The 69,767-nt window shown below is 37.5% G+C and overlaps 8 protein-coding genes, 1 long non-coding RNA gene and 1 pseudogene across 18 annotated transcripts in view; 7 read left to right on the forward strand and 3 right to left on the reverse strand.

Moving 5' to 3' along the window:
• Positions 1–983: 983 nt before the first annotated feature.
• LOC121779719 (protein NRT1/ PTR FAMILY 5.10-like) lies at positions 984–4,275 on the reverse strand. The gene is made up of 4 exons (XM_042177109.1): positions 4,069–4,275; positions 3,770–3,987; positions 2,640–3,187; positions 984–2,035 (listed from the first exon to the last, which is right to left on the reverse strand). Exons 1-4 carry the CDS (start codon positions 4,184–4,186, stop codon positions 1,219–1,221), a joined length of 1,701 nt encoding a protein of 566 aa, XP_042033043.1. The 5' UTR covers positions 4,187–4,275; the 3' UTR covers positions 984–1,218.
• A 1,539-nt stretch (positions 4,276–5,814) lies between these two features.
• On the forward strand, positions 5,815–10,161 carry LOC121779718 (transmembrane 9 superfamily member 1-like). Its single transcript, XM_042177108.1, has 12 exons — positions 5,815–6,144; positions 6,533–6,725; positions 6,814–6,918; positions 7,031–7,048; positions 7,136–7,230; positions 7,327–7,479; positions 7,710–7,844; positions 8,013–8,179; positions 8,586–8,680; positions 8,761–9,134; positions 9,488–9,761; positions 9,844–10,161. Exons 1-12 carry the CDS (start codon positions 6,070–6,072, stop codon positions 9,909–9,911), a joined length of 1,752 nt encoding a protein of 583 aa, XP_042033042.1. The 5' UTR covers positions 5,815–6,069; the 3' UTR covers positions 9,912–10,161.
• Positions 10,162–11,300: 1,139 nt separating this feature from the next.
• LOC121780070 lies at positions 11,301–11,857 on the reverse strand. The gene is made up of 2 exons (XM_042177596.1): positions 11,380–11,857; positions 11,301–11,335 (listed from the first exon to the last, which is right to left on the reverse strand). The coding sequence occupies exons 1-2, from the start codon at positions 11,855–11,857 to the stop codon at positions 11,301–11,303; spliced, it is 513 nt and encodes a 170-aa protein (XP_042033530.1).
• A 3,564-nt stretch (positions 11,858–15,421) lies between these two features.
• Positions 15,422–22,476, forward strand: LOC121779638. Of its 5 annotated transcripts, XR_006045863.1 has the most exons (3): positions 15,422–15,577; positions 16,584–18,705; positions 22,130–22,476. XR_006045863.1 is itself a non-coding variant. In XM_042176995.1 (2 exons), the coding sequence occupies exon 2, from the start codon at positions 16,728–16,730 to the stop codon at positions 18,633–18,635; it is 1,908 nt and encodes a 635-aa protein (XP_042032929.1). In that variant the 5' UTR covers positions 15,454–15,570; positions 16,584–16,727; the 3' UTR covers positions 18,636–18,854. The 5 variants fall into 5 exon arrangements, 4 of the variants coding, with proteins under 4 accessions (XP_042032929.1, XP_042032926.1, XP_042032927.1 ...); XM_042176995.1 differs by lacking the exon at positions 22,130–22,476 and having other exon boundaries at positions 15,454–15,570; positions 16,584–18,854; XM_042176992.1 differs by lacking the exons at positions 15,422–15,577; positions 22,130–22,476 and adding an exon at positions 15,598–15,951 and having other exon boundaries at positions 16,584–18,854.
• On the forward strand, positions 18,985–22,128 carry LOC121779637 (annotated as a pseudogene).
• Positions 22,477–24,374: 1,898 nt separating the features above from the next.
• Positions 24,375–30,423, reverse strand: LOC121779949 (phosphatidylinositol-3-phosphatase SAC1-like). 2 transcript variants are annotated; one of them, XM_042177433.1, is made up of 16 exons: positions 30,131–30,423; positions 29,633–29,837; positions 29,374–29,539; positions 28,391–28,613; positions 28,169–28,245; positions 27,556–27,743; positions 27,359–27,456; positions 27,095–27,228; positions 26,880–27,014; positions 26,409–26,784; positions 26,177–26,298; positions 25,976–26,083; positions 25,568–25,765; positions 25,287–25,478; positions 25,058–25,169; positions 24,375–24,853 (listed from the first exon to the last, which is right to left on the reverse strand). In XM_042177433.1, the coding sequence occupies exons 1-16, from the start codon at positions 30,284–30,286 to the stop codon at positions 24,599–24,601; spliced, it is 2,745 nt and encodes a 914-aa protein (XP_042033367.1). In that variant the 5' UTR covers positions 30,287–30,423; the 3' UTR covers positions 24,375–24,598. The 2 variants fall into 2 exon arrangements, with proteins under 2 accessions (XP_042033367.1, XP_042033366.1); XM_042177432.1 differs by having other exon boundaries at positions 27,326–27,456.
• Positions 30,424–30,955: 532 nt separating this feature from the next.
• LOC121778267 lies at positions 30,956–32,037 on the forward strand. The gene is made up of 2 exons (XR_006045646.1): positions 30,956–31,045; positions 31,331–32,037. It is a non-coding gene; the product is annotated as an uncharacterized LOC121778267 (long non-coding RNA).
• Positions 32,038–53,268: 21,231 nt separating this feature from the next.
• On the forward strand, positions 53,269–54,841 carry LOC121778625 (glutaredoxin domain-containing cysteine-rich protein CG12206-like). The gene is made up of 4 exons (XM_042176011.1): positions 53,269–53,494; positions 53,617–53,676; positions 54,520–54,566; positions 54,638–54,841. The coding sequence occupies exons 1-4, from the start codon at positions 53,351–53,353 to the stop codon at positions 54,702–54,704; spliced, it is 318 nt and encodes a 105-aa protein (XP_042031945.1). The 5' UTR covers positions 53,269–53,350; the 3' UTR covers positions 54,705–54,841.
• Positions 54,842–66,111: 11,270 nt separating this feature from the next.
• On the forward strand, positions 66,112–67,897 carry LOC121780404 (F-box protein CPR1-like). Of its 5 annotated transcripts, none has more exons than XM_042178012.1 (2): positions 66,112–66,165; positions 66,485–67,897. In XM_042178012.1, the coding sequence occupies exon 2, from the start codon at positions 66,512–66,514 to the stop codon at positions 67,670–67,672; it is 1,161 nt and encodes a 386-aa protein (XP_042033946.1). In that variant the 5' UTR covers positions 66,112–66,165; positions 66,485–66,511; the 3' UTR covers positions 67,673–67,897. The 5 variants fall into 5 exon arrangements, with proteins under 5 accessions (XP_042033946.1, XP_042033947.1, XP_042033949.1 ...); XM_042178013.1 differs by having other exon boundaries at positions 66,116–66,165; positions 66,482–67,897; XM_042178015.1 differs by having other exon boundaries at positions 66,116–66,165; positions 66,489–67,897.
• A 1,683-nt stretch (positions 67,898–69,580) lies between these two features.
• Positions 69,581–69,767, forward strand: part of LOC121779476 (ran-binding protein M homolog) — a 2,587-nt gene continuing 2,400 nt past the window's right edge. The window contains exon 1 of the mRNA XM_042176806.1: positions 69,581–69,767. This exon is cut by the window's right edge and continues 256 nt beyond it. The gene's annotated coding sequence lies outside the window, so the exon portion shown is untranslated.

The following is a 69,767-nucleotide window of genomic DNA, read 5'->3' on the forward strand; positions in this document are numbered from 1 at the left end:
TACAATACAATTCCCAGTTTGATTCATTAATACTCAATGTATGAGATTCTATCAAGTATGGATTATTTTTCTGGATAGATTTCCATAAATATATGTGGTTTGGTATTAATCAATCATAGTCGGTGGTTTATAAAAGATTTAGAAAAGCGATAATAGGTTAGACTATTTATTTCTAAAACAAAATTAAATACATACACAAAATAACAATACATTAAAAATATAAAAAGAGAAAAGGAAAAAAGAAAAATAAATAAAAATAAAATTCTTTTCATCATCCTCTTGATCCCACGCTGCGTTTAATGCATGAGAATTAAACACCTTCTTCAAAGTTTTGATGAATACAAGAATGTTCGTTTTCTTCCCCGAAATCTTGTGCCAATTTGCTCTCGACTCGACAACCTCCAGACATTCGGTCCTCACTAGTCTCGTAGGCGATGTGATGTCCGAACTCTTTCCATTTTTCGCATATTGATCTTCATTCAAATCCTCTTACAACACATCCATTTTCTCCTCCCCGTCTTTTTGATGTCCCTTAGCACTTCATGAGAATCCGAGTACTTGAAACGACGACAAGTTGAACCCTTATTCTTCAGCAGAGGCAGGGAAAGTGAAGTCTAGCTGGTGTTTGGTGGGAATGAGTTTGGTTTTGGGGGGGTTGTAATTATAAAGAGGTTTGGGAGTATGGTGATGGCTGATTATGAGTGAAAGGTTTAGTTCAACCGACGGCTTCTCAAATATTATTGGGTTTGAACCTAATAAAGTCGTAATAATTTGAGGGTTGATTGGATGTTATTTCAAATAATTTGTTTTAGAACTATCACTTCAAATATTTTTGGCTATTGGAGAGATGAAGTGGCATGCCTCACTTTATTTGGGGTAGGAAAAAGTTTTTAATAGATTGACAATAATAATATGTTGTGAGAATGATTAATGTTTTGGAGGATAAAAATAAATTGTTTTTTGTTAATGAAAATGACAATGTATTGGATTTTAAATGCAAGGTAATCATATAATCAATTCTTAGTACTACATTCGCATACATCAATTCTAGTCGCCCATACAAATCTAAACGAGCCCCGCGCTCATCATCCCCGTCGTATAGAAATATACCAAACACGACGATACATCATCACATATAAAACAGGGGCAACATAAAAGCACAATCTTGCCATGTAACAACATACCCGGTTGAAGCTTTCCTTTTACGCGCAATCACAATCAAGCAACGCGTTTGCTGTTATAGATATAGGACTTCGTGAAGTAGAGATACGCGGTGCATGCAGCTGCACTGAGCCCGGCCAGCAGCCAGTAGAAATAGTCTAGATGAGCCCGGTTCAAGTTGTCCCCGAACCAGCTTTCCTTGCCCTCACCACCAGTGGCGTTCTCAATCACAGAGATGAGAAAACTGCTGATGAAACTCCCTATGCCGAATATGCTGAGATAGAGAGCAAGACCGATGCTTCTCAGCTCCCTAGGAACTTGATCATAGAAAAATTCTTGGAGGCCAACCATTGTGAAAACGTCGGAGATTCCAAAAAGCAGATACTGAGGTGCCAGCCACCACACGCTCATGGGGACCGTGGCCGTTGGCATGTCCACCAGCCCATACTCGACAGCTATTTGGAGACGCTTCGTCTCCACTAGAGCTGCGATCACCATTGAGAGCAAGGACAGGAACAATCCAGTGCCAATGCGCTGCAGCATTGATATGCCTGATGGTTTCCCGGATAGGGCGCGGGCTTTTGGGAGTAGGATGCGGTCATAGATGGGGATGAAGACGACAATGGAGAAGCTTATGAGAGATTGAAGCGAAGCAGCCGGTATTTGGAAGCTTGAGATGATGTGACGGTCCATTGTGACGCCTTGTTTGGTGAATAAAGTGGATGACTGCGAAAACACTAGGCCGTAAACTAAACACGTGCCCCATATCGGAACGAGCCTGAGAACCGACTTCGCCTCTTCTATGTCAGTTATGCTACAAGTTTTCTCATTCTGCTTAGAGCCATCAGGTGAAACTAAAGCTTTGTTCAGATACCTGCCATCGACAAGGAATCTCGAACATTATTCCCACATTGGTATAACAAGAAGCAAGAGATATGCACATAATTCCTCCTAGATTCAACAACGATGAAAGGCAGAAGAAAGACAGCATTTATGCATAAACCAAAAAAACAAATATAGCCTTCAAAATTCATATTTTCAGACTTGTTTTGCATATATATCAACGAAGAAAGGTAGAATCTACTTAAAAAACGAGATCAACAAAGATGGATCGTGTATGCACTACGCCTCTCCTATGTCGGTAATGCACCAAGTTTTCTCATTTTGCTTAGAACCATAAGGTGAAACTAAGGCTTTGTTTATATACCTGCCATCGACACGAAATCTCGAACATTATTCCCACATTAGTATAACAAGAAGCTTAAGACATGCACATAATTCCTCCTAGATTCAACAAGGATGATAGGCAGAAGCAAAACAACATTTATACATAACGCCCTTCAAATTCCTATTTTCAGATTTGTTTTGCACATATATCAGCGAAGAATGGTGGAATCTACTTAAATAAACGGGATCAACAAAGATGTATCATGTTCCTGTATGCACTTTCTTGAAATACAAAGAAATAGTTAACTTACTTATATTGCTGAAAGCCTTCATAGGGGAGAATTCCCTCGGCTTCCAATTCCATGTCTATGGCAGAATGAGTAGTCCTCCAATTTCTACATGCTCTAATGAACACTTGACCAATTCTGAGAAACGGGCTTCTCTCGTCACTTTGTACTTGGAACCGATATGTATAACTTCCAAGAAGAAACACAATCAGGCCTAGGCCCATGACAATGCAGGGGATACCAAAGCCAAGTGCCCAACTCAAATTGTCTTGGATGTAGTTCAAAATGAAAAGAGACACCAAAACACCAGCACAAAACGAAAAGTACCACCAGTTGAAGAACGAGCTTTTTGCCTTTTTTTCTACCGGATCTTGTTCATCAAACTGGTCAGCTCCAAAAGCTTGGACGCAAGGCTTGTGCCCTCCCTGGGCGAATGCGACTAGATACAACGAGAAGAAAAAGAGAACAACTTGAAATTGAGACGGAGAGCAAGCTTTCATACCGGCTGCAACTTCACAGTCGGATGAGCTCATAGAATAAATGACAGCTGAGAGTGACAAGCTTCCAAGTGCCTATAATCGATCATGGAACGCGATCAGTGCCTTCAGACGCACAGATGCAAAAGCTCAATGCAAGTACACATATTTGGACAAAATCATCAAATAGAGTGGATTGAACAGAGGAAATCCTGTCTATCATGAGCTTGAATCCATTTTCTTATCCACACCAGCATGAATTCCTCATTTCCTTCACTAACTGGAAATTTTACTGAAAACTTTCTGAACTGAAGAAGCAGCACATAATTTAAAAATTTATAACGAGCAATTTAGCAATACACCAAATTCATTTTCTCTAAAAAAAAAACTACGACTAACCACAATACACATATTAGGCCTTAATCATCACTTTTGGACTGAATTAAACAGAGGAAATTCTGTCGATTCATGAATTTAAATTCAATTTCTCGTGTACATCAGCATGAATTACACATTTCCTTCACTAAATAAATCACTCCATTTCTAAATCTGGAAATTTTGCTAAAAAAACTAACTGAACTTAAGAAGCAGCTCAGATTCGCCAGATTTTACGATTTACTAGCAATCCAGCAACACACAGTCCATTCTTCTTAAGGAAAAAACCTAACCAGTACTTACCGCAATATACAGCAGAGAAGCCGCGATAATCGTCCGATACCGACCGAAAAACGAGTCGGCCAAAAAGGCGCCTAATAGCGGCAGAAGCGACGCCGCTCCAGACCATGCGTTCACATTCTCCGCCGCCGTGGCGGTGGACTGCCCCAGCGGTCCGGTCAAATAGCTTATCAAATTGGAGCTGATTCCGTAGTAAGCAAACCTCTCCGCCACCTCCACGGCTAATCCGGCACACAATCGAGGAAATTATAACGAGAATTGAGGCGAAAACAGCTCGAAATTTGAGTATTTAGCAGAAATACCTATGATGAAGGAAGCGGATCTCCAGCCACCGGATTTGGATCGGAAAACGGGGCGGCCTTTGAAGTCGACGGATCCTTCGACGACGTCGTCCAGCAGAGGAACTTCCGCATCGGCCATTGCAGCAGCTGCTGGTCAATCTAGCGCCGGCGAGAGGTGGAGCAGGAAAAAATAGCTCGTGTTTTTCGTGTTGGTTTGTTTTCTCAGATAATCATTGGGTGGTTACTTATATCACTACCACATGATGTAAATGTCACGTGATTATATAAATTGCGGTTTGTTTTAATCGTTTTCTTCAAATTCTTATAAAAAAATATCGGCGCCAACCTTGGAAATGTAAAAGTTGTGCACCGACTATGAATGACGAATGAAGAAAGAAACTGAATTTTGAAACGGCTAATGTAGTGCAACGATCATCGATCGTCAATGATAGCGAATAGATGACAAACGAAGAATGAAAGTGAACTTTTGAAATGAATGGATGGTGCATGATGTAAATCAAATACTATGATACTCCTATTGTTCCTCGGTCATTACTTATCATTAGTTTCACTTCGATCAGTCCGTCAATATTTGTTAAATTGATTTTTTACTACTTTTGGCAATAGACTTTACGTTTCACTAACTTTATCTCACTCACATGTCATTATAAAAGTAGAATTCATATTCTATCAACTTTTTTACCCACTTTATTTTATACTAAAATTTAAATCGGATTAACTTGTGATATTTTATCGTTATTGTTGTCTATAGATTTCATGCTTGGCCTGGTTACAATTCACACCCAAACTATACTCATATAACTCATAGCAATTGATTGCGATGTCAAATGGATAGATTACTTCTTGTTGTTGGAAATTTTCAATCTATAAAGTATATATAGTCACATAAATAAATATGTTTATCTTACGTATCGGGTTGTGCAGTAAAATGTGGCCTCATGCGTCAAAAAGTCCAAGACAAGGTTGCAATTATCAATAGATAATATAGTTATTTATTGCATAGTAAGGTTTGGTGCTAACTCTAAAAACAGAAGTTGAATAGAGTTTTTTTATTGTCATGAAGCGTTAATAAGATTTTGGTGGATGACTTAAATCCGCTATTATCGGACAATGTTTATATAAACATAAAGCTACATTGGAGTTGGCCAATGGCCAGTCTTCCATAGGGGAATACAGGACGTAATGTTGGCACTGTCTAAGTTGACAAATTTATTATCTAAAATCATTTAATTCAAACCAAAAATTTTGTTAGTTAAGTTTTTATGTCAACTAGCTACCTAACTAGGGATTTTCCCATATAGCAAGCAGAAGCAATATTTGACACAAAAAATAATCCAGATTTTATTGCAACAAGGATTGAACTTTGGATGATAAAATGTGACGGGTTATCAATAAAATCATAATAAAATTGGACTTGTTTTTACTAGTTAGCAAATAAACTAAATCGATTAACATTAAAATAATTAACCCAATCCAACCATATCCAGGCATTCATGTATGAGTATTTGATAAGTTTATTCTTTTCTAATAAAATAATTTAAATTTTTCACTAACAATACTTAAATCACTTTTTTTAATATATCTTCAATTTTTTTACCCATTTTATTGTAATTGACATATACTATATTTTTATAAATTTTGATTGTACTAATTTTCAACTAATTAATAAAATAACATAAATACGAAAAATACATGAAATAAATGCGAATTTTATATTGCAGTTAATTCCATTCAAGGTTGTGATAATACTCAGCACACCCACAGTGTGAAACATAAACCCAATATTTGTCCCTAAAATCTCTGAAATTGCTCTCAAATATCAAGCTGGTAGATTGGATCGAACGAAGACCTGAGGTTTTTGACACAAATCGAACGTCTGCTGATGCTTTTCTCTTGAGATCTGAAATTCCGGGATATCGAATCAAGTGGGGTTGAGAAGAATTTCTGCATTTCGATCCAAATTTTATTTTTCAAGGTTTTCTTGATTTAGATCCGGAGGCGATGAGCTCCGCCGTCAGATTGTTCTTCGTCTTCGTATTGTCGTTCGCTTTCTTCGTCGCCTCATCTCTGGGCAAGGTGATTGAATTGCTAATGAAGCCATTTCAACTTTATTTATGCTTTAATATATTGATTTGATTTGGTTTGGTTTGGTTTGATTGCATTACTCTCTGCGCGGATTTTGAGTTTTTTCATGTTTTTAGCTGTTATGTTATTCATTTGAATGATAACAGTGTAGCTGACCTTGAAATGTGATATCTGTAGGCTTTAATTGGTGTAGTTGATGCTTTGCATTTTAGTCCTTTATGTCTGAATGAAAAAAGTCCTTAGTTTTTTTTTTACATTTTTAGTGGGCATTTCAAGATCTATTATAGGAATTGTTTTCTCTATTATGATAATCTAGTGCAAATAGCATCTCTTGCATTTTGAGTTCTGATTTTGGGAGACATTTCTATGTAATCTGCAGTATCAGGATGGTGAAGCTGTTACCTTATGGGTAAACAAGGTTGGCCCTTATAACAATCCTCAAGAAACCTACAACTATTACAGCCTCCCGTTTTGCCGCCCAAAGGGCAATCCGGGTCATAAGTGGGGTGGTCTTGGGGAGGTGCTTGGAGGGAATGAGCTTATTGATAGCCAAATTGAAATAAAATTTAAGAGTAATATTTCAGTTATGGCATTTCCCTTTAGTTTTTCATTTTTCAGCATGTGCACTTTAGCTGTTACACACTGTTTATCCTTCCACAGGAGATGTGGAGAAAACCTCAATTTGCAAAATTGAGCTGGAAGCCACGAAGGTTAAACAGTTTAAGGACGCAATTGATAATTCATACTGGTTTGAGTTTTTTATGGGTATGCCTGTCATGATTATTACCTCTAATACTGCAGAATTATTGAGCTTTCTTAAGTTCTGGTCCCTTTCTAACTTAAGTTTTCTGCATGTACGGGTGGCTCATTTGATCAGATGATTTGCCGTTATGGGGTATGCAGTGTGCTCTTTGTATTTATATGAATTTTACATGCAAGGATTATGTACGATTGTGAATGATTGGCCAATTCTTTCATGAAGGTTTTGTTGGTGAGGCGCTCCCTGACAGAACCCATGATAACAGACATGTGCTCTTAACACACAAGAATCTTGTGATTAACTACAATGAGAACCAGGTAGACTCCTTTTCTGCTTTTTCTACACATGTATTAATCTTTTTCTGCAAGATTAACTAGCTTCTTCATTCTTGTGACTGATACTTCTGTTTGCAGATCATTCATGTAAATCTTACCCAAGAAAATGCTCAGCCACTTGAAGAGGGTCGAGTATTGGAAATGACATACTCTGTTAAATGGGTTCCAACCAATATTTCATTTGCACGTCGTTTTGATGTCTATCTGGACTACCCTTTCTTTGAGCACCAGGTGATTGCTTAAAGTCTGCAAGTTTTTCTGAGATGTTTCCTTTTGTACCTTTTATTTATCCGGGATGTCATTGGGAAGTTTCACATTTTACTCCATATAAAAATTGTCTCAAGAGATTATGATAATAAGGGTTAAGTTACTGTGAAGTTACTTTGAATTAGTGGTTCAGTGACTCTTTGCATTAAACTATTTTTGTCATCATCACCTAATAGAAGAGTTGTGATTTTCAGATTCACTGGTTCTCTGTCTTCAATTCTTTTATGATGGTAATTTTTCTTACTGGGTTGGTCTCAATGATATTAATGCGCACTCTCCGGAACGACTATGCTAAATATGCACGGGAAGATGATGATCTGGAGTCACTGGTAATATTATGTATTTACATGTTTTTCATTAGTGAAATTTCTGCACTAACAGTATTTGGTAATAGTGTACAGCTCGGGCAAGGCATGTGTTTAAAATGTATTTGTTAGGAATCTGTTAAAGGTTATTTTAATTAATCCAATTCATGTCCTGTACCTTTTGATCCATAGGAACGGGATGTAAATGAAGAATCGGGTTGGAAACTTGTCCATGGTGATGTGTTTCGCCCTACCCAAAGTCTGGCTCTACTTTCAGCTGTTGTTGGCACTGGTGCCCAGCTATCAACACTTGTGCTTCTTGTCATCATATTAGCAATTGTCGGAATGTTGTACATAGGGTATGTGAGTACAACATATAGCTTGCTTAATATTAGTGCACTATAATGAAGCCGGCTGATTAACTTAACCTGTTGAGCCAAATTATGCAAGGAAGGACCCAGGGTCTTAGAAAAGCATGGTTTCGAAAATTTTGCATCTGTGCTCTGGACTAAAGAGGATCCAGAAAACACAATTTGAATAATGTGGTTTTATGTTTCAGTACTTATGCACAAATACCATTTTCTAATGCATTTGAAGTTCATCTCCTTTGTTTACATAATTTCTTTTGCATGACTTCATAATTAGGTCCTAATTCTGTTAGTTTGTCCATTTGTTGTTCCTTAATGCCCTTAGGAGCTCCTGGCGCCCCAAAACACACCGTCTCACTATAAGTACTTACTTTTTTTTTATTGTTATGTGTTTCAGGAGAGGAGCAATTGTCACAACATTTATTGTATGCTACGCATTTACGTCATTTATTGCTGGTTATGTGAGTGGTGGCATGTATTCCCGCCATGGTGGTATGTCATCACTTTAACCTCTTCCTAGCAAAAATAAACATATTCGTTGTTTGCCAATAACTTTGTGTTGGCCATGTTAGGTAAAAGTTGGATAAAGTCCATGATCCTCACAGCATCACTTTTCCCATTCTTGTGTTTCGGCATTGGTCTGATATTGAACACGGTTGCCATATTCTATGGTTCTCTAGCGGCCATTCCCTTTGGTACTATGGTTGTTGTTTTTGTCATATGGGCATTTATTTCTTTTCCTCTGGCGCTTCTTGGAACTGTTGTTGGAAGAAACTGGAGTGGTGCTCCCAACAATCCTTGCCGAGTTAAGACAATCCCTCGTCCAATTCCAGAGAAGAAGTGGTATCTCACACCTTCTATCATCTGTCTAATGGGAGGTCTACTGCCCTTCGGAAGCATTTTCATTGAAATGTATTTCGTCTTCACTTCCTTCTGGAATTACAAGGTATGTCCATATTGTATGTTGTTAGCTGGTATCTCTTCCTTGAGAATTGTGAAGAACTTTTTGTCTAGATCCATTGTTTTTCTTTCTGGTATGCTGTCCTAAGGTCATGTCACTTTGCTTTTCAATGCTTAGTTTCTGTGTCGACCTATAAGGCTATAATTGCCAGGAACGAGTTGTTGAGATTTATTTCTTGATCATATTAAATTTCTGCTATATAATGCCTCTCTTTCAAGGTTTCAGCTATAATTCATTTACTAGTCTGATATAATGGGATCAATAATCATCTTGTTTGGTTATGTTCGTAGCTGTCTATCTACTGCTGAAACCATCCTAATCCGGTTTGCCACTGGCAGGTCTACTATGTGTATGGCTTCATGCTGCTCGTATTTGTGATACTGATCATTGTCACTGTCTGTGTAACAATTGTGGGGTCATATTTCCTACTGAACGCCGAGAACTATCATTGGCAATGGACTTCGTTCTTCTCCGCCGCATCCACTGCTCTCTACGTCTTTGTCTATTCCGTATACTACTACTATGTCAAGACGAAGATGTCCGGTTTCTTCCAAACCAGCTTCTACTTCGGGTACACATTGATGTTCTGCCTCGGTCTAGGAATACTATGTGGTAAGTTCGCTTCCCCTGCACTGCGCTTCCACACACACACACAACAACGGCTCTCGTTTGCTAATCAGCTTGCGTATCTCAGGTGCTGTCGGATATCTGGGCTCGAATCTGTTTGTGAGGAGAATCTACAGAAATATCAAGTGTGACTGAGCTCCGGCTATATACAGCTACACGGACATCAGTTTACGCAAAACCGGAGATGATGAGAATTCAACAGTTGTGGAGGAAGTTGGGGGATTTTTTGCAGCAGGGGATGAATGGGTAGGTGAGAGTTTTGTCCTTCTTCTTCTTCTACTACTACTACTACTACAAAATGTTTGTAGATTGTATAATTTTTGGTGGCATAGGCCATTTATACTACTCTCTCATTTCTATTAATGTAGACACTTGTTCAATGTCAGAGAATTATACTTGGGAAGTGGGAACTGAGGGCTAACTATTTCATTAAGAAGCATCATTTTTCATTGAAGAAAAATACAAAAAAAATTGATTAAAATGGATTATGATAGACAGTGCTGGTATTCCAATTAAAAACCATTCTCAATAATATGTTTGTTTCATTTAATATTATTTGATGTTATTTGAATTGGATGTTGTCACATGTCATAAAATAGATCACATCAACCAAAATACAGTATTACCCAATTTGTGGTACAAATCTATGCTTGTATACAAAAGACTCCACATATTTAACAGTCTAGCTAGCTATCTATTGCACTCCCATCTACAAAAGTAAACATCAACAACTCAAACATAACTGTGCAAGTCACAAGCAACATGTCAGACGCTGCCCGAGGTAGACAAGGTGCCAGGTCAGCGACACGAGAGTTAGGGCATTGAGGAAAGATGAATATGAGTTCAGCCGGCTCAAATGGATTATTTCAGACCTAGCCGGGCCTCTGCCTGCAGAGTCGCCGGCCTTCCTGCTTGGTTCAACCGTGCGTGCCTCCTTTCCGGAGCCTTCTTCCTTATCCTCCATCTTTTCAAGCATCACCTTCAAATATGGCCCATTTCAAACAATGCAACCAAAACAATCATTTTCATGGATGTGGTTCACACATATGATCCAATTAGAATCACATATAAACATCATTTTAACATCAAAATATATATAATTCTTTCTTAACAGTCCAACTCAATACAACCACATATCAATCAAGAAATAATCAAACTAACTACATATAACCAAACAAATCAAATATAACAACCACGGAATACATAATGTGACAAACCTTAGTTGCTTGAGGCTCCAGCCACATCAAATTCACCAAGATCATCCCCAACGCTGCCGCGAGGTTCATCCCTTGCAAGCCCGCCCCCTCCCTCCCCCGCCCCAACAAAGCCATCCCCACACCACACCCCATCCCCTTGAAATACACAGGATACATCTTGCTCTGTACCACCGCAAGCTGCCCCACCCCCGCCAGCACGTAGCTCCATGCAAACGTCATCCACACGCACATCCCATATGCCACCGCAAACCCCATCATATGCAGCACCCCAGCCGCCGTCCCCACCCTCTCCCTCAATCCCTTCTCCTTACCTTCTAGAAGCTCCTCCTCCGCCCCCTCCACCTTCTCCTTACCTTCTAGAAGCTTCTCTTTCACCTTCTCCTTACCTTCTACAAACTTCTCTTTCACCTTTTCCTCTGCCCCCTCCGCCTTCTCCTTTCCTTCTACAAACTTCTCTTCCACCTTCTCCTTACCTTCTACAAACTTCTCCTTCACCTCCTCCGCAGCCTCGGCCGTTTTCCCCAAGGCCGAGGCGAGCTTGTGCTTGCACTTGCCATAGGCGTCGCAAACGAGCTCTCGAGGCCGGAATTTGCTCTGAACATTCTCATTATCTTGGATTTTTCCAACTAAATCACCCATTTCATCAACAGCAGAAGAGGAAGCCTCCTTCACTTTCTTCACCAAATTATCGGGCATTTTTTCATCCTGCGGAGAGATCCAAACCTTGGTGTTGCCGTCGTCTTTCTCGTACTCGACCACCACGACTCTGCGGCCTTCCTTCACAATCACATCTTCTTCTCTCGGTTTAGGGATTTGTGCGGTTGCTAGCGAGGTTAACACGAGACATAATGCAAGAAAATTCATCCTTCTTGTCTGATTTCTGTACACGAATTCTTCTAGTTTTGTTGATTGATTGATATATTGACCGGTTTGAATTGGCGAGGAAAAGTTGGGAGTTTCGTACACGTGGCGTTGTGCATGTTGTTGCAGAAACCTACGCGGCAGTTTTTGTGTTTTAAGTGTTATCCATTTCTGATTTTATGATGAATTCAAGGGCATACTTTATAAATAAATAATGGGATATTAATGAATGAATGAATTGGTAAATGTATATTACTTATAAAATGTGATATTAGTTCAAACAATATATTATGAGTAAAAATGATACTACTCCCTAATGATACTACTCCCTCGTTCCACAGCAGTGAAGACATTTCTTTCCAATACGGAGATTAAAAAAAGTATGTAATGTATTAAATAAAAAGATAATAAATTATGAAAAAAGGAACAAATAGAGAGAAGAAAGTACGACAGAGAGAAAAGTAAGTGAGAAGAAATGTGTTTAACTTTTACTAAATATGGAAATGACTTCATTACTATGAAACGTACTAAAATGACAAAATGACTCTACTACGTACTATGGATAGAGGAAATATTCAATTATCTAATGTTTTAGTTCAACATCAATTATCTTACTACTTACCTTTTAATAATAATAATAATAATAATAATAATAATAATAATAATAATAATAATAATAATAATAATAATAAATCCCATCTGAAATTCACAAAAAAGGAAAACATTTTGAAAGGCTTGTGTGTTCCTAGGTGCGTTGATGACAGCAGGAGTGCGTCTGATTAGTTTCATTCTGTTTTGGGACAGAAGCTAATGAAGGTGCCACAGTTGCCTTAATGGTTGGCACGGCGGGCTTATTACTCCCTACGTCCCACAAAGACCGTAAACATACAACGCTGCCACCATCCTTTCGTTGAATCACAATTCCAAATTCTTCTTAGTTCCCTAAACAATACAAGAATTTGAAAATTTTAACTTTTTTGTGTTTGCACTCAAACATAATGCTGAGAAATTACTTATTTTGTGTGTCTGCTTCCTTTCAGTAAGTACATTTGTTGTAGATTCTTTACTTATTTTCTCAATTCTCACCCAAGTACAACATCAAACAATTACTACACCTATAATTCTTCTAACAAATTTGGCTGCACAACAAGACAAATGTATTTTAGCAATGAAGTACAATTTATCTATTATGTAATTTTATAAATTTAAATCATGTAAAATTTAATTATTTATTTCATTTTACAATATATGAAAATAAAAAAAAATACGAAACTGAATAATAATAATTAAAATAATAGATGAAAAAGAAGTTGTGGATTAATTTGGGGTTCAAAATGACATACTATGTGTCAAAAGTGTTGTAATACTATGAGTTAAGGTCTGAATTGAATGCTAACATGGTAGCTGAAAAAAATAAATTATAGTACTAACATAATTTGTATTTAAAATGAGATTCGGTTGAGATCATCGATAAGATAAATCACATTTGAAAAATCAGGTGATTTTACAAAGATAAGAATGAGAGGAAATTGAACAAACAAAAAATGAGACCAAATTGAAGAAAAAAACAGAAGACCAAATCCCTACACATGTGTGAGGTATATTGGCAACAAAAAGGCATATGATGGGGGCTCCCTCATTCCAACAAAGGAAAAATTGGAATAATTGATGTAAGCAAAGTTTTTGCACCTAATATTTGGAGGATTTGATTTTAGTGACTTTAATAAATGGTAGAGAAGGTATAGCTTTGGTCAACATCTCTCATGCCTAACAATCCACTACACCAATAAATGGCCCTCCATAGTCACATCACACCTACATTAACTATGTGTGCATGCATCTAATGAATAATAAAATATGAATGCAACTAATGAATAGTCACCCAAGTGGGATTTGGATGAAATACAATTCCCAAAACAATTGAATTCCACTATGAGTAATGGTATTGTCTATTAATTGTAGGTGGTATTGTCTATTAATTGTAGGCAAGCATATGTAGGTAGATTGTGTGGCATAAGTCAAAACAAACTTACAAATACTATATCTTTGTTTATACTACTAGCATTATTTAATTTCATACAATAGATTTAAAATAATACTCCCCCGTCCCATTAAATATACAACATTTGTTTTTCGGCACAAAATTTTGTGTTGTGTTGTTTTATGAGTTAATAAAGAGATAATAAAGAAAGAGAGAATAAAAAGTAGAGAGAGTATTGTTTCTATTTTTAGCAATGTTCCATTTTTAATGGAACAAACCAAAAAGGAAAACGTTTCATTTCTAATGGGACAGAGTGAGTAATAAATTTTTTTATATCTATAATTAAGTGATGTATTTAAGTATTTATATGAATATTGACTATAATGAAATATCACATTTCCGAGTTTTATAGAATAAAATAACATTAATTTTCTATTTTATCTTTGAACTCAATTAAAATGTTGGGTAAATGGCCAAAAAAATTATTAAGTTTAGTCAAATTCTTAGCTATCCCGCAACTTTAAAAGAATGATCAATTATATTATAATTTTGATATTCTTCTCAATTGACCTATAGTAAAAAATTTCATCATGCTACGTTTTTGAATTTATCAATGTAATGCGTATATGATATGTAAAGATTAAAAAACATAATATGATTAAATGTACTAAATGACGCCGTTAAAATAGCAGAATGTTTCGTTCGCATGATATTTTTCATTTAACAAAAAAGCATACATAATTTCTCTAAAATCATAAAATATGGGACAATTGATAAAAATGACCAAATTATGATATAATTAGTTATTTTTAAAAGTTACGGGACTGGTAAGAATTTGATAAAACTTTACAACTTTTTTTTTGGCCATTTACCCTAAGATGTTTTACTTTCCTAATTCTCCATGCAATAACAAGAAATGATAAAGACTAAAACCTCACTTTGTTAACATACAAATCACAAACAACTAAAAACACTATTTCAAAGATCTCAGCAACTTAAAATATTTATTGGAAGATTACAACAACTAAAAACACATATTCAAAGACATATGAACTCTCTCAATTCAAAGGTGAGGTCTTGTTCTTCAATTGTTTTAATAAAATCGGAGAAGTGTTTTAAAACAATCATTTTAATCATAAAGTTTAATCATAGCATGTGAAAATAAGAAATTAAATGATGAAATTAGACCTTTTTGCTTATCTCAATAATATGTAAATGGCGTGTAATACTCAACATGATATTAGTATATAATTAAACTACATGAAATAAAAAAATATTACTACTATTTATATTAAAGAAAATTATTGGAATGATCTCCCTTTCCAAGGATAGATCTTGACCGTGGATGAATGATGATGTATACTCTACTTCATAGACAAGATCACCTCTCACTTCATTCATTCTTGTTTGCTTTATGACGCTATGATAATTCCAAGGTTTTCGGTCAGTTTTGTTTATACGACGACCTCGTTTTGTGGGGCCCACACCCTCACTGAAACATGAACTCCCCAGTGGGCCCCGCATCCTCCTCTGTCACAACACAACCTCATTGAGAAAGATAGAAAAGCAAGTAGGCCCCTTGATTCAGACGCACACACAGTCGTCGGCTGCTGCCCATCCCTTTCCTCTTCATGCCATTCCAGAGCAGGCAATTTGCTAAATATCTCATTTTTATTTGCTGCCCCCCTCTCTCCATATTCTAATCGCTTCATCTCTCTCTTTCTCCTTGGTCATGGTAAAAGGTGGCTCCTTTACTCTTGGTTGGTAGAAATTCCGTAGTGGAGAGAGACAGAGTGTATATTTGTATAATTGTGTGTGGGGAAATGGTTCTCTTGCTTTGTTATTAGTGTTTTCTCCTCTTGACTTTTATCTGGGCCTTGTTATTTTAACATCACTTCACCTCTCTCAGAGAAAAGCTGAGACCTTGCAAAATCTTTCCCCCTCTCTAGCTTAGGTTTGTGGGAAATCTTGATATTGCAGAGGATGTGTTGTTCTGTTTAAGACTCTTGGCTTTTGGAACATGGGATTTTTTCTTATGTTTTTGCTGCAAAAGCTTGCCATGTTAGATCCCAACTCTGTTTGGAGCTCTTTTTGACTTGGCTTTGAATGTTTTAAGGTTTTGGTGAAGCTATTCTTTGTTCTCTCTCAGATCTATGTTGTTCACTTTTTCAACAGTCTTTTTTTAGATGTTTGTCAGTCTTTTTTTTTCCAACTCTTGGGAAATGAGGGGGTTTTATTGATGCTTTCTTTTCTCTGTCTCTTGTTTAATGTAGTTTGTGTTTGTGTTTGTGTTTGCTCTGTTTTTTTAGTACGATGCAATTCTTGAATTTGATGATTTAGTTTGAGGCTTATGATCACCTGCAAAATGTGGTTAATTTTGTGTCTATGTTGTTTGAAATTGAAATTTCAGTGTGAAATTAGGATTCTTGCATATAACTCTCAATTAGGGCTGAATAGTAGTAGTACTAGTTTTGTTGTGTTTCCATCTTGTGAGAAATCATCTTCTAACCGCGTGGATGTAGCTACACGAGCTACGGACCATCAAGGTCGTGTATAGTACTACTTGTTTTTGTGTAGATTGGGGAACTGAAGTTGCCTTCAAGATTAATCTCCAACTAGTAGTTTTTAATCTCGAATGAATTGGATTTTTACGAGAAAGAAGACGATTAATGGCTTTCTATCCGTGCACTCTCGTTTCATGCTTTTCAAGAGGCCTTTTGATGATATATGAATTGATGCATTGTGCAGGAATGGAGCTTCTTGGTAGAAATTCATAGAGAGTTGCGTGCATCTTCCATTCAAACATGACTATGTGTAAGTGGATATTCGAAAATGGGAGGGTGAAGACTATGGTATAATCTCAAACTTCGTAGTAGAGTGTTGCATCGAGACATGGCTGACCTAAATGGGGAGACGACCGTTGCAAATGCATCTCCGGAATGCAAGAAAAACAAAGATTGTGGTGCTCGTGATTATGAGGGTGGTTCCAACAATGTGGGGGCCTTGAAGAGGCTGTTTTCACCGTCAAGATTGTCGGGTGGACAAGGCTTTGAATCAGGGGATAGTGAGAGCCGACAGGGATCGACACTGGCCTCTGAGAATAGCTCAAAATGCCACGAGGCTGATATGCAATCGTCGTCTGTTGGTGTTGGTTCTACGCAGGTGAAGAGTGAGATTAGCACGGAGACACTTTTGACCCCTGGGAGTGGGAGTCTTGAAATGGATATGACGAAGAAGAAGCACAGGGATCATGTGGTTGGTGGTGAAGACGGGTTAAGTACGAATACGGTTGAGTCTTCATGTTCGAACTCTTTACCTGTTGTGGTTCCGGTTTCCTTTTCCTACCAAAGCTATCAGGAGACATCGAAGGATGCTTACTTGTTTAGGAACTGTGGGAGCTCAATGGATAGTTCGAACTCTAAGGCCTTTGATCGCAGCCCCGAAGAGCCAGTGACTGCCAGTTCTGAGTCGGGAATATCTGCTCAAATCGCGAGCAAAGCTAGAAGTAGTACGAAGATTTTTTCGTTGGGTGGGAATCATTCTTCATCGATGATTAATAAACGAGAGAGCGAGACTTGTCATAGCTGGGATCTTGAGGCAGAAGTTCCGAAAGAGAGCGATGATGTGAAATGCGGCTCTAGAGAAACAACGGCGAAGCATGGAATGTCAGGGGAAGGCGAGAGCGTAGTGGCAACGAAAGGGAAGACGGGCTCTGAGGTGATGGACAAGTACAATGATGAGATTCGGGTGAACGAATCTGCAGATTCCTCAATAGCAAAACAGGGTAAGAAACCCGTGAAAGGTAAGGATGACAAAGCTATTGCTGGATTTGATCTCAACATAGACTTGAACGCGAGTGAGCTAAACAACTGTGATCAGCCGGCTTTGCCTTTTGTGTCGCCTCACAGTGTAATACACGTCGTAGCAAAACCCGGAATACCAAGTGGTAGACGGCCTATGATGCCATTGAAATTCGAAGGGGGCCTAGGCTGGAAGGGTACTGCCCAAACGAGTGCTTTTCGTTCCACAAATAACAAGCCAAAAGACCTCCAGGGTTTCACCGGAATCGACCTCAATGTTGCCATTGAAGATGATAATATTTCTGCTTATGGGACTCCAACGGTTCGTGCTTCGACTTTGCAAGACTCTCATCCAGAAGCTGACAGGAAGCAAGCCAAGAGCCCCTGGATCGATCTCAACTGCGTCGACAATGCAGCTGAAGAGTTTCCTCAGCCTTCAATCCAACCTATATTGGAAAGCTCTCCGTTGGTAGACTTGAACTTGGACACGGGGAGGTCCAACAACGGCCATTGGCTCGGCCAAGCTAGCCACTTCCCAAATCCAGGATCGCGTGATTTCAGTTTCAACAGGAACGTTTATTTGGCTGATTTGAATACCATACAGCATATGGCCAACAACGGCCATACACTAATGGCTTCACCGCAGTTTCTCCAGCGTATGGAGCTCGTTCCACAACATACCCTACCATCCATCGTCAACCAGTCCAGATATTTCCACGAACATGGCTCATTGTACAACACCCCTCATCCGGGCCAATTTGTTCACGAGCAGATCAGTAGTAGCAAGAACGCAGCCAAACTCGAGCCTAAGACAGAAGACCTCTTGTCAGCAAGCGGGAGCAAGAGCGACAGGCCCCGGTATTTCCCCTTTCTTTCTAAAGAATCCCCGATGGATGAAAGTTCACTGAATCAAGAAGCCTGGCACCCGGCCTCCTTGAAACGGAAGGAGCCCGAGGGAGGGCTCGACTGCTTCCACCTCGGCTACAAACAGCTAATCTGATTCGTTCTTACACGACTAATCAAGTATGCATGGGGATTCAGCCATCAAGAACCTTGTTCAGCTATGTTTAGTAAGTTTATCATATTCCACAAATATTTTTCCCTTTCACATTGCTGAACTTGTGTATATAAAATTATGCTTTTTGTTTGAGCATAGTTGTAGAATACATTGATGATACCTTCAAGATTCATTTTTTATTCGACGAAATTCATTGCTTTAGTATATGCTTTCAAATTTGTGCAACTTCTCTATCTCAACCTAAAAGGGCCTTCAACAATTGCTTGTATGATTTGTTGGGAGAGCAGCTGCGGCCTGTTTAGGATCGCTCTCTTGGGATAGTTTAGTAGAGCTCTTTCGTAGTGGGCTCGTTGTGTTAAGAGAACATTTCCCGCCTCTCTTGATGTTGCTTATTTACTTAGTTGTTTATTATCGTAAGGAGTGTATGTTGTGTGCCGTCTTCGGAGGCATGACCTCTCTTACTTTTAGGAGTTACTCCTTCCGCCCCGTTCAAAGTGACACGTTTTCATTTCTTTCGATGTTCCACTCAAAGTGAAGTGTTTTGTTTTGAATAAGACGGAGGGAGTATTGTCTTTTTTTTTTCTTTTCCAGTTCTTCGATTATTTTGTGTTTGAGTGGCAGCATGTACGTCTTCACTCCGTATCACATTGATTTTTTACTAGAAACCCCGAAGCCATGTTACTATAGACGGCTCAGATTCGACCCGTATGAGGCTTGGTAACTTAGCCTACAAAATGGCATAGGACCACAAGGTTGGTTTGCAGTTATCCATTGAAGAATCTCTTTTTCTTCTGTCGAGCCAGACCAGGAAGAGGCTCCTCCTCCTCCACCGCCGGAGCACAAGACTAATGAAGATAGCAAGAAGGAGAGGGGAATGAGAACTTTCTACTCCCTCGGTACTGGCTACGGGAGTGGGGTTCAGGCCCTGCTCCCAAGCCAGAGCCTGCATCTGCATCAGCTGTGACAGTGATGCAAATGCTAGCCCCGGCCCGTAAGCCAGAGTACGAGGTGGTGGAGACCACCCCGCCTCTGGCTGCGAGGCTGGGTTATTGGGGGAGGGACAAGACTGCGAGCACCTACGACATGGTCGAGCCGATGGAGTACTTGTACGTCAGCGTTGTCAGGGCGATGGACCTCCCGGTGAAGGACGTCACAGGGAGCCTCGACCCGTACATCGAGGTGAAAATCGGAAACTACAAGGGCGTCACAAAACATTTCGAGAAAAATCAAAACCCTGTCTGGAACAAGGTGTTTGCATTCTCTAAAGAGATGCTGCAGACAAGCTTGATCGAGGTGACGGTAAAGGACAAGGATGTGTCGAAAGACGACTTTGTCGGGAAGGTGACGTTCGAGGTGCCCGACGTGCCTACACGCGTGCCCCCCGATAGCCCCCTTGCCGCGCAGTCTTATAAACTGCTCGACAAGGAAGGGCAATTGTTAAAGAGAGGAGACATAATGCTGGCGATATGGATGGGGACTCAAGCAGATGAGGCATTCCCAAGGGCATGGCACTCGGATGCGTACACCATAAACGAGAACGACATGATAACGACACGATCAAAAGTGTACTACGCCCCAAGGATGTATTACCTCAGGGTTCATGTGATTGCTGCCCAGGATTTAGTCCCTTCAGACGAGTCGAAGCCACCTGATCCGATAGTCAGGGTGGAGATCGCGGGGCAGGGGAGGACGACGAGGGCAGCCACAAGGAAGGGGGTGAACCCGGAGTGGAACCAGGAGCTTATGTACGTGGCGTGTGAGCCTTTGAACGAGTATATATGCGTGAGCGTTGAGGATAACGCGGCCGGTGGGGAGACGATAGGGAGGTGTTTGATCCCGGTGAAGGACGTGCCGAAGAGAGTTGAGACTACTAAGCTGACTGATGCCAAGTGGTATGTTTTGCAGAAGGTGTCTGTGGCCGGGAACGAGGAGGATCAGAAGAAGGATAAGTTCGCGAGCACAGTGTTGCTCCGGCTTAGTATTGATACCGGCTATCATGTTCTCGATGAGTCGATACACTTGGCTAGTGATCTTCAGCCGGGGGCCGGGCAGCTCCGGAAGACGAGTGTGGGGATTCTTGAACTCGGGATATTGGGGGCGTGGAACCTTCAGAAAATGAAGGGGAAGGAAGGGAAGCTCACAGATGCGTATTGTGTGGCTAAATACGGAAACAAATGGGTTCGGACGAGGACTCTGGTGGATAACTTGCACCCTTTGTGGAACGAGCAGTACACGTGGGACGTGTACGACTCGTGCACGGTGATCACGATAGGTGTTTTTGATAATAATCATGTAAACGGTAGGGATGGGAAAGATCAGCGGATGGGGAAGGTCCGGATTAGGTTATCCACCTTGGAAACCGATCGGGTCTATACACATGCCTACCCGCTCCTCGTAATTACCCCCTCAGGGCTAAAGAAGAACGGGGAGCTCCACCTGGCAATCCGCTTCACATGCACCGCGTGGGTCCACATGCTGGCGCAATACGGGAGGCCACTCCTCCCGAAGATGCACTACATCCAACCAATCCACATCAAGCATGTGGAGCTACTCCGCCACTTTGCCTCCACCATAGTGGGGTCCACCCTGGGAAGGCAGAGCCCTCACTGGGTGGAGAGGTGGTGGAGTACATGACGGATGCGGACAACCACATCTACAGCATGAGGAAGAGCAAGGCCAACTTCCACCGCCGTGGTTCCGCGACATCTGTCTGTGGAAAAAGCCCCTGACGACACTGCTCGTCCACTTGTTGCTTGTGACACTCATCTGCTACCCCGAGCTGATCTTCCCGACGCTCTTCCTCTACCTCTTCTCCATCGGGATGTGGAACTACCGTCTCAAGCCGAGGCACCCGCCCCACATGGACGCGGCGCTCTCCCAAGCGGAGGGCGCCACGTCAGACGAGCTCGATGAGGAGTTCGAGCCGTTCCCCACGCCTCAAACAAGGGTGCTCGACATTGTGAAGATGCGATACGATAGGATAAGGACCGTGGCTGGCCGGGTTCAGACCGTGTCTGCGGACATGGCGATACAAGGGGAGAGGATCCTCTGCTTGCTTAGCTGGAGGGATCCGAGGGCGACGGCGATATTCACTGCCTTCTCTTTTATGTGGGCTGTGCTTCTCTACATTACGCCTTTTCAAATCATCGCGCTACTAATCTGCCTCTCTGTGCTCCGCCATCCGAGGTTCAGGTACAAGGTGCCGCCGATTCTGGTTAACTTCTTCAAGAGATTGCCGTCGAGATCAGACTCGCTTCTCTGAGGAATCTGCATGTCACATTTTGAGCAAAATCAGTAGTGAATGAATAAATCAAATAAATCTGCAACAGAATCACAAGCACATCATGTTTATGAGCCATAGTTCTTTTTTAATGAGTATTTTAGTTTCAATGTATTAAGCATACCAGTTTTTCCTCATCTGTCTCTTTGTAATAAGAGTGTTTTTAAGCTAATGAAATTGGTTTCTTTCTTGTAAGGAAATCTGTCAAACAAATGGAGTGCACGGTTGAAACTGCAATATTTCTTCTTCTTAGACATTTCTTCAAACAGATGGGGCGCGTTGTTTAAACTCCATTAAACGTGTCGCACCTGCAAATATTCATTGATTTCGACCATTCAAAGCAAGAGCAACAACGAAATTTTAAGCCTATGTTTTTATCGAGTGTTTCAGGTAATTATTGAAATGATATACTCTTTTAACATTTGCTTAATTTTTTTTAAAAGTGTATTAATACTTTTATTTTGTATTAAGATTTCTTAAAATATTTTTATTTATCAAGCTAAATTTGAGAATTTCGAATTTAGTAAACTTTATTCAACTTTATTACTAATTCATTTAATTTTTTTGCAATTTTAGTTTTTCTTAAAATTAATATAAAAAAGTTTTGATAAAAATAATTATAATTATAAATTATTTTTGATGTGTGTTTTGATTTTAAGAGAAATTTTGGTAAGTAAGATATGAAATTTTTTTGGTGCAATAAAGATCAAAGTTACAACTTACAATTACATTACCAATTTAATCTTGCAATAGTTAAATGAGAGTACTTTGTACTTAGTGTATAATAATTAGAAATGAATAATAAGTAGTAAAATACCAACACTAAAGAAAATAGATAATTAAATGAAACTTTGTACATAGGGTATAAATAGATAATTTGTGAAGTCTTATAAATGAATAATAACTTACACTTGAGCAAATAGTTTGAAATGACAATCAAATGACCTAATTTAAGGTTGATTATACACAAGAAAAACTAAGAAATCCTAATTCCACTATCATCAAACACCTCTACAGTGAATTTCAATTTGCCATTATATTTAAAGATTAAAAGGTTAGTGATTTCCAAATAATTTTGTTGATAGAATCTCTCCCATCCATCATCTAAATAAAAGCCATCTTCTTTCTTCATTAACTTCACTTGCCATTCGCCTCTCCCATCGATTCTTACACTCGCATTTCCTCGTTTACGTCTTCCCATTTGATGCAAAAATGATATTGGAATTCTCTAACAAAAAAGTTAATAAAAATTGAGTCACTATAAAAACGAAAAATTGTAAGAAAAAAAAATAATTCGGGTCAAATTTTAGTTAGTCTAAAATCTTTAAAAATAGTCGTATGTGTTCTAACATTTTCGTAGAGATCTAATTTGGATGAAATTGTATCTTATGCAACATTCATAAATTCTACAAGTACGAAACTATTTGTGAATTTTATCATTTCTCAACACAATTAACAAATAACTAAACCAAATCATTAATTTGAAACACATATTATATATTTATATACACCTGTTATTACAAATATTCAACTAGGAAATCACAATATTTCATCATAAGAAGATTGAGAAATTTTTAAATTCAAAATTTACAGCTGATTTTAAAATTGTGGGATAAACAAAATTTAACCACAGTTATGATTTTTTTTACAATTTGCTCTTTAAAAGATAATATAAAATGAAAATTCTTTCGGGTGGGGGAATTAGCTTTTCATGGAAAAGGAAATTATATATTTATATGTTTTCTTTACTTAATAGATATTTTAGGGGATAGAACTTTTCAGATTTAATTCTGAAAGAAGACTCAAGCAATTTGCCTTAGATATATGAAAAAAAAAAGATTACACAAGTCACAATCTATGAATTTAGAACAAAGAAAAAGAAATTAGAAAATTACCACACCACAGGTGAGTGTGCCAGGCATGATAATCTTGTAAAAGCTTTGTTGATTGAATTCTTGATTTGGAACTGAGTTGTTATCATCACCCATTTTTCGAGAGCTATATTATAGTTGAATTAGAAATAATGAATTTGATGTATGATGAGTTTCTGAGCATTTGTTGAATTAAACAATTAAGTCGAAAAAGAATTTCAAATTATTTTGCGGTAAATAGATTCTTACAGATAGGAGTTCAGGGTTTTCATTTAATACATATGTTTAATCTTTATGCGGAATTAAATGAATAATCATTTATTGGAAAATTGCATTCAATGATAAATCATAATTTAACACTCCTTTCAAAGAAATAATGTCCCTGCCATTTTCTTATGGTATGTATAAATTAAAATGTATCCTTTTCTTCTGCTAAGGAGTATATGATTCATCATTAATTGCAACTTTCTAATAAATAATTATTCATTTAATTCCGCAAGATAGATAAAACATTAAAACCCTATATTAAAAAACACACACAATTCCTACGTCTGTGTTAACAAGATGCCATTTCAATCTCGAGACGTCTCAAATAAATTACAATAAAAAAATAAAATATTTATTTACACACTGTTTCACAATCTTCCCAGCACAGGCGATTAAGCTGCCTTAAATGATTTTAATCTAAATCTTTATATTTAGCACACGTATCAGTATGTAAATAAAAAAATGTTTGTATATAAACAGCTTAAATGATTTTAATCTAAAAACCAGTCTTTCTTGCAGGCTGCCTTTTAAAGCTTCTGCAGCCGGTCTTCTCCGATGATCCATCGCGTCAACTGGCTAGGATCTGCAACGAGGGCGCTGCACGACTTGGGGAAAACCCCGAGATCAGCACTGACTTGGTCGCACCCATTAAGAACAGCTTCCATGTCTTCCTCAATAGCAGTATCGCCATCATCCATGCAGTCTACCATGTTCACACGAAGAAGATCACTGTAGTATCTCTCCTTCTCGAGATCGTTCTCGAAGGGCTCCATTGCAGGGCCCTACAAGTTCAGCAAATGTTAGAAAATAGCAAAGCAATTTCCATATGTTACATGATAGAATTAAATCTAAACTAATCAAGGGTGACTGCAATACACAGGAAAGGAAATTTTCCAGGTGTCGTGAACGTAGAACCTTTCGTTCAGCTTGACTGGCAAAATATATCAGTCTAATATCAAGGTTTCGTGCAATATGATGATCCCTACCTGAATAAGTTCGGCATAGTGCTGATAAGTCTCACTGCTTTCGTCTTGATCGCCCAGTAATGAGCCACCGTACCAACCACTAGCCTCGTCAACTGTTGTCATCGCCATGTATCTATAAAACGAGATGATCTTATAAGCATGAAACATCGAGCATGCTTGGGCTATATATGCATATGATACTATTGGAAAAGAAAATATATCGTGCATCAAAGAAGAGACGGGAGATTACTGCTGGAAGACATCTTCTTCATTGCTTTCAACTTTTGGAGATAGTAAATTAAGGTCGTATAAGTTAAGAGTTTTCATCTCTTCATGAGCCACATTGCTGGAAGCTTCGTTGGAAGTCACCTTTGGTGCAGAGCTACTTTCTTCGTATTTCCTCTGACCAAAAAGCCAGTTTGGACTCTTTAGCTGTATTTCGCTGCAACAGTTAAGTAAACGAAACAAGGGTTAAAAAAGAGCAGAACAATTGCCAAGTCCATAATAACTTCACTATGGATAGCTGCTTACGCTGCATCAGGTGCGACGCCAACGTTTCCTGATTTTTGATCTAGCTCGCTGCAAAGCCGCACATCCTTAATATAACTACATGTTCTTTCTATCAATTTATCGAATGATGTCAACTTCATGCGTGAGAAATCCTCTCGACAGGCAGGAACTGGGGCCAAAGGAGTTCGTGGTACTGATGGCTTGGCATCCTCGGTTGTACTGTTATTCGGGATTAACAGAAAATAATATAATTTCACAGATCAAAACGGAAATTTTAATCTAAGAATAGTTCACCATATCCACAACTGAATAACATGCGTATGAACATTTTTTAGCACCCGCAACCCAACTCATGTCAAACTTTCAACTTGATGCCAAAAAGGGAAATGATAAACGAACCAGAGTGCTAACATAACTGCTTAGATTTACCTTTCAGGCATAAGATCATCACCGATCCCAGATACGTGAAGGTAATAATCAGAATCCAACTCCCACAAGGCGGGTTTTCCTTCTTGGGGCTGGAAGTAACCCAAGAATCTGTTTTAATCATAAGTAAATAGACTTAGAAATATAAATTTATTCACAGAGAATAACCAGGTCACGAGTTAAAGAGGAAATCGATTAACTCACAAATTTATTGCATCCTGCTTTTCACCATCAGTATAAGCGTTACTGTAGTATCGTTTTATAGACTTCAAGAATTCCCTAGACTGCGTTGTAGCTTTCCATTTCCCCTGCCTCTCTGGGAATACCTAAGTTTTTGTGAAAAAAGAACAGCTCAGTCTAATCTTTCTCCAAATGATAATTAAAAATAGCAAATACTTCGCCATGATATGATTTGGCTTTTGGGGGAATGGTATACTGTATTATGTGCTGCTGAGCCACCATATTGCTGCGCTAAGGCATCACCCATGCTCTGGTACATATCCATGAGAGCAGCAGCAATGCTGCTATCAGCATCGATCTTTGGATTGTCTGCCAAACCTAATGCATGAAGTTGGCGACCCAGAGCTGCTAAACCATAAGCATATTGGGCAACATTTGTCCGATCCAAGCAGTCAATGCAGTTTGTACGCAGAACTCCACTTTGAAACTGTGGTGCTGCTTTACCATCAATTTTGTTCCAATTAAGTTGATTACTGTCAGACTCCTTATCTTGCTTAGCTAAGGCATCGGAGGCACCACTAACCCTTGAAATATCACTAGAATTAGCTCTTAGATCTCTAAGAGATGACTCCCTGTATAAAATTAATGCATTGTTAGTTCAGGTAGCACCCTTTGGTTGGTAAAGCTGGTTTACCATTAAAGTCATGCAGATGCAATGAAACTCTACCTAGCAGTGCTAGTTCGAGAGAGTTGAATGGTCCTCTTTTTTGTGACCGAAGGTTTTCCACTGTAATAGAATCCAGTTAAGTCGAGTGCTTCACTTGCAACTGCACCCAAAACTGCCAAGACATTGGCAGACTTGCTGAAACACACAGAGAACAGTTAGTGGATACAAGAAATGACGGACATGCACATACAGACCCCCCTGAAAAGCACACATACGTCTTTGCGAACTTGTGGAAGTCCCAATGGATAAATTTAAGTTGATTGTCTTCTATCAGAATCTGATTTAGATAGCCCACTGCATTAGCAAACTCACGCCTTAGCATCATTTCTCGGGGTCTTTTCTCTACTGTCTGGAATTAAATCAGTAAAACCAAGGGAAAGAGAATAACTGTCTCAGGTTTCAAAGAACAGAAAAAGGCAATCAAGAAACAATATAATCATTCATACGCTTGAGACAAGCCAGCAAAATGTCGTAGAAACCTTAATCAGATTAAGAACAATTATTGGATTTCCGTATCTCCTTGCCAAGTCTTCAAAATGCAGTTTAGTTGCTTCATATGTAGGATCATATCTTTGCACTGCCAGTTGAAAACCAATGCCATTAGGATAGCTTATAAGGAAATAGCCATAAAGTTTGAATATAAAATTGACAGTATAAAAAATGGTACTCTTCTCACATATGATATCAGGCTTGGGACTAAATCTTGAAGCCTCTTGTGACCAGAAAAGAGGAATAGAGCCCCTCATCTGTACAACAGAACTCATTTTCCCTTTGCACGACCCAGCTTCTTCATCAAGTACAACTTGTTCTGTTTCAACATCATTGGCTACCCGTCCATGATCATTAACTCCTCGCTTTAAATAACTATACAAGAAGAAAATGAGGTTTAGCTTAATGGTCATGAAGGCAACTCTTAGCTTTTGAGAAATAAACATAACATTTTGAGAAACAAAATCTGTCCACGACTCCACAAGCCAAAGCTAATTAGTTCATCCATATAAAAGTATGTATGAGGAAAGTTTTTGGTGTTGAGAAAAGAAAGCAAAAAAGAGCAAGGTTTAGATCACTAGAAGATAAAAATAGAAATCTCTATCCAGTTCCCAGAATGAAATTTACCATTGTATTTGTTGCTGTAGTTGTCAAGATAGTACAACAAAAAAGCACAGACATCATAAATCTCTTTATGTTGTTTGTTTACAAGAACGCCCACAAAGTTACCGTAGTAAATGATAGATGCATCTCGAGACTAACAACAAATCAAAACCCGTGAAGCATAAAATTAACTTTACCGCGTCCCAGCAAAATGGCGAGAGCGTCTGGAAACCAGAGTAACACTAAAGTCTCTTCCAAAAATTGATAGCCTGACCTGAAATCAATTGGACAAAAGTTCCATAATGAAAATAGCTATCCTGTATTAAATCTGGATCTCGATAGATAATCAATTAAGGCAAGAAAACAAGTTCCAGTCAAACAAATTTTTCTTTTTTCGGGTTTCAATTCAAACTACCTACCTGCTTAAAATTCCCATGTACAAGAGCTATTGTCCAAATGGTGTTGTTGCACCTTGATCGTATTGCTTGAGTTAGAAAAGTATTCCAAACAAACATGTTATCATATGGCATGCCTTCCCCACCAACTGATAACACATTTTTTTGTAAACTTTGCATTATAGGATATGTATAGCTATAGAAGAAATCATTTGTCAAGTCCACACTCTGTAAAAGTTTCTTGTACCTGAAACAAAGCAAATTGCTTAGCTATATGAACAAGATATAGAAGAAAAGTTGTTTTCCAATTCAGCTGACTATATTACCACCATTCAAAATATTGGAACCTTATTCATTGCTAATGCATAGATTTCATATAAGAACACAACACGTAGTAAATAACTTTATAACTATTGTAAAAAAGGTCCACATCATGAAAGATACTCAGAGGGAAGTGTTAGCTATTGGATGCCAAAAAAGATACAGTCATATTTCCCGCTGAATATATACACTCAGAAGTCTAGGTACATTTATCTCTTAAAAATTCAGAAATCATAACAAATAAGGTTTTGCAAGTGAAAGATCCACCCTATCTTACTCTATATCTGCCCAGTATAACTGTACTAATGTGAAAACTTTTTCTGCACAACAGAGCCTGTACTAAGGGCTAGGCCACACTAAATTCGTCTCAGTTCCAGTGGGAGAGTGCTATATATGCATTTTTATTTATTTACGTTAGAACCATGTCCCTGCTTTATAATATACAGCATATCATGTATCGACAGCATCTCTTGGCACCAAATAAATGCAAGTTTCATGAGACCAACAAATTAATGAGTATTCAGATATCTCAACCAAATAAATGCACATGGCCAAATTGTTACATTGGACCTCTTAAGCTCTACGATAAGATCAGGAAGCGACACTTCTTCGAACATATTTGGAGTATTGCATCAAAATAAAGAGGATAAATAGAGATACGGCAAACAAGCAGATATAGAAGTTACCGCTGTTCAGTTTTAGAATGTGCAACATCTGTCTGAACTGAAACATGCGGAACAGTGATTATTTGACTCTCGTCTATACTATATATCGCATGACCGCATATGGATCCAATTTGTCGTCGCTTTGTTACCAGTATCAGGTAGTATGACTCGAGGAACTTAATGCAACCTATAAAAAAGCAGAAAAATACAAATAAATAATGTCAACATGCACATGTTCGAGTAGTTGCGCTCATAATAAGCCTCCAATTTCCTGACTTACCGACAATGCCATACACTTTGGCGACTAAAGTTAACCCTCCAGTGGCACGATTTCCCTCTCCAATCCGCTGAAGCAAGCTCTTGACTTCTTGTGGAGGATAAACCACAGGATCTTCACTGATATTCAAATCAGAAGGCTCCATTCTATCGATTTTTAACACCCGAAAGAACCTCTCGCTCCTATCACTTCCAATCAAATAAAACCTCTGCAAAAAGAGAACTACTAATTATGCTTACAATATTGAACAAACGGCATCGTCTTCAGCTCTTAAATTATACACACAGGAAAAGGAATCTCTAAAACAACAAACAGAGAAACAATTATACTGTTATAAACTGCATTTAACCCCAAATTCAAACACGATCATTTAACTGCATATAATTCAACAACAATAATAAAATTGCTAAGCAGTATAGTAACTGAAATCAAATCAGCTCATCAAAACCTAATTAAATCCAATAGAACTATTAAACAAAAAAGAGGCAAAATCCAACTCACGGCTCTAGTCTCATAGAGGCGGAATTTCTCCAATGAGTATGAATTCGGGTCGGGAGGGCATTCCGGGTCGTTTGACGGGTGAATTTTGGAAGAATTCGACCCGAATGATGGCGGAAGAGTCGCAGAATTGGATTTAGGTTTCTCCGGCTTCGACATCGTGGAATTGAACAATAGCTGATCGAATTGATCTGGATTTCCACTTGAAAGTCATCTGCTTTTATATAGTTTCTGCTGTTTCCGCCATTTTTTTCTCTTTTTCTTAACCTCCCATAACTGGCAACGGAAGATGCAGACTTTCGTGTTGTTATTTAAATTATTTTATATACTTAATTTCTAATAAATACATTTATTTCACCTTTTTATTTCACTAGTATCAACCCTTTGCACGACTCATTAATTTTTCACATTAAAAAAATGTTATTTAAATAATAAAAGATTCAATTTAATCCTAAATACAATTATAAAATAAAATAGAAATTCAATCCCTAAAAAACACTATACAATGCTACAACGTACAAATTTAATCAATAAAAATAATTTAAAACACTAATTACTATAGTTACCATGCATGATAAAAAAATATATAATAAATACATTCATAAGTTTTATAAATACGGACTACTCTCGTTCAAAATGGATGATCACAAAGTAGTGCAAAATAAATGTTAATATTATCAAAGAGTTTGAAATAATTATTTACATTACAAACCGTATTTTTTAAGCAATTTTTAGTTTAAATTTGAAATGATTTATACCTTGTGTTGTACCCTATTTATAAATAAATAAATAAATAGTGGAGTAGTAGCAAATCTTTTGAAATACTCCCTATTCATTACACATTTCGTTCCAAGACTGAGCGGCACCGCATATCCCTCCCTACCAGGTGAATATATCATTACAACTCCCAATTTTCTGGTAAATATGCTTTTATTTTTTCCAAAATTTTCTTTTAATCTTGTTATATGACTATAGAATCCATGAGTATTGTTTCTTGCCGTTATTGTTCTTATGCTTGGTTAATTTGAGTAATGAGTTAGGGTTTTAGTGAAATCAATTTTGTAAACTGTAATCACCCCTTATAGATTCAGTTTTGTAATATAATGACAAGAATCATACATTTTCGTTGTTGTAATATATCAATTTTGTGTGTTTCTTTGATTGGATTAAGATTTTGTGATTGTATTTCTGTTTCTTATGAAGAAGACAGAGCAAAATTGCTGAAAAATCGAAATGGGGGAAGACTTGATTAGAAATCTACCATCAGAAGTCATATTAGATATCCTCTCAAGACTCGATGCTTGGACCCCTACGAGGGGCAAGTGTGTTTGTAAGCTATGGCTCGATTGGCTCACTACTCCCGAATTTGTCAAGTCCCATCTTTCTAAATCAGTCCCTGGCCTCCTTGTGGAGCTTGGACAATGGACGACCTTTAAATACAAAATGGTGGAGTTTGTAGATGAGCCCGATCTCAATTGTTATCGGAATCGATTGAATACAGTCTTCAAATTGGACCTCCCTTTTTGCAACCCAAATCATCTTCATAGTTCAATTAATGGTTTGATGCTTCTGATAGACTTTGCAATCCAATCACTCGTGAGTATATCAAGTTTCGTCGTCCCCAACCACCTCCCCCTGGAATTCCGTGGGAGATTTTTGGATTTGGATTGAGCAGAATGAGTGGCCAATATAAAGTGGTTAGGATTTCTGCTGGAAACCCTCGACAAGAACCTTCCATTTCAAGATCCGGTGAACTTGAGTGCCAAGTATACACTATTGGATCAAGATCGTGGAGAAGACTCGCCAGTTGTATCTGGTCCACACATCTTCCGTACAATTTGACAATGATATTTTTATGCGGAAATCTCCACTGGTGGACACGTAAGGATGTTTTCTCCCCGAGACAAATATCTCGTCTCGATCTTGAAACAGATTCTGTTAGCACCTTTTCTGATCCTCCTTGTAATGATCGGGGCGAAAGCTGGTACAAAAGATCCTCCTTGTAATGATCGGGGCGAAAGCTGGTACAAAAGGTACATATGTATTTCAAGTGATCGCCTATGTGTATGCGACAACGTGGGATTCGAGATTGATTTATGGATCATGAAGGTGTACGGAGATGAAACATCTTGGACAAAAGAGGTCACCATCTGCAGAGTTGATAGCGTTGGCATCTGTTGTTTAGACATCATCAAAGTTTTAAGAAATGGGGACATTCTCATGTTATGGAAAGTGACCAAGTCATTGTATTATTATTATTACTCCATCTCTACCAAAACTATCGAAAAAGTTGACTGGTTTGATTACGTGCTCTACCCAATAACGCATTACACCCCGAGCTTTCTTTCGCTCAAGACTTTTGCTACTGAGAATGTAACTTCATTCTGATTAGGATTAGGTGATGCGTATTCTTTTTTGGAAATGACACATTTCATTTTTTGGTACTTTTCCCTCTCTTATTTTATTCTTTATTCTCCTTCACTTAACTAACTAAATCTCATTTTCTTAAATTGAGGGAGAAGTATTTAGATTTCGTATATTTTAAATTGACTTGTTAGAATTTCTAAACAAATTTATATGAGTTAGAACTTCTTTAGAGATTTATTCATTGTTCAGTATATTTTCTTTCTATTTTTATTTTATTTTATTTTATTTAGTTTATGTTACATTCGGATAAATTCATACTTCTCCGTCCATTAAAAGTTCATTTTACCATTTTTAGGTGTCCATGATAAATAAATGTCGCTCAAATAACCACACTCAGCGTATCATTTCTCTAGTTGAGGAAATGATGAAGTCTTCTTAAATTTATATTTGCATATTTACCAAAATGAATAATCATTCTAATGGATAGCTAATAAAATAAAGATGAATTTATTACATATTAATACTATTCGTCATAAAATTATGGGAATATATTGGGTAGGTATTTTGAAAGTATTTTGAAAAATATTAAATTTTTTCACTTTCTTGACACTTTATAAGATATTATGTAATCAAGATTCAGAATTTTAAATGACTAAATTGACATAAATAATTGTTACTGTAATAAAATCACACGCTATAATTAAAAAATTAATATTATTGTTTAACTAATTAATAATGAACAATTTCATTGTGCACTCTAAGTCTTTACCTCAAAAAGCATGAAATGAAATTAAATATACTAATAGTAAATTTTAAATTGAGATGCTAATAGTCATTCACATTCAATTATTTTATTATTAAGCACTTCGCAATTTTAGACAATATAAATTATAAAAATAACTATATATATATATATAATATACTTGATTTCTTTGTACTAAATGTCTAATGCACTGTCATCCAACCCATTAATGATTAATATAATGGGACAAATATAAAAATTTGATTTGTAATGATAAAAAATATTAAAACAACAATAGTCGTACACATAAATTGTTATATTAGCGAGTAGTATTTCTTAAAATGATTAATAAAATTATTTGAAAATATTTATAGTACTAAAATAATTAAAAAATTATAAATATAATAATTTCATTGTATCTGTGTATTAATTAGTTCTATCATAATTAATTCATAAACTAAATCAATGATAGTGTTAAAAGTTATGCAAAATTTATACATTGGTAACGAAATGGTAATATTCTAAAATTGGAACTAAATTAATGGATATTATGTGTATTCAATTATATAAATATATCTTTTCTATGATTTAATAGATCATACTTATATAAATGATATGAATGATTTATGATAATTATAAATCCAAATATGGTTTACAGTTTTACATATAATTACGTAGATATACATGCATGGAAAAAGTATATCTTTTCCAAATATGCAAGATTTGATTTAAAATTTTTAATATTATATTTAAATATTATAGAAGGGTACATCAATTCATTTTAAATAAATTAATATTCAAGAATGAACTTTTAATTGTGAAATACCAAAGAAAATCTAATTATATAAGAAGAATTATGTACATTTATCAATACTATTCTATTATTCTTATTGATCTATGAATGAAAAATTGAAAATTCAAATGTTTTACTTTTATTTAATATACTCCCTCCGTTTTTTAAAAATAACAACTCTTTCCATTTTAGTATGTTCTTTAAAAATAGCAACTTTCAAACTTTCTATTTTAGGAAATCTTTACACCCCTATACATAAATTTATTTACCACTTATATCACTACAATTAACAACTTAAAGTGTGCCCCATAATCTACTAACATTAATTCCATTACTTTTTTCTCTCCCTCTATCTTACTTTACCAAATTATGCATTAAAACTCGTGCCGTTTCAAATGTCCATATTTTTAAAAAACGGAGGGAATATGTCTTTTTATACTATTATCCATGTTATATAAATTAAAGTGAAATTCAACTATTAAAGAAGCAGTCTATCCTCTGCAACTTTTTTTATTTTAGACACAGTTCAGTCCATCCTACCATTTAATTTTTGTAGATTTAGTCCTCATCAACATTGATTTGGCAGGGGCATATAACAGTGGCGGACGCATAAATATTTCATGGTAGGGGCTATACAGTATATTTTTTGTAGTTAACATACACTCCCTTCGTCTTTTAAAATAGAGATTTCTGCAGCGGCACGAGTTTTAAAGTGAAATTGGTATAGTGCGACGTGTAAAATTTAAGTATAAATAACATAAAAATATTATAGAACTCCCTCGGTGCACGACTAATTGGCATGTTTTACTCTACTCAGATTTTAAGAAATATAGTGAAAAATATGTGGATAATAATAAAATTTTAATGGAATGGGCTAGTGGAACATGAAAATCATTATCAACAGTAATAAAAAGTACTCCTTTCGTCCCATAAAAATATACATTTTTAGTTGGGCACGAGTTTTAATGTACAATTGGTAAAATAAGAGAGAGATGTAAAGAAAATTAATTAAAGTATTGTTATAAGAGAATTCACACCTCATTAGAGAGAATTTTTTTTCCAAAATTAAAAAGTGCATATTCTTGTGAGACAGATTAAAAAAGAAAAAAAACGTATATTTTTATGGGACGGAGAGAGTAAATGAGATAATTAATTGTAGAAGTGTGAAAAAGAAAATTTACGCCAATTAATTGTGGAGAAGTGAAAAAGAAAATTTACGCTAATTAATTGTGGACTAAAGGAGTACTACTTTATAGAAAAATCTCTACCCAATAATAATATTACTATAATTTTGTGATCAACTCTTTTGAAATATATCAAGAAGGAAATATTACTAATAAAGCTGAATAAATAAGGGCATCGCGAAGCTATAAATATTTGAACTTAAATTGAAGTAAAATAATTAAACTATGTTTAATACACTAAAATTACTAACAAAAGTAGAACACGTGATATAGGCGTAGCCTATAGGTAGGGGACTTGACATTTGCCAATTTAATTATTCATTTTTATCTCATCTTCTTCCTTAAATTGCAACGACAGCCATTTTTTTCTAACTTTCTTCTGCAATTTCAAATTTCAGCCCCTCATTCTTATTCAGTTTTTCACATTTTAGACTTTACGTACAGTAGTTTGGTGAGGGCTGAAGATATTTTTCAGAAATTTCAAAATTTTTTAAAGTATAAAATATTAAAAAAAAATTATTGGGGGAGGGCTTAAGCCCTTCCTCCCTTGGCTGTGTGTCCGCCAATGGCTTATAATTGCTTTCGAAATTTTTGAAAATTTTAGAAGTAAAAAAATATTAAAAAAACTTCTTGGGGAGGGAAGCCCCTCACCCCTCTTACTGTGTCTGCCACCGCCGCACATGAATACAGTAAATCGTGATAGTAAATTTGAAAATAAAAAAAAAACGAAGAGAGAGGAAATGATAAATAGAGCAAAATTAACGTGGAAGAAAGAAGCTAGAGATATAGAAGCAGTGAGGAACGAGGAGATATACATATGCGTCGCTCAAAACTACTAAAGTGTTAGTGTGAAATAATGTATTAAAATATGCAGAATATTGAGAAGGTTAATTAAGTCTTTTTATATTGTCCACGGACAATATTTAATATTTTAATATATAACTAAACATTTGGTTGTACAAAATTTGGTTTCCCTCATTCAAATAATGTGAAATTGAAGTGGGCTGTGATTGGGTGGAACGAATGTTTTTTCCCCACAACAAAATACACGCCTTATTTATGTTTGCTGTTTTTGCATATTCGTCCTTGGATTATTGATATTTCTACAACTGACTCATTGGTAAATGAGAATTGTTTATTGCCGACAAATAATTGCTAATAATATATACTCCAAATAAATATCAATCAATACTTTCTCCATCACAATTTAAATACTCTCTTCATCCCAAATATCTTCATCCCAAATATATGTCATATTTGATAATAACATAATTTTATGAATCATATTCGATGAATTGATTCTTCTTCTGTTCTGAAATTATGCATTTTTATATTGCTTTTAAGAATATGTCGTTTTGAATTAGGCATGCATCTTGATTTGCCTACATTAGTGATCAAGATAATTGGAAGAATTTTATATGTCGAATTACAAATTACGTATGCGTTGTTTCAGCATGGACAAACACAGTTGTGGATATAGTGGTAATAGTGGACTCCTTTATAATGGAAGTCCAATTGGAGAGGTGTTCGGCCCGACTTTCACAACGGGTGACATTGTTGGTGCGGGAATCATTTATAAAACAAATCAAATCTTTTTCACGTAAGATTTTACGTTTTCAATTCATGATTAAATAGATGTCTATTTTCTCCATTTGATTTGTTTTGCATTTCCTTGCCTTGTACCAGGCTTAATGAAGTCAGGGTAGGCTTATTCAATAACAATCTGGAGGGTCCACTATTCCCTATTGTATCCGCCCATAGCCCATAAGATTAAGATTATAATCAATATTGAACTAATTTGAATCCTCACTTTTTATTCATTTTAGATTATAATCAATATTGAACTAATTTGAATCCTCACTTTTTATTCATTTTAGATTATAATCAATATTGAACTAATTTGAATCCTCACTTTTTATTCATTTTAGAAAATTGTTAGATAGCACAGAGTTTATATATAGCTTATTTTAGTTCATTTTATATCTATTTTAGTTCATTCTAGAAAGAATGTACTAAAATGATCTTAAATACTTCTAGAATAAACTAAAATGATCTTAAATATACTTCGTATTATCTAATAATGAATTTTGTGTTGGTTCGACAATTCAACACTAATAATTAGTTCTAATAATGAACTGCATATAAAAATAAAGAAAATTGTACACAACTTTTTAAGAATTTTTATACCTTTACTTTTCTAGGGTGTTTTTATATTCAAAATAAAATGAAGTTTTTTTGACCAAACAATATGTGGTTGAGCTAAAAATAACTTTTTGTCTTTAAATAAATGCATGATTGTTTCCCAATCAATTTCATCATAGCTCAATAAAAGTCAATAATATTATAGGTATCAAAATCAAAATAACTATATAAAACAACATTATTGTCTTCTTTCTGAGCTCACAAATGTATGCTCTGATCATCTTTCTCCCCGTTGCTCCGGTGTCAATCCGCCTTTTCTGCAGGCCGGGCAGCTCTTGAGCCCGAACCCCTGACAGTCGAAGCACCTTGCCGAAAAAACAAGCGTTAAGAGAAACTAAGAGAACACACAAATGACAATGAGATACATATATCCTTATTTCCACCTCTCGAAGATGTTTCCGTTCTTCTTGTTCTTCCCCGTCCCCTGCAACAGATAGAAAACCGCACCTCAAGCCATCCACTCGACACAAATTAAGTATATCTCATCCATAAAAAATGTTTCACTTTTTCTCAATCCTTATAATTTAACCTCATAGTCACTTACTATTCTTTCCGTCCCAACTAAATTGAGTCGTGTATCTTTTTTGGGATGTCACAACTAACCACTCTTATTTTATTTTGTCACTACTTTACTATCTCTTGTCTCTCCTAATTTATCTCTCTTATTTTATTTTATTTTCATTTAATCCATTTAATATAATTTCTTGATATTCGTGCCCAAAAGTTTTGCTTCAACTTAATTGGGACGAAGAGAATATTAACATAGTGGGACTCTTTGTCCACTCAAAAAGTATCCACCAAATATATATTTAAATCAGTGTTGAATTTATAGTGATATATTCCTCATGTCCCATTAAAAATGAAACATTTTCTTTTTTTAATTGTCCCAGTAAAAAAAAGTAACATTTCCTAAGATTGAAACAACATATCTCTACTTTATTCTCAATTACTTTCTTCACCTTTTATTTAACTCATAAAATTCACCCTTTATTCAACTCATAAAATAGCACTATATAAAATCACTCGGTGAAAAACAAATATTTCATATTTAATGGGACGGCAGGATTAGTTTAGATAGACGAACGAGAGAGTAGTATTTGGACAAAGAAAAGATACCTTGCAGCCTTTACATTCTATTGCACCTTGTCCTTTACATGTTTGGCACCTATTTGCCACCTGCATCAACACACTATTTCTTGTTAACAATCGAATATATATGGCGTTGTGAGGGGGCAAAAAGGGTCAAAGCAAACATCTTCAATGATGGAAATCAAGAAGCCACTAGATTTGAGTAAGAAGCCACTAGATTTTGATGCATATGGTGTAAGGTTTCTTTGTACTTGTTGTGAAGTGATGGGGATGAGGTGATGGTGGTGTTGGAGTGAGAGTGGTGGAGAGGTGGTGGAGTTCATAGTGTTCTGATTCTTTGTGTTGTTGGGGGCAGAAAAGAGGGGCTTTTTTGTGGATAATGAGAATGTGGCATCCATGGGAATGAGCCACGTGGAATTAATAGTTGGAAGTATTTTAGGTGTGTAAACAACACCATTCACCCCCAATATTTTCTACTCCATTCGTCCCCCTCTGCGTGGAACATTTTTAATTCGGCATAAAACTTTATGTAGTGTTATTTTGTTAGTAAAGTAAGAGACATGGAAAAAGTAGAAAGGGTGATGTTTCTATATTTAGTAATATCCCAAAAATAGAAAATGTGTCACTTAGAATGGAGGCGGTTCGGGACGACGGAACGTAAGAAAATGTGTCACTTAGAATGGAGGCGGTTGGGGACGACGGAACGTAATATACTCACGAGTGATTCGATTGCAAAGGGTGAGACGGCCATATTTGCACAAGTCTATCAAAAGGATCAAACCATTAATTGAACTATGGAGATGATTTGGCGTGCAAAAAGGGAGGTCCAATTTGAAGACTGTATTCAATCGATCATGCCAATTACAATTTAGATGAATATCTAAAAGATATGTGATGGGATACGAACTAAACAACTAAACAATAATTGCGAGCCCAATAGCAGTGACGGCCCATCAGCCCAAAACCCAAGAAAGAGTATCAGTTCGGCACAACCAAAGAGTTCGGTCACAGCCTATAGCTCGGTAAAAGCCGACCAATCGAGCTCAACTCTCAGATCGGCAAAAGCTGATCGGCAAAGTTCAGCAGTTCGGTCTCAGTATTCGACCGAACAAGGAGATAGTGGACCCATGCAGGATCTCCACGACCTCCATTACACCCACGATCTATTTAGTGGTATTAAGCAGTTATCAACCCCCCTACCAGGGCTGCAAACCACGATCTTAGTTCGAATGTATAAATAGAACTTAGATCAGATAGACCAGGGTTAAGTTCTCTAGATCCTGAATCTCATATAGCAAATCAGCATTGTAATCTGTAAGCTAGATCAAGCAATACAAATTTGCCCTCTATTCTTCCCGTGGACGTAGATTTACCTCAGTAAATCGAACCACGTAATTTTTAGTGTTGTGATCTCCATTTATTACTTGCATTTATTCCCATCAAAAATTCGCTAAATCATCACTGGCGCCGTCTGTGGGAAACAGAGAACCAAAACTGTGATAAAAGCGAGTTTTTGATCCTTTTCCACCAAAAAATGCGTACCAGATCACATAATACCCATACTTCCGTCCGTGATGAACGTGAGGAAGCTAGTCCAGCCCGTAGGTCTGGAAAACAGCCTCGGGAGAAATCTGCCTCCAGTTCTCACGGTGAAAGAACAAACCACTCAAAAAGTCATCGCATCGAGCCTCCCCAGCAGCTCGAGTTGAATGAGGCTGTCAAGTTGTTCTTGGCTGAGAAGCAGGATGAGTTCTTAACATTCCTGCAAAAGAGCCAGAAGCCGGAGAAGAAAACGGCGGATTCTCCCTCCCCCTCCAGACATGAAAGTCACTACCGCAGTAGTGTCGTATCTTCCAGGAGAAAGAATCCTCACCACCGATATGTTCTTTCTCCTCCTTGTTACCGAAATCACAGGAGAACTCCATCTCCACCATACCGTAGAGATGTCGGATTCGCTATGTATGGAGCGCTGAAGACTCCATTTTCGGATGATATCACCAGAACTCCGTTGCCACAGAATTACCGAACTCCGTCAGTGACTTATGACGGGTTAGTGGATCCTCATGATTTCCTGGGACGCTATCAGTATAATATGGCGAACCAAGGTCTCAATGAGGTTCATATGTGTAAGCTGTTTCCCGAGCTGCTCATCGGGAACGCAAGAAGGTGGTTTGATAGCCTCCCTCAAGGCAGCATTAGATCTTACAGAGATCTAATGGATGCTTTTCATAGGAGGTTCTTCCAGAAAGCTGAAACCCGAATCACTTCGGCTCAGCTGCTTTCTATACGTCAAGGTCGCGATGAAAAGATTAGCGACTTCATGACAAGATTCCACAAGGAATGCCTACAAGTAGATGATCTCAATGATCTACTTGTCATTTCGGCATTCCAAAATGGAATTCTGCCAGGAGCTCTCTACAGAAAGCTCGTTGAATGCAGTCCGCAAACAGCTCAAGAGATGTGGGACATTGCGGACCAGTTTTCTCGTGCTGATGAGGCAGACCGTCGAAAACGGTCTTTAGACAGCTCTTCCAGAGGAGACAAGAGGAAGCCCGATCATAGCGATCAGGGACATCCTCGCCGAACTCCTTTTGAAAGAATTCAAAGGGCACCGGTACAAGACAGATTGGGACCACGTCACAATCCTGAGAAACCACCCGCTCAGTTCGTACCATTGAACAAGTCGAGAGCGGAAATTTTCGAACTGCATTCTGATATGTTCGAAAAACCAAAGCCGATGACGAAATTGGCCACGCGCCGAAGTCAGGATAAATATTGCTCCTTCCATCAAGACCACGGTCACGATACCGAGGAGTGCCGAAATTTGGCAGCAGATATTGATGTTCTTGTGAAAGCAGGGACGTTAAAAAAATACCAAAGCAAGCCGCCGAAAAAGAATAAGAAACAGAGAAGTGCGAACTGCGCTCCTCAGGATCCTAAAAGGCAACAGGATCCCGAAGACGATGACGAGCCGCAATATGATGGAGTGATCCAGACTATTGACGCTCTCCCAGCCGGGAAGACTAAATCGTCTCTAAAATCAGAGCGCAGAGGCTTCAATCGAGAGGAGCCAACACATAAAAGGCTGAAGAAGGAGGAAGTAATTACATTTTCAGATGCAGATCCCGTCCCGGCCATTTCTCCTCATCAAGACGCTATTGTCATTCAAGCTGGAGTGGCAAACAAACTGATCCACAGAGTGTTTGTGGATACAGGAGCGTCGGTTAGCATTCTTTTTAAAGAATGTTTTGATAAACTGGAAGTGGATCCAGCTCGGCTCAGTCCGGCCCCAATTCCTCTGAAAAGTTTCGCCCAGGAGGACACCCGCCCTGAAGGTATTATCAGCCTTCCGATTACGGTAGGAAGAGCGCCTACTAGCTCCAGTACGGTGATCGAGTTTTTTGTGGTAAAAGCTCGATCCCCGTATAACATTATACTGGGAAGAGACTGGCTCAACACAGTTCGGGCCATTTGCTCTACTTATCACCTCACAATCAAGATCCCCACTAAAGGAGGGATAGCAGTCATCCGAGGTGATCAAAAGAGAGCAAAAGAATGTTTGCAGATTGCGCTTAAAAGTGCCGAACAATCAGATCGGCACCATCAAGCATAGCAATCACAGCAGCCGGAGTCAGAGGCAGGCGAAATGAACGAAGTCACACCGGAGCCGAACTCGATGAAAGTTCAGTTATACGAAGATGATCCATCCAGAACGGTCAAGATCGGTTTCGCGGGAACACCTCTACTCCGGGAAAAGACCATCCAGCTCCTCAAAGAGTACAAAGATGTCTTTGCGTGGTCTCCGTTGGACATGACTGGAGTGTCTCCCGAGGTAATTACACATCGGTTAAATATTGATCCTTCAGTCCGGCCTATAAAACAGAAGCAAAGACTCTTTGCGGCAGAAAGAAATCAAGTCATCCATGACGAAGTCCGCCAATTACTGAAAGCGGATGTATTATTTGAAGTAAAATATCCTTCTTGGGTGGCCAATCCTGTGATGATCAAGAAAAAAGAAGGAGGATGGCGGATGTGCATAGATTTTACGGATCTAAATAAGCACTGTCCTAAAGATTGCTACCCCCTTCCCAACATAGATAAAAAAGTAGAAGCTCTGATAGGCTTCGAAATTTTCTGTTTTCTTGATTTGTATAAAGGATACCACCAAGTTTTAATGGATGAGAATGATGCTTCAAAAACGGCTTTCATTACTGACTTCGGTATTTTTGCTTATAAAAAGATGTCATTTGGTTTAAAGAATGCCGGAGCCACATATCAAAGGATGGTAGATAAGCTATTTCGGCACCTGATCGGAAAAGAGGTTGAAGTATATGTTGACGACATAGTTGTTAAAAGCAGAAGCACTTCGGAGTACGAAAACAATCTCAAATCCACTCTCGACGTGCTCAAAAAAGCCAACCTCAAGCTCAATCCCCAAAAATGTACCTTTTTGGTAGATTCGGGAAAATTTCTGGGTTGTTGGGTTTCAAAGGAAGGACTCAAGGCAAATCCCCTAAAGGTTCAAGTTGTTCAGAATATGGCAATGCCGAAGTCCATACATGATGTGCAAAGGCTAACTGGATGTCTAGCCGCACTGAATAGATTCCTTTCCCAAGCAGCCGAAAAGCAAATGCCGTTCTTCAATGTTTTGAAGAAGGCACCAAAGTTTGAGTGGGGAGCCGAACAGAAAAAGGCTTTTGACGAACTCAAAAGTTATTTAACCGAACTTCCTACTCTCTCTGCTCCAACAGATGCCGAAGTGATATTCTTATATTTAGCAGCATCAGATCAAACCATTAGCGCGGTGCTTGTACGAGAAGAAGGCCTAAAACAGCGTCCTATCTACTTTACAAGCCGAGCATTAAGAGGTCCCGAAACAAGGTATCAACCTCTGGAAAAAATTGCTCTGGCATTAGTAAATGCAGCAAGGAGACTGCGGCCATATTTCTATGCTCACAAAGTATGCGTCTTAACCGATCTTCCACTTCGGCAAGTTTTGACTAAGCCAGAAGCATCAGGCAGAATTGCCAAGTGGGCCATAGAGTTGGGAGAACATTCAATAGAATATCTACCTCGGAAAGCCATCAAGGGACAAGCCTTGGCAGATTTTCTTGTAGAGGCAAAGTTCGATCAGGCAATCCCTATTATTGCCGAACAGAAAAATCCTACCAATGATGAACTAACACAACCCCAGAAACCCGAAGTAGAGCCGCCGGATTGTTGGATTGGATTCGTAGATGGAGCTTCGAATAAGACAGGAAGTGGAGCTAGTATTCTACTTATCGCTCCCGATGGACACGAAGTAACTTATTCACTTCGGTTCTTATTCCCAACCACTAATAACGAAGCCGAATACGAAGCCCTTCTTGCCGGACTTCAGTTAGCGCAACGTCTACTTGTCAAAACTCTCAAAATTCATTGTGATTCACAAGTCATAGTGAATCACATGCTGGGTACAAGTGAAGCCCGTGGTGAAAGGATGAAAAAATACTTGGACAAAGCGCAAAGTATTAGCCGAAATTTCTCTTATTTTCGGATAATCCACATTCCCAGAGCGGGAAATAGCCGAGCAGATACTTTAAGTAAGTTGGCCTCATATCCGAGCTCAAAGGTGGAGGAATTACCGCACAGAAGCATTGATGAAGCTGAAGTACACTCAGTAACCAGTTCACCAAACTGGATGACGCCAATATTAAAGTATCTAGATCAAGGACAACTGCCCGAGGATAAGAGAGAAGCAAGGAAAATCACATGCCGAGCACGTCGGTATGAACTTCATGAAGGAGTCCTATATAGAAAGTCCTACCTTCAACCGTTATTGCGATGTGTAGGACCAGAAGAGACGGATTACATCCTTAGAGAAGTTCATGAAGGATCTTGAGGTAGCCACAACGGAGCTAGAGCATTAGCTAAAAAAGTTCTGAGATGGGGATATTATTGGCCAACTTTGGTACAAGAAGCAGTACAGCTAGTTAAGAAATGTACGAAATGCCAAATCCATGCAAATATCCCAAGGACGCCGCAGACTGATCTATGTGCTATGCAAAGCCCTTGGCCTTTTATGCAATGGGGCATAGACATAGTAGGACCACTACCACAAGCTCCCCGGCAAATGAAATTCTTGATCGTTGCCGTGGATTACTTCACAAAGTGGGTGGAGGCTGAACCATTAGCTACGATAACAAGCTCAAAGGCATTAGATTTTGTCTGGAAGAACATAGTTTGCCGATTTGGCATACCCCATATCCTCATTTCAGATAATGGGACTCAGTTTACTGACAAAACATTCAAGAATTGGTGCCAAGAGTTGAATATTCAACAGCGGTTCACTTCAGTCTCTCACCCACAAGCAAACGGACAAACGGAAGTAACAAACCGTACTTTGGTGAAAGGATTAAAAACTCGGTTAGAACAAGCCAAAGGACAATGGGTAGAAAATCTTCCTCAAGTCCTATGGTCTTACCGAACTACACCAAAAACCTCCAACGGTGAAACTCCGTACAGTCTAGTGTACGGCACTGAAGCCGTAATTCCGGTTGAGATCGGCATACCCAGCCCCCGAACCCTTAATTTCTCAACAGAACTGAATGGCGACGGACTGAGAGCCGAACTAGATCTTGCCGAAGAAAGAAGAGAATTGGCCTTCATAAAAGAAGCCAAGTACAAGGAGCAAGTAACCCGGTATTATAACCAAAGGGTGAAAAAGCTGCAGTTTCAAGTGGGAGATCTCGTATTGAGAAACAATGAAGTAAGCCGAGCAGAAAAGCTGGGCAAACTTGAACCCACATGGGAAGGTCCGTATCGGGTGTCAGAAGTCCTGGGAAAAGGGTCTTATAAATTAACTCACATGTCAGGAGAACAAGTACCCCGAACATGGCATATTTCCAACCTCAAGAAGTTCTATTTGTAAGAGACAAGGTCCGGTCAGTCTTGTGTCTAGTTCGGTCCTAGGGTTATGTGCTTTCATATTTTTATTGTTCTTTTTACTTGTCGTTTTTTAAAAGGTTAAAATCTTTTTCGTCCTTTTTATTTGTCTCTCTATGTGCGTTTTGTCTCTTACAAATGTTACTGAGGTATATTGTTCCTTAAAGGCTGATCCCCTTTTTTTAGATCATGTATTAAAGACAATTGTGAGTCCAAGCTTCTAAGGAAGATACAAGATTCCACAATTCAGCTTAAGAAACAAGCAATTCGTCTGAAACGAACTGCAATAAGCCGAAAACCACTCCTGTTAACTAGGGAAAGTCCAATCCAAGCGATAAAACTCGCCAAATAAGGACACTAACTAAGTCCGGTCAAAGAAGAGTTTACTTCATAAGACCGAGGACGAGTACAATAAATGAAATAAAAAATCGCTGAACTGTAAGTACGCAGTGATAGAAGCGAAATGAAAAAATTTCATTTACTAAGTCTTGTTGGGCATACAATTCCGCTGCCCTACGAGAATGCGTTACACTATTACAAAGGACTATTCTACTGTCTACGATTGCTAAAGTTGAGCCACCTATCCGAAAAATCCTCATGATGCTGAGTTCGGGCGTTCCGAGCAGTTGAAGAATAAGTAGGTGGACGAGATGCTCTGATCGACCTACCGCCTCTTCCCTGAGTCCGGGAAGTTCTAGCACCTCGGCGGCGAAGAGTCTCTTCACGAAGCATTCGCTGATCTTGCTCACTCATATTCACAACTCCTCTACGAACTTCAGGGCGTTCTTGTCTTGACGTTTCCGGTTGCTCCTGAGTCCGTTGCTGATTTGGAGTAGAAATTTGAGTAAGTGGATTAGAGGTTTGAGTTGGAGTGTGAGCATCTGTTAGCGGGAAACGGCTAAGGAATCTCTCGATTGAGGGACGCCGGGAAAGAATGATGTCGTACAGAGAAGCCAAGCGCCGCAATGATTTCACAACTTGTTGGCAAGCCGAGCTCTCCAGCACATTGTTCTTCCGGAGTACATGAAGCTTCTCCCACTGTTCATCAACTTGATTCTGAACTTCAGATATAGTCATTCCCCCGCGCCCGCAGATGAAATCTTCATATGCAGTCCTCTCAGCGATGACAGTATTCAGCTCGGCCTCCAGATCTTTCTTTATGGACTCTAAGTCCTTATTGTTGGACTCCAGCTCCACTAAACGAGCCAAGAGTTCATCATACTTCATCTGGTCATCTATAGCTTTTTTCTCAGCTTCATTTAAAGCCAAAGAGTATAGCCGCTTCCAGTGAAGTACCTCCAGCTCCTTAGAGTTAAGAATACGAAGCAGCTATGTCAGTTCGGCATTTCAGTTTACCGAGCAGGCAGTAAACCACAATAGGAGTAAAAGAGATTAAGAAGAGCTATAAGGAAGACACGAGTGTAGAAAGAAGAATTTTTTTCATTCACAAGAAAAAATTTACACAAGGAGGGCTTCAAGGCCATTTTACAAATAGAAAGAAAGAAACTAAACTAAGAGAAGGGAGACGAAATCATACTTCGCCAGTTTCGTCTCCGGCTTCCCTGTGGGTTTCAGCTTCTTTCTCCTTGTCGACCTCGGTCTCAGCCTCGGCCTCCCTCCTCCCTCCCTCCTGCTCGGCGCCCCCATCGCCGATCTGCTGCACCTCTTGCTCGGCGTGCCCGTCGCCGGTCTGCTGATCCCTCTGCTCGGTCTCCTTGCCGGCCTCATTTTCCTGCTCACCCTCTTCTTTGAAAATTGAAGCGGGTGAAACAGGCCCCAAGGAGGCAAAGATGGCCTCCATGTTCTCGTCACGGTCAGCACGACAATTACGGACTCGTTCAGCAGAAAGCAGGACCGATGAAGACGCAAGCTCCTCAAGGAGCGGCAGACTCTGGAGACGCGCTGCAATCTCTCGGCCATACAGCGGCAAGACGACTTCGGGTTCCTGCTCAACATTATCGGTCATCAATTTCAGCAGATCACCGATAAGGGCCGAAAATTGATTGCTCAAAAAGAGTTTCTCCGTGTAAACACGGAGAGCCTCCCCCTGAGCAACCACGGCAGCCGCCTCCCTCTGTGTCGACCGCTCTCTCTGGATGATGAGCTGGTCTTTGGCACGCTGGGCTTCATCCTGAGCCGAGATCATAGCGGCCCTTGCCCTCTCAAAGTCTGCCCGAGCCTGTTCGGCCTGGTGACGAGCAGCATTCAAATTCCTCTGCATCTCATCATAATCGCTGGACGCTTTAGAGAGTTCAACTGTGACGAGTTTGCAGAGCATATTGTTCCTCTGAAAATGGAAAAAGGAAAAAGTCAACAGAGGGGCCACAAAAAAATATAGGAAAGAAGCAAAGCCAGAAAATCAAGAAGAAAATTCACCTCTACAAAGTCCTTTGGCCATAAAAAGGGCTCAGAGATATGTTCCGAAGTGGCCGTAACCACTCCGGATCCATAACCCCCCTGGACAATGTCTCTCTCTGGCGTTTTTGGGGGTTTCTGAGTCTTCGCCTTCCCCCTTGCCGAGGTCGATCCCGGCTTTTTTGGATCCGAAGACTGACTCGAAGAGGTCTTCTGCCTCTTCGGATTCTTCTCGGCATCAGACGCCGAGCTGGTGTTTTTCTGTTTCTCCGGCTCCTTTGATTCGGAGGATTTGCGACCAAGCCTGCTTAGCATGTTCACTGCCAAAAAGCAAGAAAACAAAGTTAGTTTTCGCCGCTAAAGCAGTAAAGCATAAAAAAGAAATCCTCACCCTCAGTCTCTTCGTCCGAAGACGAGGAGTCGAACACGAAGTCACCCTTGACGAGCTCAGATTCCAAATACTGTTTCCTAATCATGGGAATCTTATTGAGCCCGCCCTCGAGCTCGTCCAACGGTTCTACCCGAGGATGAGGAATTACGGACTTCGGCCCTCTCCAGGAAAAGTCCGGAGCCGCTGTCCTATTGTAAAAAAAGAAGCGATTTTTCCACATCGGCCATTTGGTTTTACAGAAGGCTCTAAAGGGCTGTAAAGGGATCAAGTAAAACCAGGATCCCTTTCTCTTAAACTGAAAGAAATTAAGGATTGCCCTCAGAGACAGATCCTTTTCTAGTCTACGCAGCTCGGCAGCAAAGGCCGATAAGTGCCTCCAAGAATTTGGAGTCACCTGACCTAAAGGAAGTTGGAAAAAATCAAGAAGCTCTACAAAGGCGGGGGGAAGAGGGAAACGAAGCCCGCATTCTAAGCAGGCTTCGTAAACGGTGGCATAACCCTCCGGCGGCGAGTTAGCCCTATGAGTGTCGTCGGGAATCACCACTAACCCCCCAGGAAGAAAATATTTTCTGTGTAAGAATATCACAGTATCCTTACTCAAAATGCTGTGAAAATATTCTACCGTCTTCTCCCCGGACTTTTTCCGGCCAGAAGATCCCTTACCCCCCTTCCTACCACTACCTGATTCAGAAACAGTTTCAGAAGAAGAAGACATGATTCTTACTCTTTGATGGTCGAAAGTCTCTGAAGAAATTCTTGAAGAAGCGGAAGAAAACTTTACGAAAAAGAGAGAGAATGCAGAAGAAATAATCGCAAAAGTGTTCCAATGATGAAGAAAGGAAAATTTATCAGATTCGCAGAGGCGTTGTCAAATTCGTCGCACCGTTTCAAATCCCACTTTTTCTGGATTCTCTGGCCGGATTTGCTGTCACATTTAATGCAGACACGTGCAGAGCACGTCCCCTGACGTCAGCCTCCCCCTTACACTTATCCAAAATGCCGAAGTGATTCACTTCGCTTTTCGGGGGGGGTGGTGATGGGATACGAACTAAACAACTAAACAATAATTGCGAGCCCAATAGCAGTGACGGCCCATCAGCCCAAAACCCAAGAAAGAGTATCAGTTCGGCACAACCAAAGAGTTCGGTCACAGCCTATAGCTCGGTAAAAGCCGACCAATCGAGCTCAACTCTCAGATCGGCAAAAGCTGATCGGCAAAGTTCAGCAGTTCGGTCTCAGTATTCGACCGAACAAGGAGATAGTGGACCCATGCAGGATCTCCACGACCTCCATTACACCCACGATCTATTTAGTGGTATTAAGCAGTTATCAACCCCCCTACCAGGGCTGCAAACCACGATCTTAGTTCGAATGTATAAATAGAACTTAGATCAGATAGACCAGGGTTAAGTTCTCTAGATCCTGAATCTCATATAGCAAATCAGCATTGTAATCTGTAAGCTAGATCAAGCAATACAAATTTGCCCTCTATTCTTCCCGTGGACGTAGATTTACCTCAGTAAATCGAACCACGTAATTTTCAGTGTTGTGATCTCCATTTATTACTTGCATTTATTCCCATCAAAAATTCGCTAAATCATCAATATGCTACTAATTGATAACATAATAACTAAGAAAAATGAATTATCAATGAATAAATAAATTTAATTTAATTGAAAAAATGGGAGGGTGGCAAGTAAGTATGCCATTGCTGCAATATATGGTTTGTGGTGTAAATAATTATTTATGTTAGTTGTTGCTTATGTATGGAATTTTCATTTGGTCGCATATTAGAATAAAAAGTCCAAATTTAAAAATACTAAATGAGCTATTGAAATGAGCTATTTAAAAATATTACTTGATAAGTTTCCAATAAATAAGTCCAAATTCTCTTCCACAAAGGTGACTGTCGCTAAGCCAGCGACTCTTGTGCTTACTTGCGAGCGAAGACGTTCCCATTGGATGACGAATGCAAAATCATCAACGACTATCTCAAACACGGTATATCGTGACATACCGAATTTTGGATATACATCGTATATTCGCCATACCGAATTCTCGATACATACCAAAAACCAGTATATATTGAAATATTAGTACATACTAGTATAATTAAGTCATTAATTTGGTCGTTTTAACGGAATAAATTAACTTTGGACCAAAACATATTGTTAGGGACCAAAAGGTCACAAACTTAATGTAAATGACCAAAAATTTTTTAGGGCAAATGTAGGGGACCGAAAATAGACTATAGTCTTTTACTTAATAACATTACACACTTTTTTTTCTTTCGTGCTGAAAAGAAATACTTCCATTACTATGGAATGGAGGAAGTACTATTTATTCACCATTTTTTTTAAAATCCAAATAATTATATTTAATACAGTACTATTTTTTTTATCAAGAATCCAAATAATTATGTATTTTTATCAAGAAATGGAGTAATTAGATAGCAAATCTTTTAAAATTTCATTTCACTAATCATCACATTTCGATCCAAGACCAACACCGCCGACGGAGCGGCGCTGCCTCTAAATTTTCACCGAATTTCCCAACCAGGTGAATCATCTTTACATCTCCCAATTTTCAAGTTACATATGCTTTTGTTCTTTTTTCCAAAATTTCTATTTTAATTGTTATCAAATTATAGAATCCATGTGTTTTAATTGTGTCTTGCCGTTATTGTTCTTATGCTTAGTTAATTTGTGCAATGAGTTAGGGTTTTAGTATAAATCAATTTTGTAAACACCCCTGTAATGAGTTAGGGTTTTAGTAAATTCAATTTGGTATTTAGAGCATCTCCAACCATTACACTAAACTCAAACTCATTTTAGGGTAAATGTCACACTAAAAATTGATTTTGCTTCAACCATTTACACTAAACTCATACTTAAAAGAATAATCTTCACCCATTAACTTTTTATACTTTTCAATCATACCTATATATTTTTATCTAAATTACACACTAACCCATGACATTTTGACAATATCTTAAATTAAGTTAAATAATATAATAAGATTTATTAATTAATATAACTAATTATTAATGTTTAACTATTTTTTGTTATATTTGATAGCATATTTGGTTTGAATAATATTAATGTATATATATAGTTATTAAGGGGTGCGTTAAAATGCTAACTTTTCTTAAATTGTTAACTTGCTAACTCATCAACGTAATGTATTAAAAATGTCAATACGATCACATTAAAATGTCAACACATATTTGTGTTGGCATTTTAATAAACTATGTTGACATTTAAATGTCAACGTCAACATATTGTATTAAAATATCAACTTAAGTTTATTTTGACATTTCAGTATCATCGTGTTGACATTTTTAATACATTACATTGATGAGTTAGTAAGTTAGTAACTTAAGAAAAGTTAGCAACGGATCACACCCCTAGTTATTAATCTGTAAATTGGATTTTGTATTAATTTACGTATAAAATTGAATTCTGTAGTTTGAAATTAAATAGCTTACTCCATTTTTTTAAAATTGTGTTGAAATGGGCCAGCCCATTATTTATTAATAACTATTCAAATATAATAGAATTAAATTAGGTTAATTTTCTCATTTCTTCTTCTCCATGTAAGTTTTTCGCCATTTGTATTTTAATTTCTCTTCCTTCTCTTCTTCTATTTTGATAAATATGAATTAATTTGGACTTGAATGCAATAACTCAAACTTTGAAAAGTGTTTTAGGTATACTTTTTGTGCAAACATAAAGATAGGTATTTTTTTCTTACTTGATTACAAATTTACCATGCAGAAGTCATACTTGATATCCTCTCAAGACTGGATGCTTGCGAGGGATGGCTGGATTTGCTCACTACTCCGACCGAGTTTGTCGAGTCCCATCTTTCTAAATCAGTCGCAGGCCTGCTTGTGTTTAAATACAAAATGGTGGAGTTTGTAGATGAGGCCGATCATCTCAATTGTTATTGGCATGATCGATTCGAATTGGACCTCCCTTTTCGCGCGCGGGATCATTTTCATAGTTCCATCAATGGTTTTGATAGACTTGCGCAAATATGGCCTTCTGCAATCCAATCAGTCGTCGTCCCCAACCATGCATGCCCGAGGGAGATTTATGGATTTGGAGTGAGCAGGCCAGTATAAAGTGGTTAGGATATCTGCTGACAAAAACCTAGCATTTTATGAACTGTTGGATGAGGATGAGGATCGTGGAGAAATCTTGGCAGTAGTTGTTGTATCTGGTCCACAGGTCTTCCGTTCCGTACAATTTGATGATGATGATGACATTTTAATTTCTCTTCTTGATCTTGAAACAGAATTTGTTAGCACCTTCTGATCCTCCTTGTAACAAGATATGATACCTATGTATTTTAAGCGAGATTGCCTATGCGTATGCGACGATGTGGGATCCGAGATTGATATATGTATGGGTTATGAAGAGATGATGATACATCTTGGACAAAACAGGTCACCACCATCCGCAAAGATGATATCGTTCATGTTTATTATATAACAAAACTTTACCCCTTCGAAAATGGGGACATTCTCATGTTAGGGAAAATAATCTTGCCGCTACAATACTCTATTATTACTCCCGCTCTACCAAAACTATCAAAAACTTTTGTCCCCTTTACTTTTTTCCATGTTTTGTAAATGAAGTAACTCATTACACTAATATTCTATTATAAAACTAATGTAGAATTGGTAAAGTAAAATAAAAAGGGAAAAAAGTAAGAGAGAAGTAGTTTTAGTTGAATGTGGGGTCCATCTTATTAGTAAGAGAGAAGTTGTTGAAAACATTCCTTTTCAAAATGTGTTCTATCGAAAATGGCAAATGTGCAATATATATTTTTCGTGGAGTATATAAATGTGGACCCCACGTTTCACTAACTTTTTGCACCTATTTTTCTTTTCACATTTCTTAAAACTCGTATCAAATCAGGATAGGTGGAATACTTTTTATCGGACTATTTTACGTGGACTAATGAAGCATTTTTGTTATAGAAAATATTGGGGTGATCTTTCCACACCTAAAATACATCCAACTATTAATCCACGTGGCTCATTCCCAGTGATATCTCATGGATGCCACATTTTCATTATCCACAACAAAACCCCTCTTTTCTTCCCCCAAAAAACAACACAAAAAACGCACACACACACCTAACCAAGAATCAGATCATCAAGAACACTATGAACTCCACCACCTCTCCACCACTCTCACTCAAACACCACCATCACCTTATCCCGACCACTTCACAGCAGCCCAGTAAGCAACAAGTGCAAAGAAACCTCAGACCATATGCATCAAAATCAAGCGGCTTCTTACTCAAATCAGTAGATCATCTCATCTCCTAAATCTTGATTTCCATCATTGATGATGTTTGCTTTGACCCTTTTTTGCCTCTCTCAGAGCCATATATATTCGATTGTTAACAAGAATTAGTGTGGTGATGCAGGTGGCAAATAGGTGCCAAACATGTAAAGGACAAGGTGCAGTAGATTGTAAAGGCTGCAAGGTATCTTTTCTTTGTCCAAATACTACTTCCCCATTCGTCTATCAAAAGCTACTAAATATGAAACATTTGCTTTTCAGCATTATTTGGGAGTTAAATAGTGAGTGAATAAAGAAACTGAGAACAAAATATAGATAAGTTGTTCCTATTTTATGAAGTGTTTCATTTTTATTGAATAATCAAAAGTTGAAACCATTTTTAATGGGATAGGAGGATATATTTTCAAACATTGATTTTAATATATACTCCATCTGTCCACGAAAAATAGAACACTTTCATTTTCTGCACTCGTTTTGAAAAAATGATGGAGTAATAAATAGTTAGAGTGGAGAGAACTCGTACTTTACTTTCTATACACTCTAACTATTTATTACTCCATCATTTTTTCAAAACGAGTGCAGAAAATGAAAGTGCTCTATTTTTTGTGGACGGAGGAAGTATTTGAGAGATACTTTTTGCGTGGACAATAGCCCCACTATGTTGAATTAGAAGGTGGTTTTTTAGTAAAATATATTTTCTTCATCCTAATTAAGTTGAAGCAAAAGTTTTGGACACAAAAATCAAGAAATTATGTTAAATAGATTAAATGAAAATAAATTAATATAGGATAGATGAATAAAATAGGAGATATAAGAGATAGTAAAGTAATAGTAAAATAAAATCAGAGCGGTTAGATGTTTTATTTTTTTTGCTAAAAGAAAAAGAAATGACTCAAATAAGTTGAGACATTTCAAAAACAAATACGACTCAATTTAGTTGGGATGGAAAAAGTAGTAAGTGACTATGAGGATATACTTAATTTGTGTCGAGTGGATGGCTTGAGGAGCAGTTTTCTATCCGTTGCAGGGGACGAGGAAGAACAAGAAGAACGGAAACATCTTCGAGAGGTGGAAGTAAGTATATATGTCTCTCATTTCTTTTGCGTGTTGTCTTAGTTTCTCTTAACACGTGTTTTTTTGGCAAGGTGCTTCTACTGCCAGGGGTTCGGGCTCAGGAGCTGCCCGGTCTGCGGGAAAGGTGGATTGACATGAGCAACGGGGAGAAAGATGATCAGAGCATACATTTGTGAGCTGAGAAAGAAGACAATAATGTTGTTTTATACATTTATTTTGATTTGAATACCTATAATATCCCTCGTCCCATAAAAGATATCTCACTTTCTTTTTCAGTTTGTCTCATTAAAAATATCACATTTTCATAATTATTAATAAGACTTTCTTAAAACCAAGGATAACAATTTATTTTCCATTGAGAATAAATAATACTAATCGAAAAAACATTATTTGATCTCGTATTTCAAGATTAAAAACATATGTAATTTATGAATTCAATAACTAAGGAATTCTTGATTACTCAATGTAAATAATCATGACTGAAATACGAGATGAAATATGATTTGTTGCTAATTCTTTTCAACGTCCCATCGGCACAATAAAGCTTGCATCCGAGTGTAGCTAAGCAGCAATTGCAGACCGATGCAAGCTTCTCAACACCAGAGGAGGGGCAAGTCATGTATAATTCGTCAATATTTAAACTTAAGGGAATTGGTTCCTAAAACCATAAACTTTGCCTTAAATTTGGTATTTCCCACGAACTTTAAAATTAGTTTATAATATCACAAACTTTGCACTATGTTTTGTATTTCTCACAACATGTCTATTACTATATTTGACTAACTTACGAGGCTTTTTTATCATACTTGACGCAATTAAATCAACGTGGTTTTCAACGTGACTTTTTATCCTACATATTATGAACTTAAAAAAGTGGTTTTAAAAAATATCATAAAATGTATCACGGTTGCCTATGTAAAATAAGATTTTGATGAAAATATCTTATTTGAGTGAGTTTGGGAAATACCAAACAAAATGCAAAGTTTGTGATTTTATAGACTAATTTCAAAGTTCATGAGAAATACCAAATTTTAGGCAAAGTTCATGGTTTTAGAGACCAATATCCCTTAAACTTATATTCTCTTTAAATATATAATTCAAATGTCAAGTTATTGTCTCAATTCTCAAATGTTTTGTACTTATTTAATACTTCCTCCATCCCATGTTATTTACACTAATCTATTTAGGGTGTAAATGTGGGATTTATTTTTTTATATAAATAACTTTATATATTAAATATGATGAGAGATCACTTAATAAGATAACACTGAATTAACTTTAATATATTAATCATATACCAAAATTCTTACTTAAAATAGAAATAAAGTATTCCTTCAGTCCCAACTAACTTGAGTCATATTCCTTTTTTGGATGTCCTAATTAAGTTGAGTCATTTCTCTTTTTTGACTAAAAGCAAAAATCATTCTTACTTTATTCCATTACCTACTTTACTCTCTCTTTATCTTTCATACTTTATTCATTTTTTCATAATTTTCAATATAATTTCTTAATCTCCGTGCCCAAAAGTTATATCTCGACTTAGTTAGAACGGAGGAAGTAATTAGTTTGAGATGAGTCAAAATGAAAAGTACGAGTAACGAGGGATGGATGGTGTATATGATCTTCAGTTAGTTATATGTGAACATATCAATTGTGTACCTATGTCACGATTGTATTTTATTAAGGATAGCAATCCTAGTTAATAGTGGGGAAGAAAATCGAAATCAAGTGTGAATGATCATAAAGTAAATACTGAATTTCTTCTAAAAGGTTAACAGAGTTTCGACATGACAAAATGCATGACGCAAAGTCGAATTGTAGGGGCAGATACATACAAAAGAATAGTGACATGTGTAAGACATGCACCCTTAAAGACGTGCATAATTATGTCTAAAATGCATAATTCAGTTTTTATCTCCTTTTCTTTCTGGGGTTTCTGAGGAATTTTGTGTCAACAACTAATCATCCATTCACCTCTGATTTTACTACCATCAAGTATCTGATCATCCATTCACCTCTGATTTTACTACCATCAAGTATCTAATACTCTTTCTGTCTTAGTATGCCTTGAATCTGTATTTTTTGCCGCTAGCCCATCTCATGTATCTATTTATATAGAAGTAGGGCACATAACTCTGTAATCTAAAAACAAGTTGAGTACAATCTTTTCTCCTTTCCTGTCCGTGGACGTAGCCAAATAACGTTGGTGAACCACTTAAACCTGTGTCTCTTTACGTTTCTATTTGTCTCGATTATACAATTACTATATTTTGTCACAACAAACTCCCTCATAGATTGGCACCGCATGACTTGGCACATGTTTTAATGTGACTCATATTCCACTAACTCATGCCTTTATATAGAATGTGATGTGAGTGGAATGAGTTAGTGGAATATGAGATCCATTGCCAAAAGTAGTAAAAATTATGGATGTCAATTAATTGTGGACGGACGAAAAAAGAAATTAATATCAATTAATGAGAGACGGAGGGAATAATTCAAATGGGTTAAGCTGATGAACTGGCTAAGTCTATAAAAGTTTTGCTAATTAAATTTGGCCTTCAATTTAATTCAAGACCAATATAATACTTCCTCTGTTTCATAGAGTCATTTTGCTATTTCGGTACGTTGTATAGTAGTGGAGTCATTTCCTTTTTTAGTAAAAGTCAACACATTTCTTCTCACTTACTTTTCTCTCTCTCTTACTTTATTCTCTTTACTTTTTTCCCGTCTCTCTTTTCATTTAATACATTATACACTTTTTTCTTAATCTCTGTGCCGAAAATAAATGTCTCCACTATTATAGAATGGAGGGAGTATATTTTATACCACAATAATAAATAATAATGTATTAATGATTTGTCTGGTTGTCTAATTCAAGATTCCGAATAATTGAGCTTCTTTAATTTACTATTTTTTCAGCATTGAAGTTATAAATATTCATTAATTAATTTAAGTTCGTCAATTTGGTTTTAACTAATTAATTGGTATCTTTTTCCAAAAGTGCTCTAGTTCAGAAATCATACTCCTCCCCAATAAATATGCTAAATATGCAACATTTAATTTTTAGCATAAAATTTTACGTAAGGTTGTTTTGAGAATTAATAAAGAAAGTGTAAAGTAAGAGAGATAAAAAAAATAGAATAGAGTCAAATGTTTTAAGCACTGTATTTATCATGACTCATAGTACTCCCACGTCCCATAGTAGATGTAAGATAGCAACGTTGAAGATGGTTGACAACGAATAAGCAAAAGCAAGAACAATAGAGTTTACGTGGTTCGGCTTGCGCCTACGTCCACGGGCGAAATGATGAGACTTTCTTTTATTGAACTGATCCGAAACTAAAGAGGAATACAAGCACTCACGCTCTATCTCTCGATTACAAGATGAACTCACACAACTCTTTGAGAACTATAGGATGAAAAACGCATTCAACTCTCTAAGTTTTCACTTGGTTGCTTCTACATTTCTTGTTCATCTCTAATCTATATATATTGCGTCGCCTTGAGTAGTTGAATGATTCACAACAAACTAACTTCTCCCTTGAGTCAGTTACTAACCAACAACGGCTAGTTTACATCTTCTTGAATCAGCTCATGCACTCCAACGGCTCCATGCAGTGAACGGCTTTATTCAGCTGTGTTTGCTCAGCCAAAACACTAACAAATCCTCCACCTTGGTTGATCAAACCAGCTCTCGGTCATCCAACGTTTCACCAATCATACATCATTCTTAAAACCTTCGAACCAGCCCCACCAAATCTAAGCAGTATCTGAACTTAGACGTTGGCAGCGCCTTGGTGAGTGCATCTGCAGCATTGTGATCAGTGCTAACCTTCTCAATCCTAACCTTCTCTTTCTCCACCTCATCCCGTATGAAATGAAGTCTCACATCCATGTGTTTACTATGCTCATGGAATGTTTGATGCTTCGTTAAACAGATTGAATTGCTGCTATCACATCTGATGGCAACACTCCCTTGCTTCAATCCGAAGTCTTCAATGATTCCCTTGAGCCAAATGCTCTCATTTACAGCTTCAGTAAGCGCCATATACTCGGCCTCTGTGGTTGACAAAGCCACCACATGTTGGAGCCCCGACTTCTAACTCACAGCAACACCAAACAAAGTAAATATATAGCCAAACTGTGACCTTCTATTGTCAATATTCGCGGCATAATCTGAGTCACAGAACCCCACTAAGGCATCCTCACTGACTCCATTCCTTGCCTTGAACAAAATCCCAAGATCACCATGCCCTTTCAAATACTTCAATATGCCTTTCAAGGCCAACCAATGTTGTCTTCCCGGGCAGGCCATGTACCTACTTGCCACACTAATTGCATGAGCAATATCTGGCCTGGTGCAGACCATGGTATACATAATGCTCCCCACAATGTTCGCATATGGAATCTGATCCATCTCTTTCTCCTCAGCTTCACTCTTTGGACACTGATCTCTGCACAATTTCATCTGTTGTGGCATCGGAATAGAGACATTCTTGTTGTTTTCTGTCTGGAACTTCTTCACTACTTTGCTGATATAGTTCTCTTGGGATAGCCACAAGGTTCCCTTTTCTCTGTCCCTCACTATATCCATTCCTAAAATCCTCTGAGCTCTACCCAGATCCTTCACTTCGAAGCCTTCAGCCAGCAGCTTCTTCACTCTGCCCAATTCCTTCAAGTCAGGACCAGAAATGAGAATATCATCTACATATAAGCAGATATGTCATGGCTCTTCCATCTTCTCCTCTGAAATATACACAGCTGTCATATTCAGACTTTTGAAAGCCTATCTTCTTCATATGTTCATCAAACTTTAGGTGCCATTGTCTACTAGCGTGCTTCAATCCATACAAACTCTTCTTCAACAAGCACACTTTATTCTCACTCCCATGCACCAAGAAACCCTCCGGCTGATCCATGTATATAGTCTCATCCAGTTCTCCATGCAAAAATGCCGTTTTAACATCAAGCTGCTCCAATTCCCAGTTATTCTGAGCAGCCACTGCAAGCAATATCCGGATTGAGGCATGCTTCACCACGGGTGAGAAAACTTCATTGTAATCAACACCTTCTTCTTGTGTGAAACCTCTGGCTACAAGCCTAGCCTTGAATCTAATCTTATTCTCAGCCTCCACCTTCTTCTTATACACCCACTTGCAGCTGACTGGCCTCTGCACAGCTGGTCTATCCACCAAGATCCATGTCCTATTCTTCATCAGTGACTCTATCTCTTCCACCATGGCCTTCATCCATTGCTTACTCTCATTTGATGCCATGGCCTCCTTGAAGTTTGATGGCTCCGAGTACTCAATGTTCTCTGTAATGCACAACGCATATAGGACATATTCAGCATCACTATATCTGGTAGAGGGCCTCACATTTCTTCTGACTCTATCTCTTGCTAGCACATAGCCTCTCAAATCATTTTCTGAGCTATCTTATTCTGGAATACTCTCTGCAATCTCTTCATTTCCTGCATCCTCAGACAACACCTCAGCTCCAGTAGGCTCTTCACTGACTCTAGCTTCTACCTCCACCTGAGTCAATCTTTCTGGTTCAGCCTCCACCTGCTTGGTGTTGTTCTCAAGAAATGGCATCCTATTCTCTTCAAACTGAACATCTCGGCTGATAATGATCATTTGCTTGTTTGGCTTTATGCACCATAACCTATACCTTTTGACCCCCTTCTGATAACCAACCATAACACAGCTAAAGGCCCTGGCTTCCAATTTGCTTTGTCTAATGTGGGCATAGGCCATACATCCGAAGACTCTCAAATTAGAGTAGTCCCCATTTCTCCCATACCACTTGCTATCTGGAGTCTCAAAGCCTATAGCAGAGGAGGGACTTCTATTTATCAACACAGCTGCCATTGCTACAGCCTCTCCCCAGAATCTCTTTGGAAAACCTGAGCTAAAAAGCATGCACCTCACCCTCTCCAAGATGGTTCTATTCATTCTCTCGGCTACACCGTTTTGTTGTGGATTACATGGCACGGTTCTATGCCTTCTCATTCCCTTCTCTCTGCAGTAAAGATCAAACTCAACACTTAGAAACTCAAGCCCATTATCAGTTCTTAGATACTTGACTGAGCTCCCCTTTTCTACCTCAACTTCCTTGCACCAATCTTTAAATCTTGAGAAGGTATCAGATTTTTCTTTCATAATAAAAATCCACAACTTCCTCGAGTAGTCATCAATGATAGATAGAAAATATCTTCCCCCTCCAATAATTAATGGAGTTGCTGGACCCCACATGTCACTATGGACATACTCAAGTGGAGATGATGAAGTGTGAATTCCCTTTGGATACACCAATTTCTTGCTCTTGCCTAGAATGCACTCTTCACAAATGCCCAGATCTCCAGACCCATTCTCTGGCTGAATCAACTGTTTCTTGATCAATTCTCTCATTCCTTTCTTACCAAGATGTCCCTGCCTCAAGTGCCACTTTCTGAGATCAGCATTTTGCACAATATTTGCACTACCAGAAATTACATCAGCTAGATAGTACATGCTACTACTCTTCCTTTCTGCCTTCATAACAGTTTCTCCATCCTTCAAGATCTTCATTACGCCACCAGTAGAGATAAAAGAACAACCCTTAGCTTCTAACATGCCAAGTGAGATCAGATTCCTCTTTATATCTGGAATATACCTGATTTCAGTGAGCAATCTCCTTGTTCCATCATGCATCTTGAACATTATGCTTCCAATTCCCTCAATGCTGCAGATCTGGTTATTTCCCAGCAATACTGAACCCTTGCTCTCAGATAGATCAGTAAACCAGTGTCTCACATGACACATGTGCAAGCTGCACCCAGAATCCATTATCCACGGACCCCCTTCATCATTTTCTGTCACATTCAGAGCCTGAGGATTCTCCATTTCCTCAACACAATCTGTTGTTGCCGCCTGCTCAGCCTGCTTCTTCATCCATGAGAAGCAATTCTTCTTCAAGTGACCGGGCTTCTTGCAATAATGACATGATCTTGTCTCCTTCTCGGTTTCTTGGCCTCCCTTTTGATACTGAGGCTGCTTGAATCCAGTGGACTTCTTCTTGAATTGTTTCTTCCCCTTGGAACCCTTTATATTCAAGCTTTCTGCCATAGGATCCACTGTCTTGATTCCTTGTTTTTGCAGTTCCTTGCATCTCAGAGCAGATTGAACTTCCTCAAGAGACATAGTAGATTTCCTCCCATAGAGCATCGCATCCTTTAGTTGCTCATAGGACTTAGGCAAGGCAATGCAAGGCATTCAGCAAGATGATTGCCTTGTCCTCATCTTCAATCTTGACATCTATATTTTCAAGATTATCGATCGCTTTGTTAAACAATTCAAGCTGCTCCTCGATGCTCTTATCCTCACTCACCTTGAACGAGTATAACCTCTGCTTCATGTAGAGGCGATTCGCCAAAGACTTTGTCATGTACAGAGATTCCAGCTTCGACCAGACGCCTGCCGCAGTCGTCTCTTTCGCAACTTCTCTGAGAACCTTATCACCAAGCTCAAGATTATAACACTGTGGGCTCTCTCGTACATCTCATCTTTCTTGGCTATCTCCTTCGGATCAGCATGATCTTCCTTCGTATCTCGATCCTTCAATGCTTCAGCGAGGCCTTGTTGAACAAGCATCGCCCTCATCTTCAACCTCCATAACCCAAAATCATTCTTTCCCGAAAACTTCTCTGCTTCGAATCTTGAAATCGCCATCTTCAAACTTCGTTTCCCACAGATGGCGCCACGTTGTAAGATAGCAACGTTGAAGATGGTTGATAACGAATAAGCAAAAGCAAGAACAATAGAGTTTACGTGGTTCGGCTTGCGCCTACGTCCACGGGCGAAACGATGAGACTTTCTTTTATTGAACTGATCCGAAACTAAAGAGGAATACAAGCACTCACGCTCTATCTCTCGATTATAAGATGAACTCACACAACTCTTTGAGAACTATAGGATGAAAAACGCGATTCAACTCTCTAAGTTTTCACTTGGTTGCTTCTACCTTTCTTGTTCATCTCTAATCTATATATATTGCGTCGCCTTGAGTAGTTGAATGATTCACAACAAACTAACTTCTCCCTTGAGTCAGTTACTAACCAACAACGGCTAGTTTACATCTTCTTGAATCAGCTCATGCACTCCAACCATCGGCGGATGCAGGTGGGGTCGCGCGGGGTTGGCCGACCCCACCGCTGTCCCCGGAGAACCGCCGGAAGACTCCTCCCAACAGCCCCCGACCCCACGGCATCCGGAACTCCGCCCCATGATTCATCCTCAGACCTCAAGCAGCTCAGCTTTTCCGATGAAGAAGATCAGGCCGAGGGGCCGTTCGCCCTTTACAAGGGGTTTATTCCGACGATATCGAGGCAGGGGCCGTTTACGGTGGTGCTGTTTGTGACGCTTGAGCAGGTGAGGAAGTTGCTCAAGGATTTCTGATGAAGATGTGCTGATGATGATGAAGAAGAAGGCTAGTTTAGTCTTTTTTAGAATATTAATTGATATGGTTATTGTTTAGGTTATGGTAATTTGGTTTAATTTATGTTTTTATTTTAATGGGAAGAAATGGTATACTTGCGTGCTTTGATTTATGATGCGAAAATATGCGCCACTTTGAGAGGACAACATACATTTATTACTCCAATGGAGTTCTTTTTCTTCTATATGAGGAGTATATGATTTAATTCCACGTAATTGCATTATAATTTGTAAGATCATACAGTTTTCTTTTAGTAAAGTGAGGTCTTTGAACTAATATATATTAGTTCAAATGTGTTTATTATTATTAATATTATTATTGGTTATTGGTTATTATCATCTAAGCAAGTGATACCTCAGTACAAAATTTAGAGTTATATTTAAGTACAACCACTTTAAATAGGGAAAATTAATTATTAGCATTGTCCCTTTCAAAAATTGACTTTTAAATACTTTGATGAACGTGATTAAAAAAATGTACATGTATGCACATTTTTAAAGTAGTACCCCGTTTTTTAAAGAGTTAACTATGAAATCAAAATTCGAATTATTATAAATTTGAATATTGTATCAAGGTGCGGCATTTAAGTGGAAAATGGTTATTCCACTGAAAATGGGTATTAAATTTGAATATTGAAATCAAAATTCGAATTATTATAAACCAGTAGTTTATTGATTATCTTTTAATCATGTATTAGTTTTTACTTTTATTTTAAACTAGTAGTAACTAATAAATTTTTTATCTAATTTTAATAAATATAATAATTGCTTTTAATCATTGATTTTAATTACTTTTCATTAAGATTAATGGATACATTTCTTTTATAAAGATTTTGCGCTTTCGTCTGTTTTTCTAGTACTAATGTTGAACACGACTAAAAGATACATATTCATAACTATTTCCAATGAAATAACTTTAAGTTAGCATCAAAATATGAATACTCATAGAAGTCAATTATCGTGCTTAATATAAAATAGGGATATTTCATTTGTAATGTATTTTTACTACTATTTTATATATTTAAATATTATTATATTAATTTTCTCGTCCGACTCCACCATTTTTAATTTCTGGATCCGCCCATGACTCCAACGGCTCCATGCAGTGAACGGCTTTATTCAGCTGTGTTTGCTCAGCCAAAACACTAACAGTAGATGTCAACGACGGACCCAGGTGGGATCAAGTGGGGTCAGCCGACCCCACCAATGCTGATGAGTGCCGCCGGAAACCTCTGCGATTGGCCGCCGAGTCACTACACAACTCCTCATCGACCCCACAAAATTAGAAATTTATGAAGGAAGAGAAAAATAGATATCACCAGTTGATAAAAGAAAATGGATTAAGATAAGAAATTAGAAGGAATTAGGAGAAAGATAGCTTGAATCTGAAGAGAATGGTTTTGAGAAGAAGCGGCCGGCCTGTTTAGTGTAGTGTTAAACCTAGAAGCTACTATTTTTTTTTATTATTATTTTAAGTTTTACTACAATTTTATGCCTGTTTTTTTTCTTGGGAAAGGTGGAAAGATGTATTTTCTTATTTTGATTTGTATATTACCTGCTAAGTTATGAATATAGATCAAAATAATAGTTTGATTTTAGATTAAATTGTGAAATATTAATAAAATGTTAATTAAAACACTCCAGTGGTTATTTTCATTTAATTTTTTATTAATATATTTAATTTATAATTTTCAATCTGTTGTTAAAGATTAAATATATTAATAAAATTTAAAATAATTATTTAAATATTATAAATGTTTTTTATGCATTGTATCTGACCCCACGATCTATATTTTCTTGGTCCGTCATTGGTAGATGTCACACCTTCCTTTTTAGTTTATCCATGTCACATTTCTTCTTTTGGAAAAATTTTCCTCTCACATCAATTATAAAATTATATTTTCTCTCGCCACTTAACACATAAAACAACATATCCTAAAATTTCGTGTCATCTTCTATGCCATCTTCTTTAGGACGGAGGAAGTACGTTTTTACCTGACTTGTTCAGATATACTCGAGAACTACTCTTTATTGTCATTTCTGGACACACAAGTGAACTTGGACCCCCCACAGCGATATCACAAGCCAACAGGTTCTATAATTTTCTATGTTGTTCCTCTGTTGCTCGGAAATGGCGATCTATGTCGATGTTTTAGAGTTTCATCTTACCCCTATTAGAAATAAATTTCTCAAAATAGTGAATAAAATGGAGTTTTTTACTCTTATTTTCAGTTCTAACAGTGAATTAATTGTTTTTATAATTCCTACCATTTTATTTAATATATAATTGTTTATATTCTACTCCACCCGTTCCAATAAATATGAAACATTTGATTTTCGGCATGAGATTCTATACAGCGTTAGTTTTTTGAGTTAATAAAGAGAGAGTAAAGTAATAGAACAAGAAAAGTAGAGAGTGTTATTTCCATTTTATGAAATATTTCATTTTCAGTGGGACAAAAAAAAACGTTTCATTTTTAATGGGACACAGAAATTTATTGGAAACTTATCAAATAGTACTAATATACAGTGCAACTCATTTCAATAGCTCATTTAGTATTTTTTAAATTTGGACTTTTCATTTTAATATGCAACCAAATGAAAATTCAATACACAAGCAACAACTAGCATAAATAGTTACTCCCTCCATTCATAAAAAATAAACAAGTTTTTTCATTTTGATCCATCTACAAAAACTAGACTAAGTTCAAAAAGTAAAATTTTCAACAAATATTATCCTTAAAATTTATTTATTCATAGATTATTCATTTTTCTTAGTTATTATGTTATTATTTAGTAATAATAATTTTTTTAAGCAATTTTATATGTAATTTTAAAATTATATAGGTCATCATCATGCCTTGTGTTGTACTCCATTATATTATTATTACTTTTATTATTATTAATCAATTAATAATTCAATTGAGAAAATTTTATTGAAATTATTATATTGTCAGTTAATTAATTGAATTTAAGAAATGTTTAAAATGTAATTATTTTGTTGATATTTTTAAGTACGTATAAATAAATTATAGCAAATCTTTTGAAATATTCATTTCACATTTCGTTCCAAGACCATCACCGCCGGCTGAGCGGCACCGCATATCCCTCCCTACCAGGTGAATATATCATTACAACTCCCAATTTTCTGGTAAATATGCTTTTATTTTTTCCAAAATTTCTTTTAATCTTGTTATATGACTATAGAATCCATGAGTATTGTTTCTTGCCGTTATTGTTCTTATGCTTGGTTAATTTGAGTAATGAGTTAGGGTTTTAGTGAAATCAATTTTGTAAACTGTAATCACCCCTTATAGATTCAGTTTTGTAATATAATGACAAGAATCATACATTTTCGTTGTTGTAATATATCAATTTTGTGTGTTTCTTTGATTGGATTAAGATTTTGTGATTGTATTTCTGTTTCTTATGAAGAAGACAGAGCAAAATTGCTGAAAAATCGAAATGGGGGAAGACTTGATTAGAAATCTACCATCAGAAGTCATATTAGATATCCTCTCAAGACTCGATGCTTGGACCGCTACGAGGGGCAAGTGTGTTTGTAAGCTATGGCTCGATTGGCTCACTACTCCCGAATTTGTCAAGTCCCATCTTTCTAAATCAGTCCCTGGCCTCCTTGTGGAGCTTGGACAATGGACGACCTTTAAATACAAAATGGTGGAGTTTGTAGATGAGCCCGATCTCAATTGTTATCGGAATCGATTGAATACAGTCTTCAAATTGGACCTCCCTTTTTGCAACCCAAATCATCTTCATAGTTCAATTAATGGTTTGATGCTTCTGATAGACTTGCGCAAACATGGCCTTCTCACCCTTTGCAATCCAATCACTCGTGAGTATATCAAGTTTCGTCGTCCCCAACCACCTCCCCCTGGAATTCCGTGGGAGATTTTTGGATTTGGATTGAGCAGAATGAGTGGCCAATATAAAGTGGTTAGGATTTCTGCTGGAAACCCTCGACAAGAACCTTCCATTTCAAGATCCGGTGAACTTGAGTGCCAAGTATACACTGTTGGATCTGGATCGTGGAGAAGACTTGCCAATTGTATCTGGTCCACACGTTTTCCATACAATTTGACAATGACATTTTTATGCGGAAATCTTCATTGGTGGACACGTAACGATGTTTTAGCCCCGAGGCAAATTTCTCGTCTTGATCTTGAAACAGAATTTGTTAGCACCTTTTCTGATCCTCCTTGTAATGATCGTCTCCAAACATGGTACAAAAGGTACCTATGTATTTCAAGTGATTGCCTATGTGTATGCGACGATGTGGGAATGGAGATTGATGTGTGGGTTATGAAGGTGTACGGAGATGAAGCATCTTGGACAAAAGAGGTCACCATCTGCAAAGTTGATATCGTCGACGTCTATCATATAACAGAAGTTTACCCCATCATCGAAGTTTTCAGAAATGGGGACATTCTCATGTTATGGAAAGTGACCAAGCCATTATATTATTATTATTACTCCGTCTCTACCAAAACTATCAAAAAAGTTGACTGGTTTGATTTGGAGCGCCACGTGCTCTACCGGATAGCGCATTACACCCCGAGCTTTCTTTCTCTCAGAAGTTTTGCTACTGAGAATGTAACTTTATTCTGATGTGCGACCACAGATTTCTTATGATGATATGTGCATGGCTGGGAGAAGAAGGATTCTGTTGTCCTAAAGGACTACATGTGTGGCTAGTGTTGATTTGATTTTCATTCTAGTTAGTTAGTTAGTTAGTTAGTTAGTACTACTACTAAGGATAGGGTGTGACTGTGAGAGACATGAAATTAATTATTTCTTAGGCTTCTTGTTGAAGGTATCAATATTGGTTTAACACATGGTACTAGATTTTACTACATAGTAAGCTCATATGCTTATTTGATTGAATTTGGATTTGATTTGTGTGTGTGTTTGGAACATTATAATGAGCTAGCAAGTGTTGTGTTTGTTCGCGGAAAACAATGACAGATTATGCTATATGAGTAAATCTTGAAAGAAGAAAAACACTTTGTAAACAGAACTAACGAATCAAAAAATTTTGAGCATAATAAATGAAAATACAGGTAACTCTTCAAGATTAACTCCATGCTTATCATATCATAAATGAAAATACAGGTAACAACTCTCAAGATCAACTCCTCTCACTTGACAATATCCTTTATCAATTTCCCAAAGTATATTGTGCTCCTTGTTGTCCCATTTCCAAACGGAAGTTAAGCAAGATATTCTTTCAACGAAACCATAATACCATCAATTGGGTGGGGTAGAATGATCAAGAATCTTGTGTTATTTTACATGAATTGAAACCTGGGTATGCATGCTTCGTACCTAACCAAACAGGCAAATGTGATAAATTGATGATCATTGTTGGAACAATTGACGAGCTTTGTGCATATTTTCGTGGGACAAACAGAATATATTGTTTAATATTGGGATTAATTGTGATTGTGTATTTCATTGATAGGTTTCAATTAGGGTACATTCGGTTTCGGTTCGATTTTTTGCTTGAATCAAACTCGAAAATCAAATTTAGTTCAAAATTATGTAGTGAATGGTGAGACCCATATATGATAAACTCTATGTTCTATAGTAGTAGTCACTTTTTTACTGTACAAAGATTAAAAAATAAATATTAAATATATTAAGTTAAGAGAGAAAAGTAGGAAGAATAAAGTAAGTGAGGGAAAAAGTGTTACTCCCTCTGTTCCTTCATAGTTGAAGCGAAACTTTCCGACATGGAGTTTAAGAAAGTGATTTTGAGTGTGTTAAATAAATATAAAAAAGTAAGAGAGAGAAAAAAGTATAGAGAATATAATAAAAGTGAATAAAGTAGAGGGAACGAAGTGAATAAAATGAATAAAGTAGAGTGAATAAAGTAAAAAAAAATTACTACCACATATGAAAATGACTCAACTATGAGGGAACTTTTCGAAATGACAAAATGACTCAACTATGAGGGAACGAGGAGAGTACTTTTCACTAAATAGGGAAATTACTCTACTATGGTGGAACATTCCGAAATGGAAAAACGACTCAATTACTGTAGAATGGAGGGAGTGAAAAAGGAAGAAAAAGATTACTATAAATAGATATGGATTATTTGTATGGTACGACAAAATAAAGGAGATTTAGTCTATTTGTATAGGGTGGAGGGAGCATACTACATTAATTCATTTTATATTTAAATCTTTAAAAATGTGAAATAACCGCTTCACATTTAAAATTGAAATCTAATATCATTCTCAATATATATTACTCTGTGTTTTTCACAAAAAGAGGCTGCAATTCATCTTGATTACTTTGTTTAAGTTTTAATATAATTTTAAAATATTTTTAATGGAATATTTGTTATTTTCTTTAATATCTTATATGTATAGATAGATATTAGTGTAATTTAAAAATATTAATTGATGAAGTAAGTAGATGTTTAAATCAATTTAATATCGGATAGTAAATGAACACCCCATTCCTTGCCCGCCATTTCTTCTTCTTCTTCTCGTCTTCAACCCAACCAAAATTCAAAAAATCGTACGCCGTTTTCCAAAGCAGTTTTCAATCCCCAAATTTGATCATTCACTGCGATCTTGGCTCCCCAACTCCAAGCGACAATAATGTCTGAAGCGAGCGATCCGGCCAAAGATTTGGTAGGCGAGTACTTCCTCGATCTCTGGTCCAAAACCCGAGCTCCAGCACCAGAATCCGAATC

The sequence above is a fragment of the Salvia splendens genome, chromosome 19, assembly GCF_004379255.2.
Source record: "Salvia splendens isolate huo1 chromosome 19, SspV2, whole genome shotgun sequence".
In the NCBI taxonomy this organism is placed as follows: Eukaryota; Viridiplantae; Streptophyta; class Magnoliopsida; order Lamiales; family Lamiaceae; genus Salvia; species Salvia splendens.

What these genes read in the sequence shown, in the direction of transcription:
- LOC121779718 (XM_042177108.1), top strand. Translation starts at nt 6,070, where the DNA reads ATGAGCTCCGCCGTCAGATTGTTCTTCGTCTTCGTATTGTCGTTCGCT. An exon ending in GTCGGAATGTTGTACATAGG is followed by an intron (nt 8,180 to 8,585) that starts GTATGTGAGTAC and finishes TATGTGTTTCAG; the next exon opens with GAGAGGAGCAATTGTCACAA. An exon ending in CATGTATTCCCGCCATGGTG is followed by an intron (nt 8,681 to 8,760) that starts GTATGTCATCAC and finishes TGGCCATGTTAG; the next exon opens with GTAAAAGTTGGATAAAGTCC.
- LOC121780070 (XM_042177596.1), bottom strand. Translation starts at nt 11,857, where the DNA reads ATGAATTTTCTTGCATTATGTCTCGTGTTAACCTCGCTAGCAACCGCA. An exon ending in GAAAGAGAAGTTTGTAGAAG is followed by an intron (nt 11,336 to 11,379) that starts GTAAGGAGAAGG and finishes GGTAAGGAGAAG; the next exon opens with GTGGAGGGGGCGGAGGAGGA.
- LOC121779638 (XM_042176995.1), top strand. Translation starts at nt 16,728, where the DNA reads ATGGCTGACCTAAATGGGGAGACGACCGTTGCAAATGCATCTCCGGAA.
- LOC121779719 (XM_042177109.1), bottom strand. Translation starts at nt 4,186, where the DNA reads ATGGCCGATGCGGAAGTTCCTCTGCTGGACGACGTCGTCGAAGGATCC. An exon ending in CTTCTCTGCTGTATATTGCG is followed by an intron (nt 3,188 to 3,769) that starts GTAAGTACTGGT and finishes GATCGATTATAG; the next exon opens with GCACTTGGAAGCTTGTCACT. An exon ending in GAAGGCTTTCAGCAATATAA is followed by an intron (nt 2,036 to 2,639) that starts GTAAGTTAACTA and finishes TGTCGATGGCAG; the next exon opens with GTATCTGAACAAAGCTTTAG.
- LOC121778625 (XM_042176011.1), top strand. Translation starts at nt 53,351, where the DNA reads ATGAACTCCACCACCTCTCCACCACTCTCACTCAAACACCACCATCAC. An exon ending in GCGGCTTCTTACTCAAATCA is followed by an intron (nt 53,495 to 53,616) that starts GTAGATCATCTC and finishes GTGGTGATGCAG; the next exon opens with GTGGCAAATAGGTGCCAAAC. An exon ending in TAGATTGTAAAGGCTGCAAG is followed by an intron (nt 53,677 to 54,519) that starts GTATCTTTTCTT and finishes TATCCGTTGCAG; the next exon opens with GGGACGAGGAAGAACAAGAA.
- LOC121779949 (XM_042177432.1), bottom strand. Translation starts at nt 30,286, where the DNA reads ATGTCGAAGCCGGAGAAACCTAAATCCAATTCTGCGACTCTTCCGCCA. An exon ending in TACATGGGAATTTTAAGCAG is followed by an intron (nt 28,246 to 28,390) that starts GTAGGTAGTTTG and finishes AATTGATTTCAG; the next exon opens with GTCAGGCTATCAATTTTTGG. An exon ending in AAGCAGGATGCAATAAATTT is followed by an intron (nt 26,084 to 26,176) that starts GTGAGTTAATCG and finishes TGATTAAAACAG; the next exon opens with ATTCTTGGGTTACTTCCAGC.
- LOC121780404 (XM_042178012.1), top strand. Translation starts at nt 66,512, where the DNA reads ATGGGGGAAGACTTGATTAGAAATCTACCATCAGAAGTCATATTAGAT.